This window comes from Balaenoptera ricei, chromosome 12, assembly GCF_028023285.1.
Source record: "Balaenoptera ricei isolate mBalRic1 chromosome 12, mBalRic1.hap2, whole genome shotgun sequence".
NCBI classification, from domain to species: Eukaryota; Metazoa; Chordata; class Mammalia; order Artiodactyla; family Balaenopteridae; genus Balaenoptera; species Balaenoptera ricei.
In genome coordinates this window covers 65,825,158-65,897,246 of record NC_082650.1, presented here as the reverse complement: position 1 = coordinate 65,897,246, position 72,089 = coordinate 65,825,158, and the positions used below count along the sequence as shown (strand labels likewise).

General features: G+C 35.7%; 1 pseudogene; it reads left to right on the top strand.

Moving 5' to 3' along the window:
* Nucleotides 1–17,022: 17,022 nt before the first annotated feature.
* LOC132376103 (pyrroline-5-carboxylate reductase 3-like) lies at nt 17,023–61,602 on the top strand (annotated as a pseudogene).
* Nucleotides 61,603–72,089: the final 10,487 nt, after the last annotated feature.

Genomic DNA, 72,089 nt, shown 5'->3' with positions numbered 1-72,089 from the left:
TGTATATATTGGTAACTGAATTTAAAAATGTTTTTCCAATTATTATTATAGGAGAATTAAAGGAAAATTCTTTAAAAAAAATATTCTGTCTTCAAATAAGAACACGATAAGTCTGCATGTTTTGATGCTCATAAAGATTACTTCCAAAGGATAATACCAAACACTGTCAGGTAGTTAAAGGCAAATTGATCACTGTTGTAGTAGAGGAATTGAGAGGAAGTAATTTAAAGTTTATGGAGTTTTATTGGGGTTCTTCATTCTGCCAGACTGCTCAGCACCATACTGTATATCAAAAGATGTTATATATATACTCATATATACATATACATATATGAACATATATCTTTTCTCTTCTTTTGTAATAAACCTGTAAATTGTATCCTCATCTCCTTTTATGGACAGGGAACTGAAGTTCAAAGAACTAAGTAAACTGGGCCCAAGTATCACAGCTAGAATGTTCCATTTATCACCAATTGGCTTTAGTGATATCATTGCCTAGAAGGTCCTGCTATAAGGCAGAGTGAGATAGTATTCATTTTGTAATGTGTCTATTTTATTTCCTTGAAAGCGGCTTCTGTGTGTGCAACTTAAATGTTTCTTTAATATAACTCACCCAACTCATTGATGCGCATAATTCCAAAAGGAGTAAAGATTGAAAAACAAACAAACAAAAAATTAAGGAAAACAGTTGTCCACTAATTGACTTCCCTCATGACTGAAAATTTAAGATGCTTTAGTTAACAAACTTCTTATTTAGTCATTTAAACTATATGATCTCTCTATTATGCCTCAGTGTCTCAAAGAGCCTACAGTAAGAATCTATTTCTACAAAGACAATTGTGAGAAAACAAGAAATCCAAAATATGGTACAATTCCTTCGCTGTTTCTACAAATCACCTTTTAATGCATATAGACCTCGAATGAGCTTCTGGAAGTTCCTTTTCTGCTCTGGTCTCCCACTTCCCTGCTTTACCTTCGAATGTGTTTCTTTTTCTCCTCTCTCCTCCTGTCAGAAACCCATTTCCACTCCAGAAAAGTTCCTCTAGAAATTAAGCATTACTTCAGGCTCTACCCAGGAGGGAGAGCGTAACCTCCTTAACCATGTCACGAAAGAGATGACTTGGGTCTGTCGGATTCTTCAGAAGCAACATCTGTCATATTCCTATAATGAGGAGTAACCTTTGCAAAAAGGTAAGTAAGAAGATTAGTGTGATAACCCATTGAAGCTCTCTGCTGCAGGAAATCGGTACCGACAAGAACAATTTGTAAGCTGTAAGAATCGTTAAATGTATAGTTATTTTCTTAAATATCTAAAAACCTAATATAAATAGTTAACATCAGGAGAGCCTCCTTCGGACTGGGTACCATTAACATGAATTCAGGAAAACACTTGCATCTCTTTATAATTACGTTGGTATCAAATACCTGCCTCGAGTCCACTTGGAGACCTCGGGGGTAAGGTCCATGATTTGTGCTGCTATTGGTGGTGGTGGTTTGTTGTTTTAATCTTCCAAAAGGTGTACTGCTCAAGTTTGAGACTATTATTACAAATCAAATGGTTACAGTGCTTTTTAGGAACTTTGGAAATATTAAATAACTGGGCATTTAGTATAAGACTTTTATTTATTCTAAAATATAATTTCACTTTGCCAAGAAGCTAACTATGGAATTTGAATCCTAAAAATAACTTTGCCAAAACATGCGTAGTTCTTTCATACGACATCCTTTGGCTCAAAACCGCCCATTTCTAGGATAGTACCCTAGGAACCGAATATAGCGTCTCAGATTTTTTTTCCATTGATTTAAGGGAAGTCTGCATCTGAAGATATATTTAATTCTAGCTTTAAGCATTTTTAGAGTAATCATATTAATAATAACAGTCATAAATAGTACCCACAATTCCCTAGATTTAATTCTTCCATGAGGCATGTACTGGTGTTAGCTGCATGTAACAAGTGGTCAAGATCACCTAATTAGCCCAAAACTGGGGCAGGATAGAAACAAAGGTCGTCATTTGCTTAAACCCTCAGTTTTTCAGGCATCATGAAAAGTACTTTATGTGCTTTATACTTATGATTCCCTCAGTAGCTCAACTTCATGACAAATAATTCCCCCAAATCCCATCTGTTTCCTCAAATTTTCTAAACTTTGAGAGTTGGGAAATAGTCCTCTTATGATGATATTCTGAGTTCTTTTTTAGTTATTTCTTTGATCCTTTTAGGGTATATTTTTAGTGGTTTCAACTCAAAAGAAAATGGTTTCCTTAAAAAAAAAAAAAAAGGTCAAAATGTAGCATAACCCGGCTGTCAAAAGTCCTCTTGCTAAGGGGACACTGTGTCCTGACTTAATGCCATAGTCAATGCCAGCTTTATCTATAAGTAAGGCTGTAGATCCAGCAAGAGCTTTTAATCTTAAATTAAGATTTAGGATAAATTACAAAGAAGCATTCTAGTAGATTCTGGATAAAACCAAGATGAATTTGAGCTCTGGTTCATAACAGTTAAAATGGAAAAAAAAGCGTTGTATACTTAGTTATATAGTCTTTCAATATTGCTTTGTGGTTTTACACATGAAGAGCTATATTGAGCTGTTGAAGGAAAGATAGATCGAAATAGAAATGCAGGCTGACCTCCCTGTCAATGAAAAAATGTCTGCTTTAGGAAGCAGGCATGTGAGGAACATGGGATTTTACTCTTGCATCCAGGCCCTGTTCTTTAAAGGGTAAAAGGAAGCCAGAAACCTGCAGGAAAACAAGCTGCCCCTTGTACATGGACACATCATTAAAGTATAAGAATCACATCCTCCCTCCCTTTTCATCTCTCATTTCAAATTACATAATTTGGCACACAATTTTATTGTTAAAAAAAAGAAACAAAAAGTGAAAGCTAATAAACAATAAAGTGAATGTTCCCCCTTTATTATTCTCCTTTCCCTTTATATTCCTCTGCTTTCACCATAAAAAACACTAATAGTTTGACTAAAATATAAATACACTTACGTGTTAAATTTCTATACAGCATTCCAGTAGTCAAATATACTATAATTTATTTGACTATTCCCTAAGAAACATTTTTAGTTGTTTCTGGGCTTTGTTGTTTTCGTCCTTGTTTGTCTGTGATGTTTTTTGTGACTAATCTAAAGCTACACTGAATATCATTTGATAAGAATCTTTCTGCAAATAGGCAAGAATTTTTAAAAAATATACTATTAGAACTACATCATCTAGGTCAAATATTATATATATTTCAAGAAAACTTGATATATATATCACCAAGTTACTTACTTCTACTGTTTTGTCAATTTCCAGCCCTATAGTTCTATCAACACTAGTTAGTATCTATCTTTTAAACAATCTCAGTCTAATGACAAAAATGATTATTTCTTAATTGTAATTTTCAATTTACTGGTTAAGTGAGATAGAAATTATTTTCATGTTTTTACTGGCCATGTATATCTATTTTACTCAAAAATGATCATATTACACACCAATTTTTCTATTTACTGTTTGTCTTTTCTATTAATGTACAAGAGTAGATATGTTGATTAAATATATTGATATTAACCTTTTTTTTTTGTTTTCAATCATTATTTTCTCTTTACTCACTTTTTATTGCTATTTGTTAGTCATATCCTTTTTAACAGCATTACTGCTGTCTTACAGATTGGGAATTTCTAGAGGTCAGTGTCTTTTTGAACTGCTTAACATAGTATCAAGCGTAAATAGGTAATTGTGTGTGTGTGTGTATGTGTGTGTGTGTGGGTGAGAAAACGATAATGAATCCCTAAGCTATACATTAATAAGGCAAATATAATTTACTATGCGTCAGATGCATGACTAGATTTCCGTGAATAAAGTGGAATTAAACACGCCAGAATGGTGCGGGGGGTCTGCAGTGTGCATTCTGTGGGCTACGGCAGTCTAGCTGGGTCATCTGGTCATGCTCCTTTCTGATATACACAGGTAGATCCACGTGTTAATCAGCTCAACTGTGACATATATTTATAACCTATGATTAAACTCATAATAGACTGCCCAGAACAGATCACAAGGTCGTGGAGAGAGTTGGAAATACTAAATGAAAGTGGGGATTTATGGCTCTCCAACCTGGGCAATTCTGTTCATCAAAACTAGTCTCCTCAATTAGTGGTTCAAAAAGTTCATTTCTCACTGAATTATTCAGATAGCTGCAATTACATAAATTCAATCATATTGTCAAGCTTGTTTGAAAAGAAACAAAATGTTTCATTTGTAAATTTGCAGAGACGCCTCAAATTTTAGCATGTTTTAAGTCATAAAACCATATGGGACATGCCAGCTTTTAAAATGGAATTTAAGATAATTATATCTAGATGCCTTTAACAGTTTAAAAGAATTTATAGCATAGTGGAGGAGACTACAGAAGTAAACACACTGTGAAATACTTACAAAGCTACTGATCATTCTAAAGGTAAAGAACTTACAAAAAATTTTTTCACTTAGAAAATAAATAATTCTAAGACAGCAAGCATACAGAAGAAATTCATACAATATTAGCTAAATGTGGTCATGACTAGATGACTGTTACAGAAATGTATAAAATTACAAACTATAAACAAAAATGCCTAAGTTACAATACTCTTTCCATGGCAACATCCATGACATGAATGCGGATTATTTGCCCCATCTCTTGTAGAGCATCTTAAAGGTTCTCATCAAATTAGAAAGACTGCTTCTCAGATGCATTTGATTCAACTCTCTTTGGAAAAGAAAGCACTTCATTAGGAGACTTTTGCCAGTGCACATATAGCCTAGGATCACATGAAATTATTAGTTCAGAAAGGCAATCAAAGGACCATAAGTCAAAAATCCTAATTGTGGTGTATGAACTAATGTCAGGTAAAATGGTCTATAATATAGAATAAAATTTATTAATAAATGATATTGATAGCTTAATGTTCCACAGAGGGAAAATATTCAAGAAAAGTCAATCATAAAAGAAAGAATAATTTTTATATTTTAGGGATCAGGGAAACAAATTAAAAGTAAGTTAATACATATATCCCAGGGTTTTTCAATCTTGACACTACTGACATTTGGGGCCAGATAATTCTTTGTTGTCTCTGTTTTGGGGGGCTGTCCTGTGCATTGTAGGGTGTGTAATAGCATCTCTGGACTCTACCCACTAGATGCCAGTAGCTCAAGCCTCCTGGGACAAGCAAAAATGTCTCCAGACATTGTTAAAAGTCCCTTGTAGGGGCGAGAGGGCAGGATCACCTGGCTGAGAATCAATCGTACATTCCTTTAGTATTACTACTGTGCTGTGAAGGAAACTCCTCTACGGAAAGGGTTTTTCTGTAGGTATGGCTGTTTTGCTTTATTAGTCAGTTTCCTTAAATATTATCTACTTGGTTGCACATGTAGAAATAATTTGAGACCATTTTCTGCTTGGATAGAACCTTTATGATCAATATACTGGATTGACTGAAGAATATTGAGTAATTACCCCTTAAAACTATATCATATGAAATTATTGTTTTAAATTTAGGCATGCCTTTCCTTCTGGAACATTACACGTGAAAGAAGTCAAACTTAAGTTTGAAACTTGTACTTTTAAAAGTTTACTTGTCCCTCTTGAAGAAATAGGTATTTTGACAACTGTAATAACTGGACATTACTAGAACAATGCTAACACAGGGGGTTAACAGCTTGCACTTGTACAAAATACTTGAAGTCAGTCAGAAAGCCATTATTATGACCTTGTGCTGACCACATTCTATGAAGTGTTACATGATCAGGGACAGGGAAGTTTGTTAATGGAAGTTATATAGTAGCTAGTTGTATCCTTGTCACACTTCATCTAAACTGATACATTGCAATGGTCCACACTGCTCAGACCTGGCAATTACTGTCCAATTCCAATCTATTCCACACTGCCACTATAATGAAAAATAATTAGGAGCCTGAAAATGAGTTTTCACATGAAATGGTTTCAGTGCTTGGACACAATCGCCTTTGGCAGATGGCTTTGGGTTTGCTTTAATATAATAAAGACAGTTAATCATCTCTAAAGAGTGCACTGAATGAATAAACTTTTAACACTACTTTCTACAATGAAACTCCTATACTCATCAAATGTTTAATGCTCAGGGGTGGAGGATGTTTTGGTAGAATTGTTTGGAATGAGCACAAAAATCACTGGAAAATAAATGCATTAGAAAAGAAGAAAATCGATTTGAATTGATCATCTATTATTGATGAAGAAAAATTTAAAAAGCTGAACACTAAAATCAACTACTCTTCATGAACACTGTTGCTATGATAGATTAAAGTATTTTCAGATGTCTTTATGAACACCCTGATTTTGGTAAGGCTGAAATACATCACTTTCTAACAAAAAATATACCGGTGTTACATGGAGCAAAGATATTCTCTTCAACAAATGGTGCTAGAACTGGACATCCACGTGTAAAAAAAAAAAAATGATACTAGAGGCAGACCTTGCACCATTCATAGAAATTAACTCAAAATGGATCACAGACGTAAATGTAAAACACAAAACTATATAACTTTTAGAAGGTAACATTGGAGAAAATCCTCGGTGTAGTGATGCCTTTTAGATACAACACCAAAGACATGAAGCATGAAAGACTCATGAAAGAAGGAACTGATAAGCTGGACTTCATTAAAGTTAAACACTTCTGCTTTGAGAAAGAGAGTCAAGAGAATTAGAAGAAAAGCTACAGACTGGGAGAAAATATTTGCAAAAGATACATTTGATAAAGGACTGTTATCCAAAATATACAAAGAACCCTTAAGACTCAACAATAAGAAAACAAACAATCCTATTTTAAAAATGGGCCAATGGGGCTTCCCTGGTGGTGCAGTGGTTAAGAATCCGCCTGCCAATGCAGGGGACACGGGTTCGAGCCCTGGTCCAGGAAGATCCCACATGCCGCGGAGCAACTATGCCCGTGCGCCACAACTACTGAGCCTGTGCTCTAGAGCCCACGAGCCACAACTACTGAGCTTGCGTGCCACAACTAATGAAGCCCGCGCGCCTAGAGCCCGTGCTCCACAACAAGAGAAGTCACCACAATGAGAAGCCCACACACCACAATCAAGAGTAGCCCCCGCTCGCCACAACTAAAGAAAGCCCGTGCGCACCAACAGACCCAACACAGCCAAAAATAAATAAATTAATTAATTAAATAAATTTATTTAAAAAAAAAAAATGGGCCAGTGATCTTTATGGACACCTCACCAAAGAAGACACACAGATGGCAAATAAGTATATGAAAATATGATCTACATATCTTGTCATCAGGGAAATGAAAATTAAATAGCAATGAGATAGCACTACACATCTATTAGAATAGCCAAAATCCAGAACACTGAAAACATAAAATGCTGTGCAAAAATGTGAAGCACCAGAAATTCTCATACACTGCTGGTGGGAATGCAAAATGCTACAGCCACTTCAGAAGAACAATTGGTAATTTCTTACAAAATTAAATATACTCTTACCATATGATCGAGCAATCACACCTTGATATTTACATAAAGGAGCTGAAAACTAATGTCCACACAAAAACCTGAACATAGATATTTACAGCAGCTTTATTCATACTTGCCAAAGCTTAGAGTCAACCAAGATGTCCTTCAGAAGGTGAATGGATAAGTAAACTGTAGTACATCTAGATAATTGAATACTATTCAGTGCTAAAAGAAGAAAAAAAAAGCTATCAAGGTATAAGAAGACATAAAGGGACCTTAAATGCATATTACTTCTGGAAAAGGCAAAACTATAGAGACAGTTCAAAGATTAGTGATTGCCAGGAATGGGAGTGGGAGTGGGGAGATGAATAGCACAACACAGAGGATTGTTAGGGCAGTGAAAATACTCTGTATGATACTATAATGATGAACACATGTCATTATACATTCGTCCAAACCCATAGAATGTACAGCATCAAGAGTGAATCCTAAGATAAACTATGGACTTTGGCTGATTATGATGTGACAACATGTGTTCATCCTTGGTAACAAACACACCATTCTGGTGAGTGATGTTTATAATGGGGGAGGCTATGCATGTGTGGGCATAGGGGGTATAAGGAAAATCTCTGTACCTTCTTCTCAATTCTGTTGCAAACCTAAAACTGCTCTAAAAAACTAAGTCTTTTAAAAAAAAGTTTGTGAGTGTGTATACCTACCTACCTAAATATATATAAATGTGTATTTATATATACAACATATATAAATTATAAATTATATATAACATATATAATGTATATGTAATTTTTAAATGAATACATAATTTCTCATGAAGGGAAAGGAATCTTTCTGTTAGAAGGATAACTCAAATTGTACTCAAATTGTAACTCAATTGTAAGCTGTATATCATTTATCAACCTTTTCTGAGAACAAATGATAAGTGAACTTAAATTCACATTTCTCAATTGGAAAAAAATATTTTACTAGAAAAGTAGAAAAATACCAATGCTTTAGAATTAAATTGATTTATTAATTGTGTGCTTAATCAATATTGAATTCCACTGTGAAGAGCCTATATTCAGAAATGAACTGAGCTATGTTCTGAAAGTATTTTTCATAAGATTGTCATTGTCAGTGACTTGGTGGTTTTATTAGAGATTCTATTTCATAAACTGATAGCATTTAAAGGTACTCAGCTAGGGGTAATTTTTCTTCTTTAAATGACTTAATTTTGTAAATTCTGAAAATTTTGATCCTAATAGTTTCCAAACTAAACAATAATTTGAGTATTTATATTCAGCAGTACTATTGATAGCACAACTTTTAACTTTACAGATATGCTTAGATCAAATCTCTTTATTGTCCTTTCTGGTTATATAAATATGTTATATCATAATCAGCGTTTGAGGTTTTGATTTGTTTTTCTTTAACTGCCTTTCTCTGAAGGGTAAGTAGTACTTTCTGAAATATACATACTTTAAAAGAAATGGCAATACAAGTCTAGAATGGAATTATTGTTTTCATCTCTGGTTACTCAAAATGCTTTATTAGAATCAATGTTTATAAATTTTGAAATGTGTTTAGGAGTATATCTGTAAATAGCATTGCAAAGTTAGACACGCCACTCTTTATTTAGTATTGGCCGTTCACTTTTATATTCTATTTAGAGATTTGACTGCTAGTTTTCTGCAGTCCCAGTTTTCCATGAAACAACATCTTTTGCTGTTCTGGGTACAGAACTTTTTTGTTTGTTGGTTTCTTTAAGTCTTGATGTGCATACATCCACGACCCATGTTTCATTCCTGCATTTCAGGTACTATTAATTGTTATTTTGAATAATAATTAGCATGCCAGTTTAAGAAGTATCACTGGTTATATTTAAGGAGCACTCTTCTTTGAACCTTATCATAAGATTAAACCTGGTTAGTACTGATGAATAATATCATTATTATGTTATTATGTTTATAATTTAATAATAATTTTATTATTAACTTTTGTAGAGAGGATATTACAATGAAAAACATTCTGAAAATGTAGTTACTTTTTTATTGTTTAAAGCAGCATGACATGAGTCAGTTTATTTCCTGCAGGCAAAGTGGGTGTAGGTTGCCCTTGTCACTGTCCCCAGCTAAGTCACCTGAGGCTGCAGCTTTAGACTTGCATCCGGATTCTTTGTGGCTGGGTTGAGCTAATCTGAAAAGCCTACCTTTTGGGAGAATAATCAGGGCAGTGCTTCCTCCACTTGGCCACTCTACTCTCCCATTCCTGAGAGATCACAATCTAAAATCAAGACTTATCCTCACCTGGAGGAGGAGTCAGAACCATTAAGGCTGTTGCCATAATTAGTGCTGGTTCATCAACTCCTCCTTGGACCAAAATCTCTGATGGAATGTAATTTTTTCTTGTTATGTAACTGAGATTACCACCTCAGTGTTCCAGCAGGCACTTATGTGAATGGATAACCTAACAGAATTAATCAACGACATATATGAGAAAAAGTATAAGCTCTGAAATCAGGTAGACAGGCATGTGAATCCAGGATGCACTACTTAGTAGCTGTGTGACCGTGAACAGGGGCAGGAAAAAATAGCCCATGGGGTTTGCTAGAGTAGCAAATGCTCTAATGCATGCACATAGCAAGTAGAAGTGCATCTATGGCAAAGTAAATCTAAACAAATTCTAATACGGTAGTTATTCTGTAATTTGAAAACATCTTTTCTTTGTGCCTCCCCATGTACTTCCTGGAATTTGATAGAGAAAATGAAGCACATCTAATGACGTGTGTATTTGTTTGTTTAAAAAAAAAAAGTGTGGCTTATTTTTCCCTATATGCACTACCAATAAGCAAATATCAAGTTAGTTCAACGGACTATGTATACATAGAAAAGATAAAGTGGAAGGTTGAGAGAAGTTTATACTGAGGAAACATTCTAGATGAAAAAGAAGACAGAATTATTAAATTTGCCTTTTTCAGAATAAACTGATGTAACAATATACATTATACAAATTCAAAATTGATTTCAATTAATCTAAGACATAAAATTAAAGTATATTATGAATTAAACATAAAGAATACAAAGGAGGTAATTAGTTAAATTTTAGTACTCACTTTTTGAAGAACTTTATTTTTTATTTTTATTTTGAAGAACTTTATTTTTCAGTCTTTTTCTTAGTTGAAAAAACTTCTGGAATTTAGGCCTAGATTTTATCAGCTCGGAAGTAATGATTCTTTGTTTTAGAAGGGTAAATTCTAGATAAGATCAAAAGGAATTTAGTTTCTATCAGTTTCTTTTTTCTGTTTTATTCAATACACATGTAATCTACCAAAAAAATTAAAAATTCAGCCACAGTCAAATAAATTAAAGGATTCCTCTTTTCTAGCAAGGATTTTGCTATTAGATAGTTTAAATATTAAATCTCCTATTGTACTAAAATTTAATGCAATTATGTATTAATTACTGACAAAATTATACAGAGTATAAAATGTGTACACATTTTATACATTTATACATTGAAACATAACATATTTCAACAATGAATTCCCAACGAAGACTAATTCATCTAAATTATGTCAACAAAGGATAGGGAAATGTAGGAACTTCATCCACATGCTACCTATAAACTTTTAAATTTGTTTTTAATTTGAGTGCTTTTGTGGTCTGAAGTTAGAGATTAAAGGTTTTTTCCAGTTTTTCTGGACCCAACATCTAATATATTTAATTTCTATTTGTGCTTTAGATAGATTGCATAGACAACTAACAAGGAAAGTTAATATTGATACTTAGAGACTTATTTAGGGTCTATTCCTTTAAGATTTTTGTCATAGTTTTATATGTATACACACACACACATATATATATCTTTCCTTCTTTCAACAACATCTTTACTCCAATATATAGCAACTGAGCTGTGAAATTTGATATCATTTGTTTATCAAAATATCCACTTTGAGCTGCCTTAAATTCATTTAAGAACTCTCTAAAGCTGCTCCCTATGGTAGTCCAACATGAGGCTCTTTTTATCTTGGTATGTTGCCATTTATCATTATCTTATGTTTATATTTGTTCAGCCAACTTACTATCCATGTGACGGCGCTCAGATCCAGGTCAATTTGAATTCATTTTGCAAGCCAACATCCATGAGATATGTCATTGAATGTGTTTCTTTACTTCAGCCAGAAAATTTGTATTTTAGTTCCCCAAACTAATTAAATTTATCTGGTAAAAGATGCTTTTCACAAGTTAAAAGCAATAAAACTACAAAAAAAGATAAGTTTCTTCCCCAAAATAAAACCTTTGTTTTTCAGATGCATTAATAAGGATTTTTCTCTAAGTGCAATCAAATGTTCATTTTTTTAAATGACAAATCTATTTTACCTCTGTGGAATTTCACCTGAAACCAGAAAATATTTTTATTTAAAAAAAATTGAAATATTGAATTTGTTGCAGTATGAGGAAACATGAAAGTCTGAAACTAAATAATATGTTTAATAATTAACTCTCAATGTTGTTGAAAGATACCTACATGAAAGGGACTGAGGAAAATATGATTGGGCAGTTCAGAAAGTCCATCTTGAAAATAAGCTTGTGCCTTATATCCTAAGGCACTTAAACTTGAACCTTTAGGAACTACGTTCTAGAATGGGAGAAATGATCAGTCCTATAATCTAGAAGGTCCACCTTGTCATCAAGGAAGGGGATAGGTTTAAGGAGGGCAGAATTGAAGCAGATATACTAAAGTTGCAATTTTAATAGTTCAGGCAAGGGGGTGGTTAAGGTAATCCAAAATAAATACGAGGTGGACTAAATATTTAAAACCAAATACATTAAAAATAATAAAAATACAGGCAAATATTTAACTCATATTTGGAATTAAAAGAGTTTCTAAGTACACACATATTTAAAGAAATCTTAAATTGAAAATAGATAAATTTGGCAAAAAATGTATACATGGATTCATGTGAAAATATTTAAACTAAGTTAATAATAAAATTAGTATCAGTTTCTCAAAACTGAGTAAAAGTCTGCTAAAAAAAGTTAAAACAATTAAATTTTTAATTGTGTAGAGACAACATAAAATTTAAAAAGAAGTATTACCAACAACTTCTTAGGGAAAAACTAGCAAAGATTAGTATAAGTAATTCCCCATAAAAGAAAACAAACTGATAATACACATGAAGTTTATTCACATTATTGATCAAAAACATGCAAATTAAATTCAAAATAATACACTGCTTAAGCCCAGAGTACAATATTCTCTCACCAGTTTGCTTAAGGCAGTGCTCAATGGTGAGCCCTTCTAATTTTCATCAGTTTATCAATCTTCATAGACTTTAAGGTTGGTACATTTGTCATCTTTTCAATACATAGTCACTGATTGCCTATTATGGTTTGGGAATGATATATGCATTAAGAATATAGGGCTTCCCTGGTGGCGCAGTGGGCTTCCCTGGTGGTGCAGTGGTTGAGAATCTGCCTGCCAATGCAGGGGACACGGGTTCGAGCCCTGGTCTGGGAAGATCCCACATGCCGCGGAGCAACTAGGCCCGTGAGCCACAACTACTGAGCCTGCGTGTCTGGAGCCTGTGCTCCGCAACAAGAAAGGCCGCGATAGTGAGAGGCCCACGCACAGCGATGAAGAGTGGCCCCCACTTGCTGCAACTAGAGAAAGCCCTCGCACAGAAACAAAGACCCAACACAGCCATAAATTAATTAATTAATTAATTAAATTTAAAAAAAAAAAGAATATAATGGTAAACAGGGTAATCATGACCCCCACGATCAGGAAATACATAATCTTGCATGGAAGAATTATTTAATGGGAAAAATTTTATTTCTAGATAATGAAAATCCTATTCATGTATCTTAATTTACTTCTAAGTCTGAGCCTGTTGCTTCTTGATACCTTTTTACTCGCATATCTGGGTCAATATTTTACTTGAGGAGTGGGCAAAATTAAGCCATAGTATCTCATCTGAACATTCCCATTTTTTCCAAAACCTTGTGTAGACAGCCTTGACGGCATTGGTGAACTTTCTGAGGACTTCAACGCTGTGGCCACAAAATTGGTTAGGAGCTTTAGCCCAGTTCTAACTTATGTCTCTTAATGCTTATAAAAGAGCTGTGGTTTAAATATCAGGATAAGAGTCAAGACCAGTAGGATGGTCATATAATACTATCACAGGAATACTTTTGGATGCTCTGTTTTCTCTCACTCCAAGATTTATGTTAAAGTATTATTTTAACAACAACAAAAACTACTATGTTTCTGAAACTAGTCAGGGAATGGGTGACAGTGAAGAACATGAGAAGCAAGACTCTTCCTCTCAGGGACCTAAGGGCCTGGTTTCACGGTGCTCTTGATGAACTTGGGGCTTTCCTTCCTGACTTTAAAAACAGAAGGATAAGTTTTGTTTGTGCTGGGGATATGGCTTTATTGTGGGCACAAGGAGAATCCTCAAATCCATTCTAACTAGAGTCAAACCTAAACCATTAAAGAGCTCCAGATTCTTCTATCAAGGGGAAGAGGAGGTCTCTTATTAAATTGCTTTATATAGATTTTTATCCCTATGAATTTCTCCATGGTCCAAGGTTTTATAATGAATATTAATTTTGTAATAAGCTGTAAAAGATTACAATTTTTTCACAAAAAGTGTAAGACTATCTCAGTACAATGAAAACAGAGAGAAATATATGCAACTGAATGCTTTCCATGAAGAAACATACATAGGAAATTACCAATACGATAAGGTGGGGGCAGGTTAGGCGGAAGTACAGTGAAATATAGGAGACTCAGAGTTCTAATAATAACTACATAAATTAGGAGAAAAAGGAGATAGATGAAAGAATAAAACTTCACTTTTGGACTCGGCAGTTTAATGTGACACTGGGAGAACCATGTGGAGGGATCCAGGGGGAAGTTATATATTAATATAAGATCTGAAACTTGGGAACTTTTTGAAATATTTGGTGGATATTGGGGAAATTTTCAAACATTCCAGTCTTTAATATTAGGAGTGAATCTTTTGAGTTGCAAAATTGGATGTGATATTGTTATAAGAAACACGTGCCTAATTTTATCCTACTATATCAGGAAATAGATTACAGCATAAGATTTTTAAATTAAAAAATTAATAATTAAAACTATTTGCCTTACATTTGAATATACTTACATCCTTTGATCTGGGCTCCTAGCATATAGCTCAGGGTTTACATGGCTTCCTAAGAACATTCATTGGGAGTCAATGCCATCTCCACTACTAGTTTTGCTCGCTTTTCCAGGGCCTCTAACAAGAAGGGTAGATGCTTTGTCTTCTCAGTTGAGCCGTGCTTTCCCTTTAGAAACCTGTCTACCAGAATTAACACCAGATGCTTGCTTCTCCATTGTTCATGAACACAACTATTACCAAAGACGGGAAAGCTTGGGGAGAATTAAAAATATTTCTTTCTCAAGAAAATAAAAGTCAGCAGCTTCTGACTTGCTTAGAAAATATTGAAGGGGTTAACCTGGGAAGTTTTTGCTCAGCTTTCTTTTTCTCTGACAATAATCATGCACATACATATGATTTATGATTTATATAAAGTTAAAATATGCCTTGATTGTGTATAAGTTAGCCAAGACTGTCAAGCTTGTTTAGGAAAAACAGAAGGTGGGTATTAACTTTTTTCAGTGGGTATCTGGATGAAGATTGAAAATAACTGTTTTTCTTTCAATCAGTGCATTGCATTTCATAGGACATAATAACCTGCAGTGGAGTCATGTTTCTTTGCTTGTCACTTCACATACAGAATCCCACCATAACACCACCCAGCAAGCAATGTTATATCTGTAAAGGCAGCAATATGATATTTTTCCCGAAGTTTAAAAGGCAACGTAATTTCACATTTTGTACCTTCAATTTCAATTCAAAAATATGGCTTGAGTGGGAAAAGGCTGAATATCAGATCTTGATTATTTTTTGTCATGGGGCCAAAGCTTGGAAACCATCTCAAGTTGACCTGTACTTTCATCTGCAGCCCCGAAGCGTAATTGAACTGCTTGCTCAGGATGCTGTGCTCCACGCAATAAGGGGGCAAAATGAACAACTGACTTCATAATTTAGCAGGTGTGCACAACTTCTCTGAGTATAGTTAATTAATTTATAACTAACTGCTCAAAGTCAGACATTAGGTCACGGTATTATGTAGATGAATGCTATATCCAGGGAAAAGCAACATCCTTTTATAAATTATTTCATTCTGATGAATGAGACATATTGAATAATTGTTATTGCAGTTTTAGAAAAAATCTGAAAGTTAACATTTTTATCAGTCATCTTTATAAATGCCCTCTATTTTCTTGATTCTTTTGTTTATTAAGAATAGCTAGGAAATGATTCTTATTTTATAGTTAAGATATAAATGTACACAAATATTTTTGTAAAAACTTGTTCATATAACTTAAATATATTTAGTTCTGTTTTAATATCTGATAAACAGTTAAAGCAGGAGTATGTTTTTCAAGGGAGAGAGGAATAAATACAATGAAAAATCACATATATTTCCTTACACTTTCATGGAGCAACCATCAGCTTATTTCCATTTCTGTAGTAAAAAGGCCACTTTCTATCCTGTCCATTCGCCACCTTGCATTTAGCTCAGAAGTATTTCAAGACAAAACTGGTTGACAATTCACATATTTTAATAGGTCTGCATCCAAATTGGTGCAATAAAGAAGAACCTTGTGCATAGCTTAGGATTCACACTGACAGCACTGTATGATTATGTATCGTTGAACAAATTAATTTGCAGTGAATCTGACGAGTGTGAAGCAGGACTCTGTTGTCATTGTGTGAGTTCTCTTGTCCTGGTTCTTTATCAGCCATCTTAACAAGTATAACACTCCTTGTTTTAAGCCTGTTGGTTTATTATAATTTTTACAGTGGACTTATCATTCCCATTGTTGGAAAATGTACACATTCTCTATTTGAAAATAATTTTACCAAGTTTTCACAGTCAAAAAATAAACTACTGCAAACTTAATGGGCTCCTGGAACAATGAAGCAATTATGCACAGAATAAACATAAGAACAGAGGCGATTATGGAACATAAATGTTGCCCCTAATGTTTCAGTTCTTATGGCAACAAACTCTCCATGTTCTGAGTTGTCAACCATAACTTAGAGTCATGTATATCAGTAGGAACTCTGGTGACTGAAAAATATTGCTAAGGTATTTGGAGTTCTTAACAAAGATTCTAAAACACCTGGTAACTTTTGGGGAGTACCCAGGAACTGAGGGAAAAGTAGGTCTGCTTTCCAGATTAGTTATGATAGCTGACTCAGCTTAACAAGGTGCTAACAGTGTAACCAACCAGATGAACTGCTCCAGGACACTTGGTTTAAGTAAGAACTATATTTTATTTGGTTTGTTTTTTCAAAATCAAATGAAATCTGGCTTTAAGTTTCCACTCAGGAGAGTTAGAAGTCTGATGTCAATTCTGACTGCTCCCTTTTCCCACCCATCCTGTCCGGCGTGCCCAGAGCCCACCTTGGTCACCCACAATGGCTCATGGGGAACTCCCATTCTTCCTCTCCCAGACAGAGCGGCGCCCCCTGCTGGCCCATCACCACACCGCAGGCGCTGCTCCTCTACAGAAGGTACTAAGCGATCACCTCTTCCAAAGTCCTGTCTTCTCCTGAGTCCGAGTGGGAGTGGGATCCTGGCCTCCACAACCTGCCGGATCCCTCAAATCCAGGCGGAAGTCCTCTCTACAGAAGGCTATGGATTTGATAACTCAAAACAAAAAGGCTTAACTGTCCTTCCGGTGGGCTAGAGGGAAAATGGTCTTTTCATCAATTTTTGCTGAGACTGTAGCAGCAAAAAAAGACAAAATACCAATTAATTCACCACCAGCGCCTTCCAGTATAAAAGGTGAGTGACTGCTACTGTCACCTTCCCTTTGCTCTTCTCACTCTCCCTGCGGAGCTGGGACTGTTCAGGTGAGAATGTTCCCCTTTCCTCCTTGGGCTCTTGTTACAGTGTCCACATTTCTTCTGTATATTTTGATGCTGCTGATTTGTAAAGCATCTATGAATTATATATACTGCTTGCCAACTCATATAAGAAGGTTTAGATAAAAATCTATGCTTCTTTTTCTTAGTACCATTTGTAAAAGAAAAGTAACTACGCTGAACTTCAAACTGGTATTTTCCTCCTCTTCACTCTCAAGCCCTTGAAACAAGTGTCATATCAAACAGCTCAGTCCTGAGTTCTTACTAATGTTTTCACCACTGCTTTGCCAAAGTTCAGGTTACAATATGGGGAAGACAGAGCAATGATAATTGTATAGGTAACCAAAGCTAAAGATTGTGTTAGACAAGTAGTGGTAAAGGTCTGAGTCAGGGCTTTCAGTAACTAGGCAGCAGACTTATAATGGAGAAACTGGGTTGGAAAAGGTTTTGTTCATTTTCAACAAAATATAATATTTTTTAAAAATTCCCTTTAATAGAAAAATGAAAGTTTTTCCAATACATTTGAAGAACAGATTTAATTGTTTCTTATCAAAGGAAAGCTTGTCAGGTTGTACATGCAATTCATCTCAAAATGGTTTACCTGCTATCGAGGATCAAAGTTAAGAATTATGTACTCTTAGTTTGCTTATCAAGAACACACATTAAAATTTAGGCTTGAACATGTTAGGTGGAAATGAATGAATAGAACATCTTCGCCAAGTGTGTTACTGGGCTGAGTTATTAGCAGACTCTATAAATTCTAAACTTGGTTATAGCAGTAAAACAATTTTTTTGTTTCTTGGTCTAAACCTAATGCTGAATAAATTTTAATTTGAGAAGATACCTATTTTAGTATTAAACCAACACATTAAAATCCCACAGGATTTAGGCAGGAATTTATGAAATGCTATCTGATTGCTCTCTCAAATGTTGCCTTAAAGTAAGTAACAGTGGGTTCACCTGAGATCAAGTCCAATTTTTTCTCCACATTTACCTTTAAATCTTAATTCAAAACATCTTTGAATTTTCAAGATTTGGTTATCGTAACAGATAAAATAAAATATATTCATTTCTTCAACTCAATGACTTGGATTCAGTTTGGTTGGAAAAACATGAGACACAATTTTAAAAGTATAACTCCTCTGCCTCTGATGTAATTAGAAAAGTAGCATTCCACGTGGTCTGAAAATAGAAAAATGTGGCAAAGAAGCCTGTAGCATGGCAGTCTTGAATTTAGGAGATTATTAATGATGTATATATAGACTGAGTCACAGAGACTTCAAGTATTGGTAATAAATGATAGCTTCGTAAGAAGTACTGAGTATGAATTGCTAATGTTATTCATTTTCTTTATCCATTATAAAGAAAAGATTGCCTCTCTTCCTCCAGACTAAGGTTTAGCTTTGTCTCTGTGTAATACCCAAGTGAAAAAATTTTCTTTCGACTAAGACACAGTTATGAACTAAACTGATTTATAGCCAGTTCAGAAGCCAAGAGATTAGCGCCAAAATAGGGGTGAGATAATAAAATACTGAACTTGGACAGAATCCAGATTGCTCAAAATATGAGTTGTGAAGAAACTGCTGATCAGCTAAGATAGACCACAAAGGCTTGTCTCTGGATCCACTATTAGTAAGAATGATGATTCAGACCCATTTGGGAGTTGCTTTCACTCAAGTTTTCTGTCTGCTTGTTCAAGTGGTATACCCCAAATTGAGAATACACAAATAGTTCCCATGCCTGGTGTCCCCTTATTTCTGAGGAAGGATGTTTTAAGTTCAGTTGTCAATCCACAGCTATGAGGAGCAGAGAATTATTTTAGACTTACTATCTCTAGGCTGGAGAAGGGAGCTTTAGCACTCAGGGTAGGCCTTATTTCCATTTAAGAAAATCCTTGCTTCCTTACAATTATAAATTTCCATGTTCATTTTCTACTGCTTCACTGGACATACAAATAGTCTGACTACGGTTCCCTACGGCTGTTTCTCATAATAAAACAAAATTCAAATATTTCCATGTTAAGAGACACAAGGGGGAGTAAATGGACTTTAGAATGCCAACTCTCATCCCATGAGGTTGGACTTCTTTTGACACTTTCTGATGATCAATTACATCCCACCATTGTTGGCTTCATTTGTCAGCACATACCAACCCAAGCATACAATGTGGCTTTCCCCTCCATTTCCTAGCTCATTGTTGAAACAAAACTGAAATATTGAAAGCTTAGTTATGTAGAAAAGGGAATAAATAGAGAATACATAGTTCAATAATGTGCTTTGCCAAGACCGGTTACCACTGTCACTTTGGGGTTCACTTGGAGGGCACTGTCACATCAATCCCAGCCTGCTCCATGTGGCAGCAACCATCTCCCCCCCACTGCCAAGAGGTTCTTCAAGCACAGCACGTGTTCAAAGTCCAGACTTCAAAAGGGAAGCTGAGAGAAATTATGGTTTGTTTGAAAAAAAAAAAATCCCTTGATCCCTCAGTGCTTCGATTGCCTCCCCAGAAAATGACATGGAATTAAATAAACACACTCTTCAAAAAGAAAGAAGAGTTTCAGGACTAAATAAAGGTCTGGGATGGTATAAGCAGATTCTGTTTAACATCAGGGTCTTGCCACATTCATCACTGAAAATAATGCTGGTAATTATTTTATGTACACTTGAATTCAAAATATATATGCTTAATGTAGCAATTTTAAGTTTAATTTCAAAAGGTGAAGCAAATATAAACACAGAAATGCATACAAGTCTTTTAAAGAGACATTACCTGCCCGTCAGCAGCTATATTCACAGGCAGAGATGTCCAATGACAACTGGCAGCTTGTGTACCCAGTAGCTGGTGTGGCCAAGAGAAAACCATGCCCAGCTGAACTTTGGGGGAAATGCTTAAACCTTTTATACGTATAAGTTAAGATGGCTGCAAGCCGGTCATTCAGTCTAACATTGTCAGCATATACAGACTATGGTGTTGGGTGATCTGAATGTTGGACATGCCTTTGAATCGCTGGTCATAGATGAAGACTTTATTTGGATGAGAGCTGGGAGTGGGGGCCGTGGGCTTTCTGGCTTCTGCTGGGAGTTAGACATCCATGGTCTCTGCCACGTCCCTCTAGTCCACTGACTTGAGCACTTGAAATGGTACATTCCTAGCCCCTAGTAGTATAAATTGATTCCATCTCCCTTTGCCTACCTCCTTCCCTCCATCCCAAATATTCTGCAAAAGTTGAGGCCTGCTGCAAGGGCTGATGTCATTGTCTGGGCAGAACTTTGTCCCAACATTCTCCCTCTTGTCCCTCTGGGATTCTATTCAGGAAGTGCTGGGCTGAGCAAGCAAAGCCAGTTAGCTCTGAGCAAACACGTGATGTGTATGGAGTTCGTCCTCATTTTGCCACTTACTGGCTCTGTTACCTAGAGCATCATTTGACCTCTCTGAACTCAAATTTCATCATCTGTAAAACACACATAGTAATAGTAACTACCTAATAGTGTTTTGCAGATGAAATAATGTCATGCATATAAGATGCTTGTATCCTGTCTAGCAGAGAGGAAGTTCTCAATAAATTGTAGCTAACATCTTCCAGCAGAATAAAAAGCCCTACCTCGGAGGTTCTCCTCTGTACTGTACTCCTTCACTTGATCTTCTTCAGTCCAATGATCAGGTACATAATGTTTCCATGCTTTGTTCTACAAAATGAGTTGAAAAACAAGGAGCAGAGTCGTTATCTAACCTCAGGATAGTTATACTGGGGAAATGTTTTTTAAAAATACTGCTAATGGGCTTCCCTGGTGGTGCAGTGGTTAAGAATCTGCCTGCCAATGCAGGGGACACGGGTTCGAGCCCTGGTCCGGGAAGATCCCACATGCCATGGAGCAACTAGGCTCACGTGCCACAACTACTGAGCCTGCACTCTACAGCCCACAAGCCACAACTGCTGAGCCCATGTGCCACAACTACTGAAGCCTGCGTGCCCTAGAGCCCGTGCTCTGCAACAGAAGCCACCACAATAAGAAGCCCACGCACCACGACGAAGAGTAGCCCCCGCTCGCCACAACTAGAGAAAGCCCACGCGCTATAAGACCCAATGAAGAATGAAGACCCAACGCAGCTATAAATAGATAAATAAATTTATAAAAAAAGAAAATACTGTTAATTTTTGTAGATTTCTTTCCAAAGATGAAACATGCCTCTTATTCTCTTTCACTAAAAGAAAACATAAGCTACAATCAGAGCCTGTCTGGCATTTTTTTAAATGCATAAACATGTGTTTACTATTGTGTAGAACAGCTGTAATTTGACTGCAGTTGACTGATTCTGATTATGTTTGGTTTATGTCCTTCAAGAGCAGTCACAGAGAATTTACTTATGTGTGTTTTATATCATTTTAAAAATTATCTTCACAAAGCCATTATGTGTGGAAATGTCCTCCTTCCTTTTACCTTCATTATTGTTTAGAAAAGCAATTGTATCATTCAAAGTGGCTATTGAGTCTATAATCTACCAAATTCATGGGGATGGTATTATAATGTCTTAGAATATATCAAAATTCAGAAGTAAATGAACTGCTTTGAATCATCATCTCATAACTATTTTAGTGCATTTATAAAGACCTACTAATGTTTCTGATGCTATAAATATATAATGTGACAAATATTATTTCAACATTAAAAGAAAATTAAAGAACTTAGTAAATCAGAATGAATCACTAGAGACTGCTAAGAAAAGAATATATGCAAGCATCATTTTAGGACTTCTTTTTTTCCTCTAACATCTTCTCCCTCATTCTTTTCCTCCCTTGGATTTTTTTATTCCTACATCTTTTTTAATTATTTTTTTAATCCTTATAAAGCTCAGGAATTAAATAAAACACAGGTCAGTTGCCATTTTAATAGGGATTTGAGAACAACAAAAAGATAAATGTACACAATGTTATTTTAATGACTTTTATGTTTATTTTCTATTAGAGAAATACATTTTTCATAAAGAATGCATTGTGTTGATCAGGCTACTGATGAACTCCTGGTGGGCTTCTGGTGAAGAAAGCAGCAAAGAAAAAAAGAAGAGAGAATTGTGGGGTGTATACCACGACTTAGGGTACACAGTCAATTACGAGGGGATAAAAGATGATACTTCAATGTTACTCATGAAAGTAAGATTCTTGGGTAGCTTTCAAATTAATATGCCAGCCCAGATTTTTTTGGCATAATGAGAACATCTTTTATGCGTCACAACAGACTTTGATTATAACTAAATAAGTGAAAGCTCAGATATGCTGATAAGGTGACCTTTATCATAAAGTTTAAGAGTAATTGTCTAAAGTACTTCTAGAGAAGGCAAAAGATGAATAGGAATAAAGTATGTGAGTCATAGGGCTACCTGACCATATAATTCATGTTTATGTTTGAATAAAAATTGCTATTTCAAATACAAATAAAACAAAAGTCCACTTAAATGAGATGCTTATGTCATCACTTAATGTTTTTTTCCCCTCTACCAAGAATAATCAAGATTACTCTTTGGCTAAGTCAGACCTTATGCCCACAAATACTTTTGCCCCATAAGAATTTAGAACATTTGGACACACTGTTGTTAAGATGGCTTATAGTTATCTTATAGAAAGCATTCTTTCTTTTATTGCTTATAGCCTTATTTTTATGAAATCGCTGTTTAAAAAGTATGCTGTTTTATTTTGCAAGTTCCATCTAAACATGAAATCAAAATGGATTTATTTGTATATTTTGGTCAGATTTGGGGAATTGCGTTCAGTGTTTGGTGCCATATTTAGAGTGGGGTGTTTTCAAAGTAGGCTGTGTCCTGGAGACATTGTACTTGTGCTCCTTTCAAAGGGCAAGAAATGGCCCTAGAAAGCAGTTCTATTTAAAAATTACCTATTGAAAACTCCCTTATCTGCCTACTGTATTTAGTTTTGTGGATGATACAGTGAAGTATTTGGCATTGACCTCATAACTTTTTTTTGGAAAAGTGCTTCTACAATTCTTTTTTCATATTTTCATGTTTTTTTTCTACCTAGTATGCTTTTTTCCTCCAACTCTTCCCTCATCATTTCTCTCCCCTTCTCCAAATTCTTTCATTCTTTAGAGCCAAATTCCAATGTCATCTCTCTCGTAAAAACTTACTTGAACCTACTTCAGTCATATATATACTTTTTTAATTTTTCATGGGAATTTTTCCATAACCGTCTTAGAGCACCTATCACTCTCATATGAGCCATTTGAGTGGTTAAGATTATAAGCTTTCATTGAAGTGTGATGCCCAGGGACGGGTAATGATCTGGTACATTGCATGTGGTAAGTACTCAATCCATATATGTTCTAGAGATGTTGCCTGAATATAGCATTTTCCTAATATGTAATAATAAATTAATAACAAAAACGAATTGCATGCATGTATGCATGCATTTATACAACAGTTACAACACTAACAAGTTCATATTGATGACAGGGTCAGCTGGGGAGTTATTTAATTTGGTCACTGAAACTGATAAACTTACTAATTGTCACTATTTGGTCATTTTATTCATAATAATATGAATAGTTTGCATAATGGTCAAGTTTGCTTAAGAAGGACAAACATGATCAATATTAAAATCCAGTCTTGTCAAGTCACTGCACATCAGAAAGATGGTGCCAAACAACCTGTGACAAACTAAATCGTCATCAAGCAGATCTTATTTTTGGCCTTATATTTAGTATATTATGTGGCCCGACCCAAAATTTCCAAAGGTTTCACAGGAATAGAAGTGGAAAAAAGTAAAACAAAAAGCATGCATGTGAAGTACCAGAATTTTTAAAATTCTAGTACTAGTACACAACCATACTTACTGAAAGTTATGGATCTCTAGTCAAGGAAAATCCACTTTAAACTTACATAAAAGTGTGGAAATTTCAACATCAGGTCTTCAGAAATTACATTGAAATGAGACATTGAGATCCCTTCTTTGGACACAGTCTCTATTGCTATAGCAATAGTTTAATCATATATAGTCACAGAATAGAATTTTATTTCTGTGGACACATTCTCCATTCCTTCCAAGTATTCAAAGACAATACCCAACCATAATGAGAGGATGTTAATGAAAGAACATGATGCAAGAACACAGGCTACTCATTTCTACAGGATTCCATAGTTATCTGAAGTCACAGAGTGGTAGAAATTCTGTAGCACGCAGAAGCTGAAATGCCACTGAGAATGTTTCATGTTACCAACAGAAAATAGGAAAATGGAAACCAGCATGCATACTTCCTCTATATCATCTGCACTCAATAAATCTTGAGTTAAATTCTTACTTTATTTTTTCCTTATGACAAATATACTTAAGTAATTGGATGTTTCCATCTTATGGAACTGGGGATTTTACTCACATTGAAATTCACAATCATGGCTTTTCATATGGAAATGTCTATTCCTCAAGTATACCAGGAAAAAATCTAGTTTTTATTACTTCAAACTTAGTAAAGGAAGACCAAATCTTGGTGTCACATAATGTATAGTGCATCGTTTACAAGCATTTCAGATTATAAGGAAAATTTATTTACCACAAATATGATGATGGTTCCTTTGAAAACAAGCACATTTTAATAACTGAATCATAATGGATCTAAATATTTATAAAGGGTATCTTAAGTAATATACTGAGTGCCTACAGGACATATTGCGTATGAGTACATATTGTGTATAAGTACATATTTAGGGAACGATGTTTGTATTCTGTGAATTTTGTATCTTCTTACTAATCTTCTTAATTTATCTCCTGACATATAAGCAAATTTAGGCTAAGCCTCTTTTATCCTGGATAGCGCATTTTGCCACACTGTCTCAAAACTGTTAACTACTTATACTATTGAAATGAGGAGCTAATAAATAATAAATGGAGAATAACAAGCCTACCTTTTTAATTGTTCTGTAACTTTATATTTTCACATTGCACACTGAATCACAAACACTCAAAATCATACCATAGAATTATTGGGGTGAAAGGGCATTTAAAAGGTCATCTAACCCAATGAGTTATAACTTTATTTCACCAACAGAACTCTTTTTTTCTAAAGAGCTTTGTACATGGAACCCCCAAATTTGAAACAGATGCATAGTGTAGCAGCTCTGGTTTAAGAGAAGTATGCTTGGCCTCATTCCCTGAAGCAGAACTCTGAAGTCCCCCAAAGCACGGTTTGATGACCACTGATCTGGGTGATTTGTGCAATCGGCTCAGGATCTTTTCTAAAACACTTTTTGCCAGATAATCATACTGTCACTTCTGTAATAGTTCCAGGGACAGGATACACTTTTTTTGGAAATGTATCAATCATTATGAAATAAAACTATCCCCTATATTAAACCTCCAAGTAACATTTCCCATTATCTAATTCTTGTTCTCTTTGATTATTTTATATAATAACCCTTCAGACATTTGAAGGCAGTGTAGCCCTATATCAATCTGGGCAGAAATAAACTTGGCTAAAAGTGTTTACATTTCCTATCTAAAGGAGTGAAGTACGTTCTGGCCTCTGCTTTGATCTCCTTGGGTTATGCTTTGTCCAAGAGACAGAGTGGCTCTGCCCTTTGGTTGTAGTCATGAGCAAAAAGGAATCATATAATGAAATCTAGATGAAGTTTGGGTTCTGATTAAAGGAGCCCCAGGAAGATATAAAGAGTCTAATATTTTCAAGACCTTGGGATCAGGCAGGTATCAAAAACCAGTCTCAAAGCAAGGGGGACGAAAATGGTAATTAGACAAGACAGATGAAAACAGTTTGGGAAACAAAATAGATTGAAAGTTGAAACCTTATGTTGAAGGCAAAGAACATTTTATGGAGGACTTTATCTCATATACAGGGAATGCACTAATTAAATATGATAAATTTTTATGTGTTTCACCTGCTCTGAGAGCCATCAATCTAACTATAAAAGTCTAATGGAATCTTCCAGGTCCATATTGTTATCAATAGCTATACCTGTCATCCATTTGTTTGGGGTAGTAACTCTGACATTTGAATTCTCAGCCCAGTATTTTTCAGTTGTTCTTTTCAATCTGCAGTAGTAACACCGCTGCAAGCTGAATACTTCCCATCTATCTCCTTCTGGCCCTTACTTCTCATGGATTTTTCAATCAGTTAGTGGGTTCAAGTTCTGTTCTATTTACTTTCCATTATGCCATCATTGTTTTCTTAGGAAGTGAGGTTGGAGGTTACCCCAGTTTGGGAGCTAGATTTTCAATGTTTAAGAATGAGTAAACTGAAAAAAAGCCAACAACAGGAAATCCAGGAGCAACATCAGGCCACTGAGATACACTGGGACACAGGAGTACAAACAAAGCACAGAGGAGGGTGTAGAAGAGCATCTTCATCATCAGTGTCACCATCAGTATCACACGAGTTAACATTATGGAGCACCTACTATCTGCCTGGCTTGGCTCTGACTTATGATACCTAATATAATTATTAGTATTTTATTTATTTTATGTACAAGTAATTAAGCGTGAAGTAATTAAGTTAAAAGTCCAGTATTATATAGCTAGTAAGTGATAAAGCTAAGATTTGAAAATAAACATTCTGACTTTGGAAGTCAAACTTTTCATTAAACAGCTTTATTGAGGTATAATTTATACACAAAGAACTACACAAATTTCTTGCATACAGTTGGATGAGTTTGGACATATGAAAACAGCTGTGATACCATCACAACAATCAAAGTAATAGACATATCCAACCCCTTCCAGAGTTTCCTGCGTTTCTTATTTTGTGTATGTGTGGTAAGAACACTTAATATGAGATTTACCCTCTCAACAAACTCTGAAGTACACAATACCATATTGTTAACTACAGGCACTATGGTGCTGAGAAACCTGGATATCCACATGCAAAAAATTAAATTTGAACTCTTACCTTAGACCATACAGAAAATCAACTCAAAGTGGATTAAAGACATAAACATAAACCCTGAAACTGTGTAACTCCTAGAAGAAAACATAAGGGAATATTTCTTGACATTGGTCTTGGCAATGATTTCATGGATATGACACCAAAAGCATAGGCAACAAAAGCAAAAATAGACAGGAGGGACTATATCAAACTAAAATGCTTCTGCACAGCAAAGGAAAATATCGACATAATGAAAAGGCAACCAACCTACAGAATAGGAGGAAATATTTGCAAACCATATATCTGAAATCAGGTTAATTTCCTAAATGCATAAGGAACTCCTTCAACTCAATAGCAGAACAAACAACCCAATCTAAAAAATGGGCAAAAGACTTAGACATTTCTCCAAAAATATCAAAAACGTACTATATGAAAAGAGGTTCAACATTATTAATGATCCAGGGAATACAAATCAAAACCACAATGAGATATCACCTCACACTGGTTAGAATGATTATCATCAAAAAGCCAAAAGACTGAAAGTGTTGCAGAGGATGTGGAGAAAAAGAAGGCCTTTGTACACCGTTAGCAGGAATGTAAATTGGTACAGCTACCATGGAAAACAGTACGAAATTTCCTCCAACAATTAAAAACAGAACTATCATATGATCCAACAATCCCACCTCTGGATATACACCCAAAATAATTGAAATTAGGATCTCGAAGAGATATCTGCACTCCCATGTTCACTGCGGCACTACTCACAAGAGCCAAGCTATGGAAAAAAAACAAACACTCTTAGAGAAAATGGGAGCTGAAGAAGAGACAGGAAGGAAAAATGAAGGAGAAAATGTAAGTATAGGGCACAATAACAAAAAAAGCTCAATTACTGACTTGTCAACTGCATTAGGGATTGTTAAATCAGAACTGGCATGCATAAATTTAAATGCATGATGAAGAGAGCTGGGAGGATATTCCAGGATGTGAGAGACGGGGAAAAGCTGGAAAAATCAATGAAGAGGAGAACGTACAGAGATCAATCAACATTAGTATACTTGCTATACTTGACGAGAACAAACAGAACAGAAATGATAATCAAGAATATTACAGGAGGGTTCTTTCCTGAAATGAAAGGAAATTGAGTGATCAGATACACATGCTTCACTATATATCATCAAATGAAATTAAATGAGATAGGAATTTAGACACCCCAGAGTGAAATATTTTAATCAAGTCATTCTGAAAAGTACAAAAATCAGATTGACTTTCACTTAAAAATGAAAAAGTTTTGAGATCCAGGAGTTATATAACAAACATTGACTGTCATTCATGTAGGAAAGCAAAGAAAGACAAAGGTAGATGTATAAGAGCTGAAAAAAGTAAACTTTAACCATAGAGGTTTCCTGAAACTTTTTAGTCAGAATTAAAGTGAAAGCATCAGGAGCAGGCAAGTCACAGTACATAGGATCAATAATGAGGACTGAAATAATTTAATGTAAAATTGAAGGTAGTTTATTATAAAAACAGATGAAAGCAGAATATCATTTGTCAAAAGTAATTACAGTTACTGAATAAATATATGAATATAATGAGAATTAGAGTATACTTTTCCAGATTTGGGCTAAAACATCTGAAATTCAGAAAATCTGTTCTATCCAAAGGATAACTATATTCTCAGATTTGCTAGGAGAAAATAAGCAGAGTGTTTACACTTTGAGGTTGATATTTTTAAAAATACAGATGTAAGTATGATGTGTTTTAAAACTCTATTAAGGAGGACAATAACTGAATTAAATAACGAAGCATGTATACCTCTCCTAATCACTAAAAAAAGAAAATAAAAGAAAAAAGGAAAGAAGATTGAGAACAAATGCCATGTAATACACGATTTAAAAAAAAGAGAGAAAAGCACACTGTGGCATAAAAATCAAAATATATAAATGAAAATGAAACTCCATAAACTATATCCAAGTTAAAAAAATAGAGCCTCAGATTTGGTTAAAAAGGTAAATTGGAAAGAAATATAAACTAGAGGTTTAACAGTAGAAAGATGGTTAATAACAAGCCAAGCAAATATTTTGTTTTAAAATGTTAATGTCCAATATTGGCAAAAGTGTTACAAAATGAACACTGTAGTATAATCTTTGTGTATTGGTCAGCTTTTTTCTTGTCTATGCTGGGGTTACATCAAAATGTCAATGGATTACAAAATTAATATTACATGTGAATTACGGTTCTGTTCTTCTCCACTTGGGTCCTTCATTCTGGGATACAGGATGAAGTAGCAGATATTGTCTGGGACTTATTCATGTTCTAGAAGGAACAAGTAACGAGCCAGACAATGACTTGTCAAGCTTTTGCTCAGCACTTAACGTTCACATTTCATTGGCCAAAGCAAGTTACACATCTAAGTCTGAGGTCAATGGGTTGGAAATTATATACTTCCCACTGAAAGGGGCACTGCACATGAAAAAAGAATCAATCAAAATATAACTATCCATTGGTAAGCACCAAAATCATGGTGATACTCAAAATACATACACACTTTTAATAATGGAGATCATGGCACACTTCACTGCATAAAGCATGACAATGTCAAAGGGTACAGAATCTTCTCACCTGAGAGACTGAATAATTTGGGGTAGTAATGAAACCTCCCACACTAGTAAGAATGTAAATAAAGGCAAACTTTAAAGAAGTTCAGTTATAAATATAGACCAAAGTCCTTCCAGTGGCTTAGTCTCTTTCCCTAGTACACAATTATTTTCCTAGAACTTTATCCTAAAAAAATTGCACAGATAGTTCATATATAAAATTTCATCATAATTTAGGGATACATCAAAATATTATTCATAGTAATAGGTCCTTAATTAAATAAATTACATCTTTATAGGCCTATATAGCCTTTAAATTTAAAGTTATGTAAAATTGTTATCATATGTGATAAAAACCTACAATGTGCCCTGATTTCCATTATTAAAACATGTGTTTGTGTGTATGTGTGTGTATCACCATGATTTCAGGGTTTACCAATGTACAGTTGAATTTTGGGTGATCCTTGTTTTCTCATGTATGCTCTTCCTAGTGGACTATTATTTGCTTTGAGATTTAGAGTTAGCAAATACGGGGCTCACAGTAGTCATTCAATAAGTAATTGAATAAATGAAGGAGTAAATAAATGAAAATGCAAGGACATTGTATTGTATTTAAGAATCATCTGAGTTTATATTTAAAATGCAAAAAATTCTTCTCACCACAGAATATCATGAAACAGAATGTGATTCAGACATCAGTGGTCAAAGGACTACACCGGGATATAGTAGACTATACTAGCTATAGCGTCAGACAGTGTAATAAAATAATAGTTACTGATCTTTATTAAGTGCTTTCCATTTGCCTGGCATTGTGTTAGTATCTTTACAGACAATATCTCATTGAAGCTTCTTACCAATCCTGTATGTTAGGTATTTCTATTATAACTCTCTTAAGAGCCAAACTGAGGGAGCTGAGAGATAATAATAGTCTCCCAAAATTTCACATTTAGTAAGTGACAAAGCAAGGATTTGAAACCGGGCAGTCTGACTCCAAAGAGTCATTGTTAGCCCCACCTTATAGTTTACTCGTATTCTCTTAAAGGAAGATTCCCAATTTACTCAATCTTTGTGTTGTTTAAAACTCTACAGACACATTTTCTGTGGTAGCTTCTTACAAGTGAATAATCTCATCAATAAGATATAATTTTTTTCTAATTTTATACTTTAAAGGCATTTTTAAAATTCTAAGTTTAAGAGGGCCTTGATGTCAGACATGTGTATGTGACCCACACATTAATTCATCAGTTCTCACCTCTTACACCCTACTTGTGACTATTGCTTTAATTTAAAAATGCTCTTCAATCATACTTAGAAATCAAAGTATTAGTGGAAAGGTTAGAGAGAAGACACAAATAGCTTTGTATTTTACCTCAAGATTCCAGTTTCTTTTTCCTCTCATAGCTTCAGTGTCTAAGTTTCTGATGGTTAATACAACGTGAAAGAATTGGGAATGAATTCACTAAGCCTCCATCCTACAGAAACTTATACATGGTTTAACAAAACCATTACTTCTGGGGAGCTTGGCTGGCTATACAAAAAAAAAAAAACCCACCGTGCCTTCTTTTTTTAATTTAGTTATGCTGGGGGTTGAAATATCTTCATTATGGTATCCAGTGATTTTTTTTTTTTCAAAAGCTTTACTTATACAGCAGAAATAAAAGCAATGAGTTGAGTCAACCAATTCGACAGGTAGTTTGAGTTCATATACATGAAACAACTAGCTAATTAGCTGTATCATTCATTTTCATCCAATTGTTTTGGCATTGAAAAGTCAGAGCCTGGGCTTTTCGAAAGCGACATATGCCTTCCTATGTTATGAGTGAACTTTTATCTTTCAAATTAGAAACAAAAACAACAACAAAGAGAAAGCACATTTCTTTTGGTCTACTCCATATGGGTAACTGACATTATCACAGCTAGAGTTGAGCACAGCCTAGAATATGTAATTTCTTTTTGTAAAATATTATTTTCATTTTGGGAAAAAGCAGTATTTGGCACTGCATCAATTCCGCTGCTTTTGTTCATCATTTGTTTGAACAAAAGTAATTATGTTTACAACAAATTAAGCAGCAGAATTTTTCTTTTGTTTTCTGGTAGTGTATTTTACATTCAACTACCAGTTATATCACTAAATATGTCTGGTTTTCATTATTTTCATGAGAAAAGCAATATTCATTTTTAAAAATTTAGGTACAGCATGCCCATAGTTTTTGGTTTTATTCATATAAACTAATAATTATTATATTGAAAAAGTCTATACAAATGCCTCAAAAACAAATTATTAAATACCCATGACTACTGATTTTGAGGTAAATTTTAAATGAGTAAACCTTTAATGAATACTGAGTAAATTTTAATTTAATATATTAAATGTGGCAAAATTATTTCTTTGTCACCATACTTTAGCACCAAATTGAACTTAACATGTTCCAAATAATAGATGCCATTGATGAGAGTCTTATGATCCCTGAAAAATTCAAGTGTTTCTCAGGCATGACCTGTGGCCAAAATATGTGATACAGGATGTGGAGCTTTTAATATTCACATTTTATTGATCAACTTCTACTGATTCTCCATGGTCACTTTAGTATAGATAGATTAAAAATTCCTAAATTTTATTTTGAGTAACAGGTACAAATTCAAATCTAAAAGTTGAGTGTTAGGTCAATCATAATCTTTTTCTTAAACTTTTACCAAGATCACAAACAAAATTAGACGCATATTTTTTATAACGGTATCCATGGGGGAGGGATTGGTTCCAGGACCCCCCCATGCCCAGCAGATACCTAAAGCTATGGATGCTCAAGTCCCTTCTATAAATGACATAGCATTTGCCTATAACCGGTGCACATCCTCTCATATACTTTAAATCATCTCTAGATTACTTATAATAGCTAATATAATGTAAATGCTGTGTTGTAAATACAATGTAAATATTTGCTGATGCACAGCGAATTCAAGTTTTGCTCTTTGGAGACTTCTGGATTTTCTTTTTGAATATTTTTTATCCTTAGTTGGTTAAATCCATGGATACAGAGGGCCAACTGTATTTGACTTTAAAAGCCTCCGTTTTATTTACCACAAAAATTACCAGCGTTTAAAAGAAAAGGGTAATTTTCCCAAGTTCAGTTATTCTACAGGGCATTATAAAAAGGTAATACATCGTGTATCCATTATGAAACTTCATCACATGACTTATTTACTATGTCTCAGTTTTCTTAAGAGACAGAAGAGTAAAATGATAGCACCTTCCTTTATTTAAACAGGATTCCTTTATTGATTTGTTTGACTGATGTTGCTTTTGTGGGGTTTTGTCATTATTTTTAAGTGATATGTTCTAGAATCTGATTATGAAGTATAATCTTGGATGTTAAACTACACAAAATTTTAAATATAAAAAAGATTCTTTAAAAAAATTAATTAACTTGATTCTTCAGAGCCATTGAGCAGAAAGTACAGAGTTCCCATATACCCTCAGCCCCCATATACAAACAACCTTCCCCACTATTAACATCTTACACTACAGCAGTACATTTGTTACAGTCAGCCTACACTGACACATCGTTATCATCCAAAGTTCATAGTTGATATTAGGATTCACTTTTGGTGTTGTATATTCTGAGTTTTAACAAATGTATAATGACATGTATCTAATACTGTAGTATAATACAGAATACTATATTGCCCTAAATATCCTCTGTTTTCATCCCTCCCTTCTCCCCAGTCCCTGATAACCACTCGTCTTTTTTTGGTCTCCATAGTTTTGTCTTTTCCAGAATGTCATTTTGTTGGACTCATACAGTGTGTAACAATTTTAGATGGGCTTCTTTCACTTGTAATATACATTTAAGTTCCTCCAAGTCTTTTCATGGCTTGATAGCTCATTTCATTTTAGCACTGAATAATATTACATTATCTGGTGTACCATAGTTTATTTTTCATTCACCTAATTGAAGCACATCTTGGATGCTTCCAGCTATTGGTAATTATGAATAAAGCTGCTGTAAATAATTGTGTGCAGGTTTTAATGTAGACATGTTTTCAACTCCTTTGAGTAAATTCCAAGGAGTGTGATTACTGGATCATATGCTGAGAATATTTAAATTTGTAAGAAACCACCAAATTGTCTTCGAAAGTGTCTGTGCCATTTTGCATTCCCATCAGCAGTGAAAGAGAATTCCTGTTGCTCTACAGTCTTGCCAACATTTGGTGTTGTCAGTGTGCTAATTTTGGCCATTCTAATAGGTGGGTATTGGCATCTCGTTGTTTTAATTTGCATTTTTCTGATGACCTATGATATGAAACATTTTCACATGCTTACATGCCATCTATATATCTTCTCTGGTGAGGTACCTGTTAAGGTTTTTGGCTCATTTATTAATTGGTTTGTTTTCTTATTCAGTTTTAAGGTTTTTATATATTTTGGATAACAGTCCTTTATCAGATGTGTCTTTTGCAAATGTTTTCTTCCAGTCTGGCCTGCCTTCTTATTTTCTTGACATTCTCTCTCACAGAGCATAAGTCTTTAATCTTCATAAATTTCTTTCTTTCGTGGATCATGCTTTTGGTGTTGTATCTAAAATGTCACCACCATACACAACGTCATCTAAGTTTTCTCCTATGTTATCTTCTGACATTTAAGTCTATGATCACTTGATTTATTTTGCAAAGTGTGCAATGTCTGTTTATAGATTTCATTTTTTTTTTTTTTTGCATGTAGATGGCTAGTAGTTCCAGCACCATTTCTTGAAAGATTATCTTTACTCCACTGTGTCATCTTTATAACTTTGTCAAAGATTATTTGACTGTATTTATGTGGGTACATTTCCGGGCTCTATTCTGTTTCATTTATATATTTGTGTATTCTTTCACCAATACCATCCTGTCTTGATTACAGTAGCTTTACAGTAATCATCAAATTGGGTAGTATCAGTCTTCTGACTTTGTTCTTGTCTTTCAAAATTCTGTTGGCTATTCTGGGTCTTTCGCCTCTCCATATAAACTTTAGAATCAGTTTGTCAATATCCACCATATAACTTGCTGGGATTTTGATTAGGATTGTGTTAAATCTGTAGGTCAATTTGGAAAAAAATGACATCTTGACAATACTGTCATCCTATCTGTGAACATGAAGTATCACTCCTTTTATTGAGTTTTTCATTTCATTCATCAAAGTTTTGTAGTTTTTCCCATATAGATCTTGAATATATTTTGTTAGATTTACACTTAAGTACTGATTTTTGAATGTTGAACCAACCTTGCATACCTGGGATAAATCCTTCTTGGTTGTGTTGTAAAATTCTTTTTATGCTGCTGGATTTCCTTTGCTAATATTTTGGTGAGGATTTTTACATCTATGTTCATGAGATATACTGGTCTATAGTTTCCTTTCTTGAAATGACTTTGTTTCTGGTACAGTCATACCTCATTTTATTGTGCTTTGTTTTATTGTGCTTTCAGATACTGCATTTATTACAATCTGAAGACTTGCAGCAACTCTGAATCGAGCAAGTCTATTGCCATTTTTCCAGCCACATTTGCTCACTTTGTGTCTTTGTGTCAGTTTGGTAATTCACTCAATATTTCAAACTTTTTCATTACCATTATATTTGTTATGGTGGTCTGTGATCAGTGATCTTTGATGTTACCAATATGACTTGCTGAAGGCTCAGATGATGGTTAGCAGTTTTTAGCAATAAATTATTCTCTAATTAAAATATGTACATTTTTAAGACATAATGCTATTGTACATTTAATAGACTACAGAATAGTATGAACATAACTTTTACATGCACTAGGAAACCAAAAACTTTATGTGACTCACTTTACTGTCATATTCACTTTATTGTGGTGGTCTGGAACCAATGCACAATATCTCCAAAGTATGCCTGTATTTGGGTAATTCTAGTCTCATAAAATGAGTTAGGTAGTATTCTCTCTGCTTTTATCTTTTTGATTAGTATTATCATGGTATATTTTTCTCCATCTATTTACTTTTAATCTATATATGCCTTTATATTTAAAGTAGAACTCTTGTAAACAATGTACAGTTGGGTCATGTTTTTTCATCCACTCTGACAATCTCTGTCTTTTAATAGGTATGTTTAGATAATTGACATTTAAAGTGATTAGTGATATAGCTGGATTAATATCTACCATATTTGTTACTATTGATATTTTCTATATATTGCTCTTGGTTCCTATTTTCGTCTTCTACTCTTTTTCTTATTTATTTACTTTTAAATGAGCATTAAATATGCTTTCATTTTCTCTCCTTTCTTAGCATATAAATTATACTTCTGTATAATTTTTACTTTTTTCACTGGTTGCCCTAGAGTTTGCATCATACATTTACAACTAATCCAAGTCCACTTTCACATAACACTATACCATTTCATGGGTTGTGCTAATACCTTATAGAAACAAAGTAACCTTAATTCCTCTCCGCCATCCTTTGTATCCTTTATTTCACTTATACATAAACATACATATATACTTAGGCATACATACACAAATGTGTATATATGTAAAAATAAGCATACATAATTAAATACATTGTTGCCATTATTATTTTTGAATAGTTAATTATTTCTTGGATCATTTAAGAATAAGAAAACAAAAGAATAAGAAAAGTAAAAACTCTTATTTAATATTCACTCATTTCTTTTCTGATGCTCCTGCTTTTTTATGTAGATCTGATTTTTTGACCTATATCAACTTCCTTCTCTCTAAAAAACTTCTTTTGCATTTCTTGAAGGTCAAGTCTAATGGCAAGAAATTATCTTGATGTTTGTTTATCTCCGTAAAATCTTTATTCCTCCTTCTGTTTTGAAGACTAATTTCATAGGGTACACAATTCTAGGTTGATAGTTTTTTCTTCTCTCAATACTCTATTTCAGTTTGCTCACTTGCTTACATGATTTCTGAGGAAAAATCAGGTGTAACTCTATTTTTGCTCCTGTATAGGTTCCTCTGGCTTATTTCAAGATTTTTTCTTTATGTTTGATTTTCTCAAGTTTGAATATGATATGCATAGGTGTCATTTTTCTCCATATTTATCTTGCTTGCCGTACTCTGACCTTCCTGAGTCTGTAGTATGGTATCATTAATTTGGGAAAATTTTCCGTCATTATTGCTTCAAATATTGCTTCTGTTCCTTTCTCTTTCTCTTCTGGTATTCCCATTACATGTATGTTACACCTTTTGTAATTATCCTGCACTTCTTGGATATTCTGGGGGTTTTGGTGGGGGTGGGGGGGTCCAGTTTTTTTTCTCTTTGTTTTTCAATTTAGGAAGTTTCTATTGAGATATCCTCAAGCTAGACATTCTTTCTTCAGTGATGCCTCGTCTAGCAATGAACGTATCAAAGGTATTCTTCATTTCTGTTACAGTGTTTTGGACCTTAAGCATTTCTTTTCATTCTTTCTTAGAATTTCCATCTCTGTGCTTCCATTGTCCATCTGTTCTTCATCCTGTCTACTTTATCCATTTGAGCCCTTAGCATATTAAACACAGTTGTTTTAAATTCCTGGTCTGGTAATTCCAACACCTCTGCTATATCAGAGTCTTTCTTTGCTCTGACTTTTCAAACTATTTTATGCCTTTTAGTATTTTTTTCTTGAAAGTCAGATCTGATGTACTGGGTAAAAGGAACCTGGCAAGGGCTCCTGCAGAGGATTCTGCTCATGGGTTTCTGTTGAGTTATGATTTCCTATATTCTCCTGTATGTCTCTCCAATTTGGGGGGCAATAGTTTGCCCTATGACCTAACTTCTCTGATAGATCTAAGAAGAGCTGTTCATTTTTCAGTCTGTTCAGCTTTTTTTACTTTCTGTTTACTTTCTAGAGTGACAACTTTCAGGCTCTTTACCTGCTGCACTGGAAATAAGAAGTTCGTATTTGATTGTTAATGAAGGAAATTTTAAGACAACCTTTCACAGTCTGGTTTAGAAAGTGATACCTAGATAAGAACCATGTGTAGACAATGCAGTAGGAGTTTATTAAAATCACCTCACATCACACTAAAAAATATTTTTAGTTTTGGTTCTACAACTTAGTTAAAATGCTAACAACCAAGGCTCTCTGAATAATTACACTCCTATTCTTAAAAACAAAGCAATAAAGCACATGGAAAAATAAGTTTTTTATATTCACTTACTCTATTTTAAGGCATTTGAAGACATGGAAAATGCTTTGAAAAAGTTCTTTTATTCATAAAAGTAAAGTAGTTAAGAACAGCATGCAAAACACACATTTGTTATGATGATCTCACATCCTATTTACTGTTGTTTATTATATCACTTATTTCAGTGGAATTTGTAGAAATTAATTTTTTAAGTTAATTTAAATTAATATTTACAAACTTCAGTGAAAGAAATAACAGTATATAATCCAACCAAAAAATGGGCAGAAAACCTAAACAGACATTTCTCCAAAGAAGACAGATGGCCAACAGGCACATGAAAAGATGCTCATCATCATGAATTATTAGAGAAATGCAAATAAAAACTACAATGAGGTACCACCTCATACCACCTCAGAATGGCCATCATTAAAATGTCTACAAATAATAAATGCTGGAGAGGGTGTGGAGAAAAGGGAACCCTCTTACAGTGTTGGTGGGAATGTAAATTGGTGCAGCCACTATGGAAAACAGTATGGAGGTTCCTCAAAAAACTCAAAGTAGAGTTGGCATATGATCCAGCAATCTCACTCCTGGGCATATATGCAGACAAAACTATAATTTGAAAAGACACATGCACCCCTATGTTCATAGCAGCACTATTTACAATAGCCAAGACATGGAAACCACCTAAATGTCCATTGACAGATGTACGGATAAAGAAGATGTGAGATACACACACACACATACACTCACACACACAATGGAATATTGCTCAACCATTAAAAAGAATGAAATAATGCCATTTGCAGCAACAATGGATGGACCTAGAGATTATCATACTAAGCGAAGTAAGTCAGAAAGAGAAAGACAAATACCACATGGTATCACTTATATGTGGAATCTAAAATATGACACAAATTAACATACCTACAGAACAAAAACAGACCCACAGATATAGAGAACAGACTTGTGGTTGCCAAGGGGGAGAGGGAGGGGGAGGAAAGGATTGGGAGCTTGGGATTAGCAGACGCAAACTATTATATATAGGATGGATAAACAACAAGGCCCTACTGTACAGCACAGAGAACTATATTCAACATCCTGTGATAAACCATAATGGAAAAGAATATGAAAAAGTATATATATATGATATATATATATATATATATATGTATAAATGAGTCACTTTGCTGTACAACAGAAATTAAACACAACATTGTAAATCAACTATACTTCAATAAAATTTAAAAAATTAAAATCACTTGTCATATACTCTAATTTATTTAAAGACTTTGGTAGTGAATAATTATTCCTTGATAAACAATGCCAATTATGGACCTAATTTCTTTGACATTTAGTATCAACGACAATTCACATTTTCACACATTCTGTTGGCACTAGCGTTACATTATCAACCAAAATCCCAAAAATTGATACATTAATGCTTATTATGTGCTTGCACAAATATTCATTAGAATGTTGCCTTAGATTTTCAAGTAACTACAATATAGGTAATATGACAATTGATGTAATCAAAAACTAGAAATGTTTCATCAAAAAAAAATGTTCAAAAACAGAAATGTTCATCATTAAAAAACAGCAATCTGTTTGAAATTATGAGATGTTATGTCATAATATTTTCTTTGAGGTGAACAGATCAGATCTACATTTTCAGTATCCACCTGAGCCATTCTCATGGAAATGCATTCATGACTATACCTCCTCCACCACTCTGGAATTCAACAACTAATGAATGCAACTGTGGATGGCTCAGTTTTAGAAATGAACACAGTTACTCAGACAGAGAGAAAATTTGACTAAAGTATTATGATGTATTTTGTTCAGGTAAGTTCACTCCCTTGATAAAATATTTCTTGGTTTTGTGACCTTCACATTCAATCCAAAGGTTATTTGGGAAAACAGGATTAAATATGAGAATCAAATATGATCCTAGGGACTATTGTCCTCATCAAGGCTACGGGATACAACTTCCAAAAATAATTCTATTGCAAAAGAAAAAGCCAACTGTTATATATGTATAACATATAGTTTGCCATTTAGATAAAAAGTGTGAGTTACATGTGTATAACAGTGGCTTCTTTCTTTTTTATTTAAGTTATTAATACATGTGTCTAGGTATAGTTTTCCCTGGTTCTATTTTATACCATAAAAATAAGGATCATGGATGTCAAAATAAAATAGAAAGTTAATGAACTCACTCTAACCTTAGGAGTGCACCCACACAGTGGATCTGTCTAGAGCAACCACCCACTGGTAATGGTGGGAGCAGCATCTAGGCTTGAGATGTCTCACCTTAGTTCTGGCTAAAATGGTGAGGGACAGTGACCAGGACTTCAGGATTAACTACTATAAGTAACATGCTGAGTACTTGGTATTTTCCCTAAATATTGGCGCTATGTAGAACAGAAGAAATCTGTCAAAAAAGGGAATATGGGAACTTATGCAAATATTAATTAATATATAAAGAGAAATGTAGCCAGAAAGTAGAAATATATTTTGAACTTCCAAACAAATGAACAAGGTCATATTGAAGTTATATATTGACAGAGGTATAGATATTTGTATGTATGTGTAGCTACATATATGTGAGTATACAGAAAGACAAATATAAAGACATATTTTATATGTAATCATATATATTATACATATAATTTGATTATAATTTATGTCATTTTCCTATTTCACTATATTGTTTGTTATTTGGATGAAAGCATGAGATGGAAGAATGTGAAGGGAAATATTTCAAAACAAATATTTGTACAAAGATTTTTTGGTTTATGAGCCAAAATGTCTTTTTATTAAAAATCAGCAAGCATTTCAATGACCAACAACACTCACTATGCTAATCAATTCCAATAACACATTCAAATCCATTATGGGATAAAAAGTATACCACCTACAATCCTGAGTGTGGGTGTTCTCTGTGGACATTAAATCTCTTCAATAAACAAATATTTTACAAGTAATTTTGTAAGCCATATACCAGTACAGCCTAATTTACGAACAATGAGGGCAGAACAATCCATCTCAAAGGGGAATTTATTCATCAGCAGGTGTGTTTCATGGCCTAGGTGGAGAGTCATACTTTGGCAGGTAGTACTGGTTCCATTTTTTTTTTTAAAGAATTCTAAGGCAGAATTGTACTTCATTTTTTTTCCAATTCGAGAAGGTTAGCAATTATGTGGCATTGGAAGCACAATTTTGCCCATGATTTCATCAACTTTATATCAGTCTTTAAGCCTAAGTAAACAAATTTAAATACATATCACCTTTGAAAAGTGAAATTAAGCATAAAGTGCTATACACACTAGAGTTTGTGAGTAAAAAGCAAAGGTATATCTCACAATTAAGCTCTACAAGAGCAAAGTGTTTATGAACATAATATCAGAATAAGTACAGCAGGAAAATGTATAAAATGTATTGAAAATAATTATTTATTAGTGTATCAATTATCCACACAAGTAATTTTTGCTCCACCTACTATTACAATGTAGCTTGAATCTGACTAACACTCCTGCAGTGCTATCTGGAAAAAACGGAGAAGTTATACTTTTTTAGAGAACAGAAGCACATGTTTTGAGCTCTGCATTCATCACAGCTTTTTATCTAAGGGCATTTTCCAAATCAGATCAATAAAATAAAGCCCAAGCAAAAGCAGCAGTCTCAGTAGAAAGAGCATAGTGTTCAGGCTTGGCAAATGGTCTGGGACTTCACAGGCAATATGTCTCCCCAAAAAACAGACCAGTAGCGAAGTAGCCCACAAATCTGTATCTAATGTTCCTAAAATCATTGGTGAGGTTCTAAATTGTACTCTCATGGGGCATGACTCCAATGACCCAATAGAAAACACTTGTAATATTAGTGAGCTGAGCAGTGATTTCAGCAGCTGTGCCTGTTGAACAAAGATTCTGGAATTTAAACTCCAGCAAGGTGGAATGACCTTGGTAAACACCTCAGGATTTCAGTTGAAATCTTAAAGGGCTAGGACTTAGGAATAAAGTTTACATTTTAGGACTAAGAACCAGAATCCAGAGTAAGGGGCATACCTTCGGAGTTAGGACAAAACTGAAAGAGGTCAGCTCTAACAAAGCCTAAAACCAACTCCTTTTTTTTTTTTTTTAATTGGCGTATAATTGCTTTACAATGGTGTGTTAGTTTCTGCTGTATAACAAAGTGAATCAGCTCTACATATACATATATCCCCATATCCCCTCCCTCTTGCGACTCCCTCCCACCCTCCCTATCCCACCCCTCTAGGTGGACACAAAGCACCGAGCTGATCTCCCTGTGCTATGCGGTTGCTTCCCACTAGCTATCTATTTTGCATTTGGTAGTGTATATATGTCCATGCCACTCTCTCACTTCGTCCCAGCTTATCCTTCCCCCTCCCTCTGTCCTCAAGTCCATTCTCTAAGTCTGCGTCTTTATTCCTGTCCTGCCCCTAGGTTCTTCAGAACCTTTTTTTTTTTTTTTTTTTTTTTTTTTTTTTTTTTTTTTTTACTATTCACTGTTTTTTTTTTTAAATTTATTTATTTTATTTTTGGCTGCATTGGGTCCTCGTTGCTACGCACAGGCTTTCTCCAATTGCGGTGAGCGGGCTTCTCATTGTGGTGGCCTCTCTTGTTGCGGAGCACGGGCTCTCGGCACGCAGGCTTCAGTAGTTGTGGCTCACGGGCCCCAGAGCGCAGGCTCAGTAGCTGTGGCGCACGGGCTTAGTTGCTCCGCGGCATGCGGGATCTTCTCAGAGCAGGGCTTGAACCCGTGTCCTCTGCATTGGCAGGCAGATTCCCAACCACTGCGCCACCAGGGAAGCCCAGAACCTTTTTTTTTTTTTTAAGATTCCATACATATGTGTTAGCATGCGGTATTTGTTTTTCTCTTTCTGACTTACTTCACTGTATGACAGTCTCTAGGTCCATCCACCTCACCACAAATAACTCAATTTCGTTTCTTTTTATGCCTGAGTAATATTCCATTGTATAAATGTGCCACATCTTCTTTATCCATTCATCTGTCAATGGACACTTAGGTTGCTTCCACGTCCTGGCTATTGTAAAAAGAGCTGCAATGAACATTGTGGTACATGACTCTTTTTGAATTATGGTTTTCTCAGGGTATATGCCCAGTAGTGGGATTGCTGGGTTGCATGATAGTTCTATTTTTAGTTTTTTAAGGAAACTCCATACTGTTCTCCATAGTGGCTGTATCAATTTACATTCCCACAAACAGTGCAAGAGAGTTCCCTGTTCTCCACACCCTCTCCAGCATTTACTGTTTGTAGATTTTTTGATGATGGCCATTCTGACTGGTGTGAGGTGATACCTCATTGCAGTTCTGATTTGCATTTCTCTAATGATTAGTGATGTTGAGCATTCTTTCATTGTTTGTTGGCAATCTGTATATCTTATTTGGAGAAATGTCGATTTAGGTCTTCTGCCCATTTTTGGATTGGGTTGTTTGTTTTTTTGGTATTGAGTTGCATAAACTGCCTGTATATTTTGGAGATTAATCCTTTGTCAGTTGCTTCGTTTGCTGAAGAATCCAACAGCACGTTAAAAGGATCATACACCATGATCAAGTTGGGTTTATCCCAGGAATGCAAGGATTCTTCAGTATACGCAAATCAATCAATGTGATACACCATATTGACAAATTGAAGGATAAAAACCATATGATCATCTCAGTAAATGCAGAAAAAGCTTCTGACAAAATTCAACACCCATTTATGATAAAAACCCTCCAGAAAGTAGGCATAGAGGGAACTTACCTCAACATAATAAGGCCATATATGAAAAACACACAGCCAACATCGTTCTCAATGGTGAAAAACTGAAACCACTTCCACTAAGGTCAGGAACAAGACAAGGTTGCCCACTCTTACCGCTATTATTCAACATAGTTTTGGAAGTCCTAGCCACAGCGATCAGAGAAGAAAAAGAAATAAAAGGAATCCAGATCAGAAAAGAAAAAGTAAAACTGTCACTGTTTGCAGATGACATGGTACTATACCTAGAGAATCCTAAAGATGCTACCAGAATACTACTAGAGCTAATTAATGAATTTGGTAAAGTAGCAGGATACAAAATTAATGCTCAGAAATTTCTTTCATTCCTATACACTAATGATGAAAAATCTGAAAAAGAAATTAAGGAAACACTCCCATTTACCACTGCAACAAAAAGAATAAAATACCTAGGAATAAACCTACCTAAGGAGACAAAAGACCTGTATGCAGAAAATTATAAGACACTGATGAAAGAAATTAAAGATGATACAAACAGATGGAGAGATATACCATGTTCTTGGATTGGAAGAATCAACATTGTGAAAATGACTATACTACCCAAAGCAATCTACAGATTCAATGCAATCCCTATCAAACTACCAATGGCATTTTTCACAGAACTAGAACAAAAAATTTCACAATTTGTATGGAAACACAAAAGACCCCGAATAGCCAAAGCAATCTTGAGAAAACCAACTCTTAACAGGATCAAGTTCTTCTACCAGTATTCTATCTGCCAGCCAAAAGGAAAATTAACCATCATCAAGAACCTCTTTAGATTATATCCACAATGTCCAACAGTCAATAGAAATTTGAAAGACATGCTAAGTATCAGACATGCTAAATATCATGCTAAATATAACCTAAAGGAAATAAAATGGAATGAACTAAATGAAATAAAATGAAACAGAATGACTAAAATGAAATAAAACAGACACTGAAAATACATATTGGAGTTGACAGACAGGGACTTTAACCGTGATTAATATGCTTGAGAAAATAAATATGCTTGAGAAAATAAATAGAAAACATCAAGTAGATGAAAAGTTAGAAAATTTCAATGGTAAATTTAACTCTATAAAAAAAGAATCAAATAGACAGTCTAGAAATGAAAAATAAAGTATCTGAAATTAATAATTAATTGGATTGGCTTAAAAACAAACTGAACACAGTAAGAGAGAATTAGTGAAGAGGAAACAAATCTAAAAATATATCAAAACTAAAATACAGGAAGAAAAGAGAATGGTAATAACAAAAGAAATACGTGGAACACAGTTAATAGTCCTAAAATAATGATACTCTAGTCCCATGGAAAGAGGAGGAAAGAATGGGAAGAAGCAATATTTGAAGAGATAGTAGCTACAAGTTTCCCTACACTGATGAGATGCATCAACTCAGTGGTTTAAGAAACTCTGTTAACTCTAAGGAAATATGCAAAGATAACTATATCTTGCCAATTCATATTAAACTTCTGGAAAAAGAAAATAAGACAATGAAATGAAGCCAAGCCAGAACATTAAAAAAAAATTCTCTTGAAAGGAACAGGAATAAAACGATCCTTGACTTTTCAATGAAAACTATGGAAACCAAAAGACAAGAAATGGCATCTTTAAAATATTTAAAGAAAGAATAAAAATCTTCTCTTCTAAAAGTCTATACCTAGCAAATATCCTTCAAAAATGAAGGAAATACAAGGATATTTTCAGAAACACACAATCTGCATCTTTGTCACCAGCCGCCTTGCAATAAGTGTCACAGCTAGTTCTTCAGGTTGAAGGAAAATGATACTAAATAGAAGCTAGGAGTCACTGAAAAGCACTAAGAGCACCAAGAAGGGTAATGATGCAGGTAAAATAAATGCATATTGTTGTTTAAAACAATAATAATAATAATGTCCCGAGGGGTTTATAATATATATGAAGCAAAACAGGAAAGGGTAAAATGTATTTAAATCCTTCTAAGGTGCTTGCCTTTTGTGGAAGTAGTTAAAGAACTAAGTTAAGGTAAACTGTAATAAGTCAAGGATGCATATTGTAATCTCTAAGGTAACCATTAAAAGAATAATAAAAATGATACCTAAAACGCTGAGAGAGGAGAAAAATTGAATAATTATTCATACTTGATAGTTTTTCAATTTAAATAGATGAACAATGGAAATACTTCACTGGTTTAATTGAGTAACGTGTAAAATATAGTTTGTTCTTTTCTCTAATAAAAGAGCATTAAACTTCAGTAAAATTTTATACTAAAATTTTAACTGAAGCTATTTAAACCTTTTAAATGAATTCATTTAAAATATTTTATTTTCTATTAGAGCAAAGTGATCACCCTAATAATTGCACATACATTTATAATTAAATAGTACATTAAATGTGCATATTAAACTATATCTATGTGCCTGAAAAAAATATCAAATATAACTGAAAGATCTGGCATCGTGTTTGTTTACACCCCTCTGAGGGAAAAAGTGGATAGCTTTAAGAGCTATTTGCTTTCTTTTTTGGTGGACTACAGATGTACCTGGATAAATAGAAGGAGATGTCAAGTTAATAAGGTTCATCAGGATAGAGGAAAGCAAGGATGAATCCATTAACTATAAAATGGTCAGTTAACCCCAGTACTTAGTAGCAATATGAAACCATCATCAAACAAGTTTGCAATAACTAAGAAAAACATAAAACATTGAGAAGAAATAGCATGGTTCTGTGAAAAGGAAAAGCAAAATTCAATGCAAGGTTTATTTCAGTGAATTGTGCTCATTAATTTAATATTTCACAACTTAAAACCAAAGTTTACCAACCACAATGGTTTGAATATTGACAAAAATTCATTTTGCTGAAATAAGTGTTTTCATCCAAAATTAACGATAGGGAAAAAAAAATCTCACTTTGGGGCTCTTAATAGGAGTAGGACTTGGGATTTCAACTCCAAATAACTCTAACTTTCTTAAACATTTATTTTCCAAAGATTTTAAAAATCTTTAAAAGTCTCTCCAGTATCAAAGGCAGTATAATCTTTCAATTCTGAACACAGTAGAGAGTTACAGCTAATTGATCAAGCAGGAAAAAGTCTATTTAAAAGTAGTCAAATGAATCTCTTTTTGGAATTGGGATGAATCGGGAAATAAGCAAAGAATATTAAATTCAGAACATGAAAATGAATACTAATAAGTCTGGAAAGCAAGTCATAGGATGTTCAAATGGCTACTTATTATCAGAGAAGTTGGCATGCAATGTATAGTTGAGAGAAACTACAGGGAAAGATTTAATACACAGGCCAGGAATGGCAATAAGCCCATCTTCATAATCCTAAAAATATTATAGGGTCGTGTTTCTACTACCCTCTTTTCTAATTGGGGAAATTGAGCCTTAGAGAGATTTAATTCGTTATTCCAGTATCCACAGCAAGTGAAAGCACATCTGGGATCCCACCCAGGTCTTCTGAGGTCTATCTACTATGCGACATAGCAACCTTCACTTGGCAGAAACCATCTAGTCTTTTCCCAAATATTCTATTAAAAGAGAAACAATTCTAAGTTCCATGCAGTAAGTGAAGTGAGAACAAAATTACTAAACAGCTATACCCTTGCAATTGTAAAAATATCACCTACATTCCTGGCTCCATCAATTCTGTTTCAGGTCTGTGAACAATGCATCCAATTTTCCCTATTCCGCACCAATTCACTTGCTTCCTTGTTTGTTTATTGAACAAGTGGCGATTGGAGCTTAGATTCTTTTTATTATTATTATTTAATTTTATTTATTTACTTTTTATGCAGCAGGTTCTTACTAGTTATCTATTTTATACCTATTAGTGTACACATGTCAATCCCAATCTCCCAGTTCATCACACCAGCACCCCACCCTCCCGCCACTTTCCCCCCTTGGTGTCCATATGTTTGTTCTCTACATCTGTGTCTCTATTTCTGCCTTGCAAACCAGTTCATCTGTATCGTTTTTCTAGATTCCACATATGAGTTAATATACGGTATTTGTTTTTCTCTTTCTGACTTACTTCACTCTGTATGACAGTCTCTAGATCCATCCACATCTCTACAAATGACCCAAATTCGTTCCTTTTTATGGCTGAGTAATATATGTACCGCATCTTCTTTATACAGTTGCCTGTCGATGGGCATTTAGGTTGCTTCCATGACCTGGCTATTGTAAATAGTGCTGCAATGAACACTGGGGTGCATGTGTCTTTTTTGAATTATGCTTTCTCTGGGTATATGCCCAATAGTGGGATTGCTGGGTCATATGGTAATTCTATTTTTAGTTTCTTAAATTTATTTATTTATTTATTTATGGCTGTGTTGGGTCTTCGTTTCTGTGCGAGGGCTTTCTCTAGTTGCGGCAAGCGGGGGCCACTCTTCATCACGGTGCGCAGGCCTCTCACTATCGCAGCCTCTCTTGTTGTGGAGCACAGGCTCCAGACGCACAGGCTCAGTAATTGTGGCTCACGGGCCCAGTTGCTCCACGGCATGGGGGAATCCTCCCAGACCAGGGCTCGAACCCGTGTCCCCTGCATTGGCAGGCAGATTCTCAACCACTGTGCCACCAGGGAAGCTCTATTTTTAGTTTCTTAAGGAACCTCCATACTGTTCTCTATAGTGGCTGCATCAATTTACATTCCCACCAACAGTGCAAGACGGTTCCCTTTTCTCCACACCCTCTCCAGCATTTGTTTCTAGATTTTCTGATGATGCCCATTCTAACTGGTGTGAGGTGATACCTCATTGTAGTTTTGATTTGCATTTCTCTAATAATTAGTGATGTTGAGCAGCTTTTCATGTGCTTTGTGGCCATCTGTATGCCTTCTTTGGGGAAATGTCTATTTAGGTCTTCTGCCCATTTTTGGATTGGGTTGTTTTTGTTTTTAATACTGAGCTGCTTGAGTTGTTCATATATTTTGAAAATTAATCCTTTGTCCATTGATTCATTTGCAAATATTTTCTCCCATTCTAAGGGTTGTCTTTTCGTCTTGTTTGTAATCTCCTTTGCTATGCAAAAGCTTTTAAGTTTCATTAGGTCCCATTTGTTTATGTTTTTATTTCCATTACTCTAGGAGGTGGGTCCAAAAAGACCTTGCTGTGATTTATGTCAAAGAGTGTTCTTCCTATGTTTTCCTCTAAGAGTTTTATAGTATTTGGTCTTTAAGCCATTTTGAGTTTATTTTTGTGTATGGTGTTAGGGAGTGTTCTAATTTCATTCTTTACATATAGCTGTCCAGTTTTCCCAGCACCACTTACTGAAGAGACTGTCTTTTCTCCATTATATATCTTTGCCTCCTTTGTCATAGATTAGTTGACCATAGGTGCATGGATTTATCTCTGGGCTTTCTATTCTGTTCCATTGATCTATATTTCTGTTTTTGTGCTCGTACTATATCGTCTTGATGACTGTAGCTTTGTAGTATAGTCTGAAGTCAGGGAGTCTGATTCCTCCAGCTACGTTTTCTTCCCTCAAGACTGCTTTGGCTATTCAGGGTCTTTTGTGTCTCGATACAAATTTTAAGACTTTTTGTTCTAGTTCTGTAAAAAAATGCCACTAGTAATTTGATAGGGATTGCAATGAATCAATCGGTAGATGGCTTTGGGTAGTATAATCATTTTCACAATATTGATTATTCGAATCCAAGAACATGGCATATCTCTCCATCTGTTTATGTCATCTTTGATTTCTTTCATCAGTGTCTTACAGTTTTCTGACTACAGGTCTTTTACCTCCTTCGGTAGGTTTATTCCTGGGAATTTTATTCTTTTTGTTGCAATGGTGAATGGGATTGTTTCCTTAATTTCTCCTTCTGATCTTTTGTTGTTAGTGTATAGGAATGAAGGAGATTTCTGGGCATTAATTTTGTATCCTGCAACTTTTCCAAATTCATTGATTAGCTCTAGCAGTTTTCTGGTGGCATGTTTAGGATTCTCTATGTATAGTATCATGTCATCTGCAAACAGTGACACTTTTACTTCTTCTTTTCTGATTTGGATTCCTTTTAGTTCTTTTTCTTCTCTGATTGCTGTGGCTAGGACTTCCAAAACTACGTTGAATAACAGTGGTGAGAGTGGACATCCTTGTCTTACTCCTGATCTTAGAGGAAATGCTTTCAGTTTTTCACCATTGACAATGATGTTTGCTGTGAGTTTGGCTTTTATAATATTGAGGTAGGATCCCTCTATGCCGACTTTCTGGAGAGTTTGTATCATAAATGGGTGTTGAATTTTCTCAAAAGCTTTTTCTGCATCTATTGAGATGATCATATGATTTTTATTCTTCAATTTGTTAATATGGTGTATCACATTGATTGATTTGCATACATTGAAGAATCCTTGAATCCCTGGGATAAATCTCACTTGATCATAGTGTATGATCCTTTTAATGTGTTGTTGGATTCTGTTTGCTAGTATTTTGTTGAGAATTTTTGCATCTATATTCATCAGTGATATTATCTGTAATTTTCTTTTTTTGTATTATCTCTGTCTGGTTTTGGTATCAGGGTGATGGTGGCCTGTAGAATGTGTTTGGGAGTGTTCCTTCCTCTGTAATTTTTTGGAAGATTTTGAGAAGGATGGGTGTTAGCTCTTCTCTAAATGTTTGATAGAATTCACCTGTGAAGCCATCTGGTCCTGGACTTTTGATTGTTGGAAGATTTTTAATCACAGTTTCAATTTCAGTGCTTGTGACTGGTTTGTTTATATTTTCTATTTCTTTCTGGTTCAGTCTCAGAAGGTCGTGCTTTTCTAAGAATTTGTCCATTTCTTCCAGGTTGTCCATTTTATTGGTATAGAGTTGTCTGTAGTAGTCTCTTATGATGCTTTTTATTTCTGCAGTGTCCACTGTAACGTCTCCTTTTTCATTTCTAATTTTATTGATTTGAGTCCTCTCCCTCGTTTTCTTGATGAGTCTGGCTAAAGGTTTATCAATTTTGTTTATCTTCTCAAAGAACCAGCTTTTAGTTTTATTGATCTTTTCTATTGTTTTATTTCTATTTCTTTTATTTCTGATCTGATATTTATGATTTCTTTCCTTCTACTAAGTTTGGGTTTTGTTTGTTCTTCTTTCTCTAGTTCCTTTAGGTGTAAGGTTAGATTGTTTATTTGAGATTTTTCTTGCTTCTTGAGGTAAGATTGTATTGCTATAAACTTCCTTCTTAGAACTGCTTTTGCTGCATTCCATAAGCTTTGGATCAGTGTGTTTTCGTTGTCATTTGTCTCTAGGTATTTTTTTATTTCCTCTTTGATTTCTTCAGTGATCTCTTGGTTATTTAGTAATGTATTGTTTAGCCTCCATGTGTCTGTGATTTTTACTTTTTTTCCCCTGTAATTGATTTCTAATCTCATAGTGTTGTGGTCGTAAAAGATGCTTGATATGATTTCAATTTTCTTAAATTTACCGAGGCTTGATTTGTGACCCAAGATGTGATCTATCCTGGTGAATGTTCTGTGTGCACTTCAGAAGAACGGGTAATCTGCTGTTTTTGGATGGAATTTCCTATAAATATCAATTAAATCTTTCTGGTCTATTGTGTCATTTAAAGCTTGTGTTTCCTTATTAATTTTCAGTCTGGATGATCTGTCCATCACTTTAAGTGGGGTATTAATGTCCCCCACTATTACTGTGTTACTGTTGACTTTCTCTTTTATAGAGGTTAGCATTTGCCTTATGCATTGAGGTGCTCCTATGTTGGGTGGGTAAGTATTTACAATTGTTTTATCTTCTTCTTGGATTGATCCCTTGATCATTATGTCGTGTCCTTCTTTGTCTCTTGTAATAGTCTTTATTTTAAGGTATATTCTGTCTGATATTAGAATTGCTACTCCAGCTTTCTTTTGATTTCCCTTTGCATTCCATCCCCTCACTTTCAGTCCGTATGTGTCCCTAAGTTTGAAGTGGGTCTCTTGTAGACAGCATATATATGGGTCTTGTTTTTGTATCCATTCAGTGAGCCTGTGTCTTTTGGTTGGAGCATTTAATCCATTCACGTTTAAGGTAATTATCGATATGTATGTTCCTATGACCATTTTCTTAATTGTTATGGGTTTGTTTCTGTAGGTCCTTCTCTTCTCTTGTGTTTCCGACTTAGAGAAGTTCCTTTAGCATTTGTTGGAGAGCTGGTTTGGTGGTGCTGAATTCTCTTAGTTTTTGCTTGACTTTAAAGCTTTTGATTTCTCCGTGGAATCTGAATGGGATCCTTGCCAGGTAGAGTAATCTTGGTTGTAGGTTCTTCCCTTTCATCACTTTAAATATATCATGCCACTCCCTTCTGGCTTGTAGAGTTTCTGCTGAGAAATCAGCTGTTAACCTTATGGGAGTTCCCTTCAATATTATTTGTTGCTTTTCCCTTGTTGCTTTCAATAATTTTTTTTTGTCTTTAATTTTTGTCAATTTGATTAGTATGCGTCTCAGTGTGTTTCTCCTTGGGTTTACCCTGTATGGGACTCTCTGCGCTTCCTGGACTTGGGTGGCTATTTCCTTTCCCATGTTAGGGAAATTTTCGATTATAATCTCTTCAAATTTTTTCTCGGGTCGTTTCTCTCTCTCTTCTCCTTCTGGGACCCCTATAATGCAAATGTTGTTGTGTTTAATGCTGTCACAGAGGTCTCTTGGGCTGCCTTCATTTCTTTTCATTCTTTTTTCTTTATTCTCTTCCGCAGCAGTGAATTCCACCATTCTGTCTTCCAGGTCACTTGTCCGTTCTTCTGCCTCAGTTATTCTGCTATTGATTCCTTCTAGTGTAGTTTTCATTTCAGTTATTGTGTTGTTCATCTCTGTTTGTTTGTTCTTTAATTCTTCTAGAACTTTGTTAAACATTTCTTGCATCTTCTCGATCTTTGCCTCCATTCTTTTTCCGAGGTCCTGGATCATCTTCACTATCAATATTTTGAAATCTTTTTCAGGAAGGTTGCCTATCTCCACTTCATGCAGTTGTTTTTCTGGAGTTTTATCTTGTTCCTTCATCTGGTACATAATCCTCTGCCTTTTCATTTTGTCTATCTTTCTGTGAATGTGGTTTTTGTTCCACATGCTGCAGAATGGTAGTTCTTCTTGCTTCTGTTGTCTGCTGTCTGGTGGATATAGTGCTTAGCTTTTTGACTCAGGTTTTCAGCAGTGGCCATGAAGAGCAGGAACTGAGAGAGAATGAAGGTCCATCTACCCTGCCTTCCTACTGTATTGGTCACCTTTTTTTCACCGTTATTTTGGCAGAACCGTTTACTTTATTCTGGTCATAAACTTTTTGGTGTACTTATTTTGATTTTCATAGGATTGTGTTCAGGGTTATCAGAAGCAATGCCTTTCACTCATCAGGATGGAGTAGACTATCAGAATAAAAAGTATTCATTTCCTGTTTGCTTGTGTTTCCATCCTTTGAAGGTTTCCTGGCTGAAATTCTTGTAGTAGCACTACATTATTTCTCAGAGCCCATTTTCCCTTTATGCCAGTGTAATTTATAAGCTCAGCTTAGTTCCACTGTCTTTTCAGGATAACAAATGTTTTAAGAAAAGCATGGTAATTCTAGGGTAGTGTATAATTCTGCAAAATATTCTCTCATGAACCCCTGTGTCATTTACAGTGGCCACATCTGGCATTCTTCATCATGAGATTTCATGTCCAAGAAAATGAGATTGCTATTAGTACAAATAAAAATATAACTGTGATTCACAATTACATCATATATACAGAGACATTCTTTCTACTTTTTACATAATTTATTTTTTAGTTCACTTCCTGATGCTATCACCTTCCTAGTTTATATTCATTCACATTGGCAATGTAGCGGACGCTAAAGCAGGAGATGCCAGCCTCCCTGGCCCCTGACCCAGAGTCCCATTATAAATATTGGGAGACACGATAGGCCAAAACGTGATCAAACCTTTGGGTTTAGTAAACTGCAAGAGCAAAATCATCCAAGCACTTATTTTAAGTGAAGTACAACAGAAAATGTTTGATTAACTAGCAATTGTATAGTTATAAATTTATTATTAAAGTATGTCTAAGAATTATAATAAATATATTTAAGAATATGTATTTTTATTTATTTTATTGAAAACAACCTTTACTCAAATGTTAATACCATTTAAAATTTCAAGATAATGGACTAAACATATACTAAAATTTCTGCCTTCCCATTGGAGCTATAGAAATATTAGAAAATATATATTAAAACTAATAAATGCATGATAATGTCAAAAAGACAACATAAGAAATTGAGACGTGGAGGTCTGTTTAAAGATGGTGGAGGAGTAAGACGTGGAGACCACCTTCCTTCCCACAGATACATCAAAAATACATCTACATGTGGAAGAACTCCTACAGAACACCTACTGAACGCTGGAAGAAGACCTCACACGTCCCAAAAGGCAAGAAACTCCCCACGTACCTGGATAGGGCAAAAGAGAAAAGGAAAAACAGAGACAAAAGAATAGGGATAGGACCTGAACCTCTGGGAGGGAGCTGTGAAGGAGAAAAAGTTTCCATACACTAGGAAGCTCCTTCACTAGTGGAGACGGGGGGTGGGGGGGGGGTGGGAAATCTTCAGAGCCACAGAGGACGGCACAGCAACAGGGGTGCAGAGGGCAAAGCGGAGAGATTCCCATACAGAGGATCGGTGCCGACCAGCACTCACCAGCCTGCTGGGGCTGGTGGGGGCTGGGAGCTGAGGCTCAAGCTTCAGAGGTCAGACCGCAGGGAGAGGACTGGCGCTGGCTGCGTGAACACAGCCTGAAGGGGGCTAGTGCACCACAGCTAGCCAGGAGGAGTCCGGGAAAAAGGCTGGAACTGCCTAAGAGTCAAGGGACCATTGTTTTGGGGTGTGTGAGGAGAGGGGATTCAGAGCACCACCTAAACGAGCTCCAGAAACAGGCACGAGCCACGGCTATCAGCACAGACACCAAGACAGGGATGAAATGCTAAGGCTGCTGCAGCCATCAAGAAGCCTATGTGCAAGCACAGGTCACTATCCACACCTCCCCTCACGGGAGCCTGTGCAGCCCACCACTGGAACAACTTCCCCGGGAGAACACACGGCACGCCTCAGGCTGTTGCAATGTCACGCTGGCCTCTGCCACCGCAGACTCGCCTCGCATTCCGTAGCCCTCCATCCCCCGGCCTGAGAGAGCCAGAGCCCCCCAGTCAGCCGCTACTTTAATCCTGTCCTGTCTGGGCGGGTAACAGCGCTCTCAGGAGACCTATTTGCAGAGGCGGGGCCAAATCCAAAGCTGAACCCTAGGAGCTGTGTGAACAAAGAAGAGAAAGGGAAATCTCTCCCAGTAGCCTCAGGAGCAGCAGATTAAACCTCCACAATCAACTTGATGTACCTGCATCTGTGGAATACCTAAGTAGACAACAAATCATCCCAAAAGTGAGGCAGTGGACTTTGGGAGCAACTATGGACTTGGGGTTTGCATTCTGGACCTAATTTGTTTCTAGGTTTATATTTATTTTTGTTTAGTATTTACAGCTTATTATCATTGATAGATTTGTTTATTGATTTGGTTGCTCTCTTCCTTTTTTTTTTTTAATATATATATTTTTTCCTTTTTCTCTTTCTGTGAGTGTGTATGTGTATGCTTCTTTGTATGATTTTGACTGTATACTTTTGCTTTTACCATTTGTCCTGGTGTTCTGTCTGTTCATTTTTTTGTTATCATTGGGGATTTGTTTTTTGGTTTGGTTGTTCTCTTCTTTCTTTCTTTTTTATTACTTTTTAATTTTTTAATTTTTAATAATTTTCTTTACTATTTTATTATTTTCTTCCTTCCTTCCTTCCTCCCTCCCTCCCTTTATCCCTTCCTTTCTTTCTTTCTTTTTCTCCCTTTTCTTCAGAGCTGAGTGGCTGACAACATCTTGGTGCTCTGGTCAGGTTTTAGCCCTGAGTCTCTGACGTGGGAGAGCCGAGTTCCGGACACTGGTCCACCAGAGACCTACTGGCTCCATGTAATATCAAACAGCGAAAGGTCTCACAGAGATCTACATCTCACTGCTAAGTCCCAGTTCCGCAATTCTCATATCAGACAAAATAGACTTTAAAGTAAAGACTATTATAAGAGACAAAGAAGGACACTACACAATGATCAAGGGATCAATCCAAGAAGAAGATATAACAATTGTAAATACTTACACACCAAACATAGGAGCACCTCAATACATAAGGCAAATGCTAACAACCATAAAAGGGGAAATCGACAGTAACACAATAACAATGGGGCACTTTAACACCCCACTTTCACCAATGGACAGATCATCCAAAATGAAAATAAATAAGGAAACACAAGCTTTAAATGACACATTAAACAAGATGAACTTAATTGATATTTATAGGACATCCCATCCAAAGACAACAGCATACACTTTCTTCTCAAGTGCTCATGGAATATTCTCCAGGATAGATCATATATTGGGTCACAAATCAAGGCTTGGTAAATTTAAAGTAACTGAAATCATATCAAATATCTTTTCCGAACACAACGCTATGGGACTAGATATCAATTGCAGGAAAAAAAAACTATAAAAAATACAAACACATGGAGGCTAAACAATACACTACTAAATAACCAAAAGATCACTGAAGAAATCAAAGAGGAAATAAAGCAATACCTAGCAACAAATTACAATGAAAACACGATGACACAAAATCTATGGGATGCAGCAAAAGCAGTTCTAAGAGGGAAGTTTCTAGCAATACAATCCTACCTCAAGAAATAAGAAACATCTCAAATAAACAAGTTAACCTTACACCTAAAGCTATTAGGGGAAGAAGAACCAAAAAAACCCAAAGTTAGCAGAAGGAAAGAAATCATAAAGCTCAGAGCAGAAATAAACGAAAAAGAAATGAAGGAAACAATAGCAAAGATCAATAAAACCAAAAGTTGGTTCTTTGAGAAAAACAAAATTGATAAACCATTAGCCAGACTCATCAAGAAAAAAAGGGAGAAGATTCAAATCAATAGAATTAGAATGAAAAAGGAGAAGTAACAACTGACACTACAGAAATACAAAGGATCATGAGGATTACTACAAGGAACTATATGCCAATAAAATGGACAACCTGGAAGAAATGGACAAATTCTCAGAAAAGCACAAATTTCCAAGACTGAACCAGGAAGAAATAGAAAATATAAACAGACCAATCACAAGCACTGAAATTGAAACTGTGATTAAAAATCTTCCAGCAAACAAAAGTCCAGGACCAGATGGCTTCATGGGAGAATTCTATCAAACATTTAGAGAAGAGCTAACACTTATACTTCTCAAGCACTTGCAAAATACAGCAGAGGAAGGAACACTCCCAAACTCATTCTATGAGGCCAACATCACCCAGATACCAAAACCAGACCAAGAGGTCACAAAAAAAAGAAAACTACAGGCCAATATCACTGATGAACATAGATGTAAAAATCCTCAACAAAATACTAGCAAACGGAATCCAACAGCACATTAAGGGGATTACACACCATGATCAAGTGGGGTTTATTCCAGGAATGCAAGGATTCTTCAATATATGCAAATCAATCAATATGATAAACCATATTAACAAACTGAAGAATTAAAAACCATACGATGATCTCGATAGATGCAGAAAAAGCTTTCGACAAAATTCAATACCCATTTATGATCAAAAACCTCAGAAAGTAGGCATAGAGGGAATTACCTCAACATAATAAAGGCCATATATGACAAACCCACAGCCAGCATCATTCTCAAAGGTGAAAAACTGAAACCATTTCCACTAAGATCAGGAAGAAGACAAGGTTGCCCATTCTCCCCACTATTATTCAACATAGTTTTGGAAGTTTTAGCCACAGCAATCAGAGAAGAAAAAGAACTAAAAGGAATCCAAATCAGAAAAGAAGTAAAGCTGTCGCTGTCTGCAGATGTTACCAGAAAACTAAAGGCCTCAGATCCTAAGGATGCAACCAGAAAACTACTAGAGCTAATCAATGAATTTGGTAAAGTAGCAGGATACAAAATTAATGCACAGAAATCTCTTGCATTCTTATACACTAGTGCTGAAAAATCTGAAAGAGAAATTAAGGAAACACTCCCATTTACCACTGCAACAAAAAGAATTAAATCCCTAGGAATAAACCTACCTAAGGAGACAAAAGACCTGTATGCAGAAAACTATAAGACACTGATGAAAGAAATTAAAGATGATACAAACAGGTGGAGAGATATACCACGTTCTTGACTGGAAAAATCAACATTGTGAAAATGACTATACTACCCAAAGCAATCTACAGATTCAGTGCAACACTTATCAAACTACCAATGGCATTTTTCACAGAACTAGAACAAAACATTTCATAATTTGTATGGAAACACAAAAGACCCCGAATAGCCAAAGCAATCTTGAGAAGGAAAAACGGGGCTGGAGGAATCATGCTCTGTGACTTCAGACTATATTACACAGCTACAGAAATCAAGACAGTATGGTGCTGGCACAAAAACAGAAATATAGATAAATGGAGCAGGATAGAAAGCCCAGAGATAAACCCATGCACATATGGTCACCTTATGTTTGATAAAGGAGGCAAGAATGTACAATGGAGAAAAGACAGCCTCTTCAATAAGTGGTGCTGGGAAAACTGGACAGCTACATGTAAAAGAATTAAATTAGAACACTCCCTAACACCATACATGAAAATAAACTCAAAATGGATCAGAGACCTAAATGTAAGGCCAGACACTATAAAACTCTTAGAGGAAAACATAGGCAGAACACTCTATGACATAATAGAGTATGTCATAATAAAAATACTATTAGAAACTGAAAAAAAAAAATTGAGACGTGCCTAAAAGAATAAAGGAGAAGGAAAGCCACAATTGGAAGCCAAGATTAGAAGTATAAGCCAGTCATCATCAGAAAATCTACAAACAATAAATGCTGGAGAGGGTGTGGAGAAAAGGGAACCCTCTCGCACTGTTGGTGGGAATGTAAGTTGATACAGCCACTATGGAGAACAGTATGGCGGTTTCTTAGAAAACTAAAAATTGAACTACCATATGACCCAGCAATCCCACTACTGGGCATATACCCGGGGAAAACCATAATTCAAAAAGAGTCATGTACCACAATGTTCATTGCAGCACTATTTACAATAGTCAGGACATGGAAGCAACCTAAGTGTCCATCGGCAGACGCATACATAAAGAAGATGTGGCACATATATACAATGGAATATTACTCAGCCATATAAAGAAATGAAATTGAGTTATTTGTAGTGAGGTGGATGGACCTAGAGTCTGTCATACAGAGTGAAGTAAGCCAGAAAGAGAAAACAAATACCGTATGCTAACACATACATATGGAATCTAAAGAAAAAGAAAAAAAAAAATGGTTCTGATGGACCTAGGGGCAGGATAGGAATAAATACGCAGATGTAGAGAATGGACTTGAGGACACAGGGAGGGGGAAGGGTAAGCTGGGACGAAGTGAGAGAGTAGCATGGACATATATACACTACCCAATGTAAAATAGATAGCTAGTGGGAAGCAGCCCCATCGCACAGGGAGATCCACTCGGTGCTTTGTGACCACTTAGAGAGGTGGGATAGGGAGAGTGGGAGGGAGATGCAAGAGGGAGGGGATATGGGGATATATGTATATGTAGAGCTGATTCACTTTGTTATATAGCAGAAACTAACACACCATTGTAAAGCAATTATACTCCAATAAAGATGTTAAAAAAAATAAAAAGAAATAAAAATACTATTAGAAACTGAAAAAAAAAAATTGAGATGTGCCTAAAAGAATGAAGGAGAAGGAAAACCATAATTGTAAGCCAAGATCAGAAGTATAAGCCAGTCATCCTCAGAAAATCTGCAAACAACAAATGCTGGAGAGGGTGTGGAGAAAAGGGAACCCTCTTGCACTGTTGGTGGGAATGTAAATTGATACAGCCACTATGGAGAACAGTATGGAGGCTCCTTAAGAAACTAAAAATAGAATTACCATACTACCGAGCAATCCCACTGCTGGGCATATACCCAGAGAAACCATAATTCAAAAAGACACATGCAGCCCAATGTTCACTGCAGCACTATTTACAATAGCCAGGTCATGGAAGCAACCTAAATGCCCATCAACAGATGAATGGATAAGGAAGATGTGGTACATATATACAATGGAATATTACTCAGCCATAAAAAAGGAACAAAATTGGGTCATTTGCAGAGACATGGATGGACCTAGAGACTGTCATACAGAGTGAAGCAAGTCAGAAGCAAGAAAAACAAATATTGTATATTAACTCATGTATGTGGAACCTAGAAAAACAGTACAGATGAACTGGTTTGCAAGGCAGAAATAGAGACACAGATGTACACACTAAATATTTACAAAAACAACAGTACATAAAAGAGAGAAATTGACTCCCACTAAAAAGTTACTAGAAAATCATAAAAAGACATTCAAATAATCATTATAAGTATCACAGAGGTCATGGGGTCACACGAAAGGAGAACAGTCATGAATATACATCTCTTAGAGGTTTTGTGAAAGATACTATTGAATAAAGTCAAATAGATGGCATGAAAAGCAAAAGAGACCCTCGAAGAACGAATGGACGACGCTGAACCGAGGAATTTTTATAAGAAGTCTGCACGAATAAAGAGAGAATAAGAGAAACGCACGACAGATGCTAAGTTTCCAAATCCTTCTAAAAGGGGATATAGAACGTGAAGATGTAGGTAAGAACACAGAAGAGACAAAACCTGATGAAATAACTGACTAGAATTTCTCAGAACTTACCGTTCAGATCAGATACTGCAGACTCTTGGACCGGGCGCAGTGGTGGCGGAGGAGTCCTGTCCCGCGGCGCCTGGCTTCCTCGCCGTGGGCCACACGGCGGGGGCCTCATCCGAGCAGGAGAAGCCGAGGCTCAGCACGCGCTGACCAGCACGCAGACTGACAGGAACCTCAGCCGCTTCCCAGCCCCTGGCTGCCAGACCACCCGTTCAGCCGGGAGGTGCTGCAGAGCTGCTCCCTTTGCCACCAACCCGGCATCCTGCCAGCCGGCCTGGCGGAGGTGGCTCGTCACCGCGAGCACAGGCTGATGTCCGTGGCCGCCGGGCTCTCTCGGAGCACCTGGAGGAGCTGCTGCCCCAGACCCCGCGAGTGCTGCCGGCGGGGCTCGTCCAACCTGCCCTGAGTGGCCTAGGAGGGGGCCGTGGTGGGGACGCAGGGCCGCCACTCCAGGAGCAACGAGCCCCGGCTCCTGCGGACCCTAATGGAGGCCTGCGGGCCGGGGGAGGAGGTGCCCCAGGCCCCCGTGGACGTCCACACCCGCCTCAGGAGCAGTGGCGTGGCCTCTGTGTGCGCCTCCTGAGGCCCTGGCCGAAGATGCCATCGAGCTGGGCATGCCCAGTGGCCTGGGCCACCGCCTTGCTGCCTAGACCCTGGGGGACAGCCAAGACGCTTCTGCAGAACGGGCAGCACCCGGCTCAGCTGCGGAACCACGTGCGCACGCTGTGCGGCACCGCCATCCACGGGCTTGACGTGCCGGAGCAGGGCGGGGCGAGCAGCAGGAAGAAGGGCGCAGGCGCTGGGTGTGGGCCACGGCCCCCAAGTACCGCCCCCTCCCCTCCTCCCTCCCTGGCGCCTTCCGGAGGACTCAGGTTCGCTGCAGCCTGCAGGCCGGTGGAGGAGCTGTTTGCAGCCTGGGAGGATAGGTGGAGGACGGGTCCTGGCCAGCGGGGAACAGAGCTGGATGTGAGCCCCCTCCACAGACTCTAAGCTCCTGGTAAATGGCAGGTGGAGCTGGTCCTGATGACCCTTCCCTTGGTCAAGAGTCCTGGAGGGTCCCCTCGCCTGGCATCTGATTGACTGCAGGATTTGGCTCTTTAGCATGCCCATGAAGGGACAGACAGACCAGGAAAGCCAGGAACTTGGGGCCCTAAGCAGGAACTTGGGTGGGGCAGGCCGCCTGCAGCCCAGGGCTCACGGGGGCCTCCCTATCCTACGCAGGACCGAGTGCTGGAGCCCCTTCCTTCCACCCACCAGCTGTGAGGCTCGAGGCAGAGCGATCTCCCTTCCGTAAAAGGGCTAACGCACCTGTGCAGCAGCCTCCCATCCACTCCCTGCGCACCTGCAGCTCTGTGCTGCCCTCCCTGGTGGTCTGCCTGCTACCCACCCACCCAGCCCTGAGCACCCGCCCCCATTCCAGCCTTCATCGACCGGCTTGCCCTCAGCCAGCCACTGTTTGTCTGACCCTGGCCCTTGTTACAAGGGGCAGCTGAAGTCCATTTCTGCACCTGCTTTTTTTACTTTTGAAATGACAATAAAGACGCTGTCCTATTAAAAAAAATTAAAAATTAAAAACAAAGATTCCAGGTATAGACTGACACAAGAGACATACTTAAAGGGGCAAAAAACGCCAGTCAAATACGAATCAAAAGAAAGTTGATATAATAATATATTAGAAAAAAATAAAATGCAAAGTGAACAATTATTGAAAGAAATAAGAAGCATATCTCATTTTGATCAAAGGAACAATTCAGAAGAATATAAAGCAATTAATTAGATTATGCGTCATCAATATGACTTTAAAACTTATAAGAAAAAAGATAGTAATACAAGAAGAAATCGGCAAATCTACTCTCATGAGGAAAGGTTTCGCACAATTCTCTCAGAAACCAAGTGAACAAATGGAACACCTCCGAAAAATAGGATACTGAAGAGTTGAACAACAAAGCAATAGCATTATAGAATGCTGCACTCAACAAAAAGGAAGAGCATGCTATTTTCAAGTACCTGTAGAGCATACAAAAAAATTGATGATATTTTGCCTTAATGTACAGTTCAACAAATACAAACAACGAAAACAACTAACGGGACACATTCTCTGACCATAACAGAAGACAGTTGGAAATTGACAACAAAAATATGGCCAAGAAACAAACAAATCACACTTCCCTAATTGGGTAATTTTGAAGATTAAATCACAACAGAAATAACAGGAAAGTGACAAAAATTGCACTAGATATGAAAACCTTGTACATTCCAATTCAAACAACTCACAGAGGGAAATGTATAGTCTTCTTTCACTCCCTCAACACCTCCATTTACTATAGACCATTATTTACCCAAGCCTCAAGTTGCTTATCACAAAATTGTGTTAGGGCTGCCTCCATGGGCACTTGTCTAGATATTAAGCCGTCAGTCATTGTGAATGCATTTTGGATAGACTTCATGCATTTAAACAGTACTGTGTTTCCCAGGAGACTGTCAACTGTGCATGTATTTAGGTGCCTTGAAGCCCCCCCTCACTCAGCCCTTTTGGAGCTTCAGAGAAAAGAAACTGTGGCCACCTTATCACCCTGTATTAATTTTCTAGGGCTGCTGTTAACAAATGACCGGAAACTGGACGGCTTAAAGCAATAGAAGATAATTGTCCATCATTCTGGATGTTCAACGTCTGAAATCAAGGTTTTAAGAGGTCTCTTTCCCTCTGAAGACTCTAGCGGAGAATCCTCTCTAGCCCTTCCTGCTTCTGGTGTCTCTAGGCATCCCATGGCTTATGGCTGCATCACTCCACTCGGCCTCCGTCCTCACATGACCTTCTCTCTGTGTGTCTCATATATGGACACTTGTCATTGGGTTTAGGGCCCACCCATATAGTCCAGGATGAGCTCATCTCCAGATCCTTAATTACTTTTGCTAAGACTCTTTTTCCACTAAGGTAATATACGTAGGTGCCAGCAGTGAGGACATGAGAATATCTTTTTGAGGGTCACTATTCAACCCACTACACACCCTTATATGACTCTCATTATCAACACCTTCCTTTTATTCTTTAATTTTTGAGTTCCAACCACAAGCATTTTTGTTGAATTATGGGAAAAAAACCCAAAATTGACTGAATTCCAGCATACGAAGGTAAATAGTGAAAATATGTCACTCCTTGCAACCAGCCAACTACCTTAACAGAGTGTCGGTCTAGTTCAGTCACACAGTGCACAGGCCTTTAATTATTGTACAATTTCTGGCCCATCTGATTCAGAAATACTCTCTGATTTCTTGCAAAAGAACCAAAGTGGTAAATTTAGCCCATGAACCATGAACCAAATGAGAGTTGTCATTTAGTTGAGTCATTAGAAGGTGCAGTGTCATATATTTTCACCAGACTACCCAAGTTGAATTTTCAGGGAAGGCTTGAAAATTAGCTTCAACTCAATTCTCATTTTCAAAAGAAAAATATTTCTAGTCATTTCTCCCAACATTGCCCATCACTCATGCAAAAATCAGGGAAGATTAGCTAAGAATGTTATTCTGTTCCTCTAAGATGTACTTGAAAAAAACAGTATTTATATTCTTTTTTGGTATAGTCACTTACTCCCTGGTTTCTTTCCCTTTAGCAACCATTTATCTCTTTCTCTGGCTCATTCCTGGTTAAACCATTCTCTCCCATGGTGAGGTATAGGTAATAGAGATCCTTTTGCTGCAAAACCTCAGGGTGGCCACTGTGAGGCGCCCTAGCTTGCAGACAAGGGTGTTATATTATTTAAAGATATATAAATAGTGTCTTGTACTGAAATATCCCCTTCAGCTAGGAGCTACAAATTCAACCCAGACTCTGACACTACAGGATTTGATAACACAAAGGAAAGATTCTGAGAAATGGGAGAGTCAGAGAGTTAGAGCATAAACACCACCCCCAAGAAAACTTCTTTAAAGAAGACCCCCTCTCATTTCCTTTCGTGCTCACACATTCACCAGATTATGTAAGCCAAACCCTTATTTCTTTTTCTCCCTTAATTTTGGCATTAAATGTTTTAATTTCATATTTAAAGTTTCTATAAAATCACCACTCTGAGTATGATAAACAATGTGATATTTACAAGCACTGCTGCCTCTTTTTAGCCCATCCCTTAAAGTAGTCACTCTGAAGTGGGTATCTTGAACCAAATAAACAGGGGCGAGTGTTCCAAAATGAAATACATGTTGTTCCCATCCAATCTTTTAATAATATTCAATATCTATCAATTATCTCTGTATCTATTTTTCTATCTTCCTGGTCACTTAAAATTTGAACTTTTTCTCTTTGTAGCAATAGAGATATCACATTGAAGTTACATTAAAGAAGAATTTATTTATTCTGCAAACATCTTTATTGTCCCTTTTCAGTTCTATGGAAGTAAAACGATGTAAACAGGGACATTCTGGAGAAGAGAGCATATCAAGTTGCTCCTTTCCTTGGAAAAAGCATAGGATCAACCATGGGAAGTGGATAAAAGAAGACAGATCCCTTTTACTCTACATCTTTTTTGTATCTGCACATTTATCTTGGATGCCTCTGAGAGTATGGTGAAGACCAGTTCCCTTTGAGGCTCAGTACTTCAGAATATTTCTAAGGGAATATGGCCAAACAGGACAAGAGTTTTCCTCCACTCCCCAAGAAAACTTACCATAAAAGAGAGAAAAGTCTGTCCTGGTCCTCCTGATGCAATTCTAGGGCACAGGCTTTTGTAAGTGAGAACTCCTTGCTATAAAGACTGGATCACTTTGGAACTTCTCCCAACCAAGCCATCCTATATGAGCCTTAGGGTAAATGACTTTGTGTACACGTGGTGTACATAGCAGGGGAGGCCAGGTTCACCTTGTGTGACAGAACTGTGTGTCACACTAAGAAGAGAGGTCATCTCCCACAGTGAATCCCAAGAAACAACTCTCACATCACCTTTCCAAATAGGGTTTCTTCTAACATCACAACATTTTTTTTCCATTTTGTGTGTATGTGTATGTGTGTCTGTGTGTACCATGAAACTAAAGAATTGTATATTCCATACTTTGAATTCATTAATAAGCAAGCACACGGAAATGATACTTGTCTGCAGAGGGTGCATGCTGGAAAGTTGCATAGGAAAAATTTGAATATTTAGAATGAAGCCAGATGATGGAGGACCTTGAAAAGAGAAGAGAAAGGCTCAGCCTGGTAAAGTAGGCAACTGAAGGCAGCAGAAATTGTTAAGGTGTATAAGATATGGTTAAAGTCTGTTTAGGGAAGATTCGTTGGTGGTGATGCTAAGATTCTTTGAAAGGAAAAAATGTTACTTAATTTCTGTACATTTTAATGTCCTCATCTGTTAAAAAAAAATGGTGAATAATAATACCTCCTATTTCACAAAGTTTGGGTGAGGAGTAAGTGAATTAATACATTTAGAACACAAATATGTGAAGTCCTCAATAACATTATTATCACCGTATGCAACCACCGTCTCCACCATCCTCACCATCTTCATCATTTTCTTCTCTTTCCAAAAAAAAACACATGCAAAAAGAAAAAAATCCCTATAAATATAGAGATAATCCAGGTTTATGATTCTTAAAAAGTTTCACAGATGATGAGGCCAATTCCTGCACCCAGTCAGGAGCAGGACGTGTTGGATAGATGACATAGTGATGCAAACTAATTTTGCACACACATAAACTTCTCATATTTGTCTTTCACATAGGCTTATATGTAAATATAAGCATTAAAATACAATATGAAGTTAAATTATTTTTTTATTATTATGAGGCATCTTATCCATACCGCTTTTCTCTCACCATGTCTTATAGAAACTTTATTTTTTCCTTTAAAATGTAGACTTTTTAAAAAATATAATTAAAGTTACGGTTAATTAATACTTCACTATTTAAATTTTATTTTTATGACATTTATTTATTTTCTTTCTAATTTTACAAGTAATACATGTTCATTGCAGACAACTAGAAATACAGAAAAGCATAAAGTAAAAATTAATCACCCATAATCCCCAGCCCCCCAGAGACAACCCTCATTGCTATTGATGGTTAATACATCACTTTAATACCTATTTCCTCCTATGCTTTTTAAATTCAAATTACATACTTTATCTGTTAACTGAGAATACAAAAGAAAACACTTGAGAGTTAGTCTTAAACGAAAATATGAATGGACAGGAATTTTAGTTATGTAAAATCAAAATAATATTGAAATAGTCAGAACACCTCATGAGCATTTGTGTGTTTGTGTGTGTGTGTGTGTGTGTGTGTACCGTACTCACTCTTGATTTCTTGAATTATAATACAAATTTACTTTGCCATAAAATAGATCAAATGTTAAAAAAATTATTTAAGAAAGATTTTATTATATGTCACTTTTCTTTATAGCAAGAGGTTTGGAGATTTTTCTCTCTCTAAATATCCATGTACTTGTAGTAATAAAATGACTCTCCTTCAATTGTATCCAAATTCTTTACACAAAATTAAATTCATAATTCCGCTTTTATAACTAGTGTTAAATTAACAGAAATTAAAATATATTATCACATTTCTAGATTCCTTTTTTTTTATTAACTGCACAGCATACATATAACAGAAAACTGCATTATCAAGGGCACAGAAATTAGCCCCACCAGCCAATACCATACTTCAGTCAAGCTCAACCGACCTTATTACCTAGATTTGGCTGTGTACCCTCAGGCATATTATGAACCACATGAGCAGATGACTGAATGAGAAAAAAAATATCTCCATTAAGAAAAAAAATTGAGATTTTGGATTCGGCTGCCTGCCCATTAGTGACATAAAGTGCTGACAAGCAGAACAAACAGTGAGCAATGTAATGTCAGGGCCTCTAGTGAAATGAAGTTTCGTAACTTCACTAGGGCTGATGGATGGGTAATAATGACATTTTCAAGTGTAGGGATATACTCTATTAGGAACATCATAGAATTATTCTGCACAAAGCAGTTGTTACAGCTTGGTTGCTCGGGGAAGATGACTCCACAGAGTAAGAAAACAGTCATGTGCTTATAAATGTTTAATCAGGTTAATATTCTGTTGCTCTTCACCATGCCAGAGAACGTCACGTATTTGGAGTGTAATAGTTTAGAATAGAATTCTCTTAGCCAGTCAAAGGACGGTAGAGAATGCTACAACATCAAATACTCAAATATTTGACATTAACAACGTTGTAAATCTGACATGAACAATTTATCAATTTACTGGGAAACTTTGCAAAAATGCATTACTGAGGGTGTTATCTGAATAGTAAATAATCTTTTAGGTCTTTGCAAAATGCAACCTACCATATTCTTTATAGATTAAATCACAAATACAACTATCAACTTTCAACCAGTCAATTGCATAGGAACTGTGTGTCACTAATTTATGTCTTATCCTTAGACAAGCTGGTTGCAGTAACATGAGGAATAAAATTCGATGATTTTTGTAGCTACATGTTCACATTTATACCATTTGGTCTTTAAGGATAAACAAGCGAATATTGTTTTTTTAAAAAAGGAAGACTTGCTGGCATCAAAACTCACTTCCGGGCTCACAGAATCACAATTTAAAAAAAAACTTTTTCTAAAAAGCATAGAGTGCCTATGTTTGAACGGTACTCGGCTACTCAGATGTCCCTGGGATTATGATTTCCAGGATCCGTAAAGACACTTCAGCCCCACCTGAATAATAAAAATCAATTGATAAGGAATTTTCATTACAGTCCTAAATTTTACAAGTTAAGTGATGATTTTACTCTAAAACTTTCAGCAGATGATACTATGCAAGTCATGTATTATAGAAAACCAAACAACTCAGTAAAGTTTTATTGCCACAAAATAACATTTTCTAATTTATAAGCTTTTATTTTCTAAATAATTTATTTAATTATCAAATTAAAATAATCTTGTTTTAAATGTTTGTCTAAAGTGAGATTGTTCAACCAGTTCACTTAGTTTATTTTTCAGCTAAAAAAAGAATAAACTTCAAAGTTGAAGAAATGAACCAGCCTAGGGCCCAAAAAATAGAAAGAAAGAAAGAGAGAGAAAGAGGGAGGGAGGGAGGGAGGGAGGAAGGATATTGTGAACAAAGAATCATGAGGTCAGAGAAAGATTTATCTGAAGTCTTTCTGTAATCACACATCCAGAAATGAGGATATGACGATGGAAACAATGATATTTTCCAAACATTTAACATGTGCCATGTACTGTACTAAATAGATACTCATATAATCTTCACAGTAATTCCAGGAGATGGATACTACTGTTATCTCCATTTTATTAAAAAAACGAAGAAAGAAAGGGAGAGAGGGAGGGAGGAGAGAAAGAAGGAAAGAAAGGAAAGAAAGAAATTCAAGAACTACAAAATTCTTTTCTTTCCATCTCTTTTTCTTCTTTTGTCCTGCCACCTTCCTTCCTTCCTTCTTCATTTTTTCTTTCATTCCTTCCTATTATGGGTACAGTGTTCATTAAATAATGCCCATGATGACCTCACTACCTTGTAATAAGGGGGGGAAAAACTGTCAATGGTACCTTCGAGTTTTACTTGCACTATTCTATTTTGTATTTATGAAAGGCAGCTTCATAATTAAAGTCCAGGATCTTCTGCAATCTAAATTCATATTATATATTGATCCAGAGATGCTGTCTGACTCTGGCATGTAGTTTTCTACATTACTGAACATGCCAACAACGCAGCATTTCTCAGCCTGAACTGTATCCTCAGGAGGAATTCAGGGCTGGAATTGCTTGGAGTATTACAGGCAAAGCGTTCACTGAGAGGGAAATGGAGCAAAAACAGTTCCATTGCCTAAATAAATTAATTGATTTAAGACATAAGAAGGAAAAAAGGCAAAATTTTGTTGACTACCCACTATTTAACTCTATCTTGAAGAGTAGGTTTAAGGTGGCAAGTGTCTGAGCGTTTCCATCAAAGGTGTCCTTGTTCATACCTCTACACAGAACAATTAGTGTGAACGGCTCTGAGGTACACAGCTGGTTTCTCCCTGCTCAGGCAACCACACATTTTACAACATTTATTGCTGAAACTTCAAACTCTATTTCCTTAGCAGGATCCCTGGACTAACTTCTTAGTGTTAGCTGTACAGGCATTTCTATCAAAATAGCAATTGGATCTAGAGTTAGTTTTTGATACGACATGAAAATCACAGGCATCCCTTGGGGAAATATATCTTCTAAAAATCTATGGGTATTGACCACATGTCTGCAGATGTCTTTTATCACTATTAGTTGCTTTTATATGTCAACTATGAAATACCTTCTAACACATTGAGCTATTCAGGTTGAAATTGCAGGGAATTGCATGGTACTGGTGAAAATCTCTCCTTTGTGAAAGGCTGGATGCAAAAATACAATGTTCCAGAGCTGTTTTATATATGTCTGTGTACATATGTACATGATACTTTAATATTCCTCATTCAAGCATTTCATTCACTATGACAATAAATTATCATGTTAATCACTTTTTCTATATGTAAACAGGATACATGAAGATGACAGATGCAGACACAATTCTGTATTTATCAAAATAAACCCTCATATCAGTCTAAACTCTAAGTTGCATTTAAAGAAAGAAAATTCAAATTGGCTCAACATGAAAATGGAAAATAACAGCTTACATAATTTAACAAGTCCAGGAGTGGGTACCTGGCTTCAGGCTTAGGTGTTCATTGATACCTCTCTCCCAATTCTCTTTTTGGAATCTCTCCCAAGACTCACAGAATTGTATTTATTTAATGTTTTAGAGTCAGTCAGCTATGATTATTTATTTTTATAGATGCTAAGATTTTCATGTTTTCTCACGTGAAACATTCCTCTAGGTCAAAAGCAGAGAGTATATAAAGTTTACTCAGGGAACTATCACTTGCATCTGTGTTCTCCTGTCATCTCCTTTCATTACCATCCTAGTGTCATCCATTTCCTTCAGGCTTTTAAATTTATTTTCCTAAAACTATGAAGTGGATTTTGTGATTTTTTTTCAGTTGCTCTATTTCAAATGTTATTATCTCCTATTATTTCTCTCTCTTTTTTTTTTTTTTTGGTATTTTTTCTCTTATTTATTATTGATCATTTTAAATAGTGGTTTACTTATTTTGATTATTTTTCAAAAACTCGGCTTTTTAATTTATGTAAGTAGTTTTGTTATTTCTATGCTTTCAACCTCTTCGATCTCACATTTTAAATCCTGACTCTGCTTACTTTGTTTTTTTTCCTAACTTTTTGAATTATATGTTTAATCTGTTTATTTCAGTCTTTTCTTTATTAATATAATTACTTAAACCTATACACTTTCCTATGAGCATTGTTCTAGCTGTTCCATGAATTCTTATATATAAATGAGTGCATGACAATTATTTTCTAGCAATTTTGGAGGTTTGGTTTGTATTTTTCCTTGACTCAAGCAATGTTTAATAGACATTAGTTTTTTTAATTGTCAGATGAAAATATCTTTTTTATTTTATTGTTATTAATTTCTAGTTTTAATTGTCATCAGAGTGTTGTTTGTATGATTTCTATACTATAGACCTTATTGAACTATTCTTTTTGCCATGACATAGATGTAGGTACATAGAATATTAAATAGGATTGACTTTCACAAATATTTCATGAGAACTTGAAAGCAGATGTGTGTGTGTGTGTATACCTTGCTTTCACCAGTAGTAGTAGTACATATATGTTCATAAAAATCTTTCTCACTCATTATAATATTTTGATCTTCCATATGCCCCTTTACTTTTATACACTTGTTTTATCTTAGACTGAGAGAGGTATTTCAAAATTCTGTCTTAGTTTGTTTCCATTTTTCCTTGCCTCTCCTTTGGTTTCATTATTATTAAGGTGCCACTATGTTATTTGGTACATAGATAAGTCTTACATCTTCATTTTGAAATGAAACTTTTTTCACATTATAAATAATCCTTTTTTTTTTTTTTTTTATTGCTCCTGGTGCTGAATTCTGCTATGTCAGATATGAAGATCACAAGACCTGGTTTTATTTTGTTTCACTGTCAGGTGACTTTGACTCATCTCTTCATTTTTAGGCTTTTGAAATCACTGTTAGATGTATTTACAGTATAAAGCATACAGCTGGGTTTTGCTTTTTGACCCAATCTGAAATTCTTCTCTTAGCAGGTGTGTTAAGTCAATTATATTTATTTATATGATGCATGCTTGGTCTCAAGTTTTGTTTTATTTTGTTCTTTCGTGGATTATTTACTTTGGTTCTCTCACTGTAGGCTTGTTTTATCTGCTTCCTTTTTTTTTGGTAAATGTCTTTAGTTCTCTTTGAATTTCTTCTGGTTTTAAGAAGGTTAATATTTTCATTTCAGTGCCACCTTCCCACTAATGTCATTACACAGAGCTTGTAGACCTCTTTTCTTTACTTAGGCTCCTCCTTCTTTTCTCAACTTTAAGCTCTTTAATTTCCATCTTTTATCTCAGAGACAATCAAATATA